The following is a 71408-nucleotide window of genomic DNA, read 5'->3' as shown; positions in this document are numbered from 1 at the left end:
GCTGAAGTACCGTGTCGCCAAAGTTTCTTCTTCTCCTGACTCGGTTGATGTATAGCTTGAAAAATCAGAATCGACCGCCGACGATCCCGACGAAACCGGAATCTCGACACGATACGATCCTTCCTTCTCGACGCGAAAGTGAAACCTTCCGAACGTCATCTCCATGGGCTCCGCCAGATACGCATATGCATCCAAACGGGAGGGTGGGTGAGGAACAAAATCGACAAGACCAGCAGCGATCTGTTTACCTCGATCCATTGTGTTGCTTGCGGTTGACGATGTCGAAGATCTTGAACGTGCCATCGAGATCAGATCCTTACGCCTCTAGTTCCCACAGACGGCGCCAATTGACAAGGTATCAACTTGTCAATGCCTATGGATTGTAGGCTAGGGTTTAGTTGGAAGTAGAGGGTAAGTAGATCTCGAAAGTTTCAGCCGAAAAGTACTCGACGATTATGAAAACTAGGGTTTGTAGACAATGATTCGATTATTTCTTCGTCCCTCGGCTCCCCCTTTATATAGGAGGTGGAGCCGAGGGATTCGTGCTATACAAGTTACAGAGTCCGGGACGGTTTCTAACTCATCCCGCCAGATTACAAACAACACTTCCTATTACAACTCTTGACTTTCCTTGATATATCTTGGGCTCCCGAATCTTCTTATTCTTCGGATAGTGGGCCTTCAGTAAACCCCGGGTACTATCTTCGGCGGGCCCATTTGGGATGCCTATGTCATCGACTCTTCACTCCATAAATATGTGGTCTTGTTTACTGAGCTCAGTTTCGCTTGGGGACAAGCGAAGTCTAAGCTTGGGGGGAGTTGATACGTCTATTTTGCATCACTATTTTATATCATAATTTACTGTTATTCATTGATATATTTCATATTTAGAGATGATACTTATGTTATTTCATCTATTTTGCATGGTTCATGATTATTGGAGAATCGCGCACCGGAGTCAGGATTCTGCTGGAAAAAGCACCGTCAGAATGCAATATTTCGGAAGATCAGCAATTGACGGAAATTATACGAAAAATCCTATTTTTCCAGAAGACGAAGGGAGCCAGAAGGGGGAGCCGAGGAGGGCCGCCATGGGCCCACCTCATAGGCCGGCGCGGGCCCTGCCCTGGCCGCGCCGCCCTGTGAGGAGGGGGCCAACAGCCCCCTCTGGCCGCCTCTCTTTCGCGTACTTCTTCGCCCCGAAAACCTAAGCTCCAGAGGATAGTCGCGAAGAGTCACAGCCGCCTCTGCGGGGCGGAGAACACCAGAGAGAAAAGAGCTCTCCGGCGGGTGATACGTCCAAAACGTATCTACTTTCCCGAACACTTTTGCTATTGTTTTGCCTCTAATTTGTGTATTTTGGATGCAACTAACACGGACTAACGCTGTTTTCAGCAGAACTGCTCTGGTGTCTCGTTTTTGTGCAGAAATCCAACTTTCGGGAAAATCCTCGGAATTTATGCAGAAGGCCCTATTTTCCCAGAATAATGACGGAGCCAGAAGGACAATTAAGGTGGAGGCCCGAGGGCCCCACACCATAGGGCGGCGCGGCCCTGGGGGGGCCCGCGCGGCCCTGTGGTGTGGCCCCCTCGGCCGGCCTCCGACACCCTCCTTCGGACTATTTATCGGCCTCGACCTAAAAACGCACGGAGAGAAGTCGAAGTCGCGTAAACCCTCCGTAACGCCGCCACATCGCGAAACTCCGTCGCGGGAGCCGAAGTCTCCATTCTCGGCACTCCACCGGACGGGGAATTGGAGGAGATCATCGCCGCCATCACCGCCAACGCCTCTACATCAACCAGCCATGTTTCCCCATCCATGTGTGAGTAATTCCCCGCTGTAGGCCGAAGGGGATGGTAGGGATTGGATGAGATTGGTCATGTAATAGCATAAGATTGTTAGGGCATAGTGCCTAGTGTCCGTAATTGGTACTTTGATGATATTGTTGCAACTTGTTATGCTTAATGCTTGTCACTAGGGCCCGAGTGCCATGATCTCAGATCTGAACATGTTATTGTTTCATCAAGATAATCATTGTTTATGGTCTTACCTATAAGTTGTATACACATGTCGCTGTCCGGAACCGATGGCCCCGAAGTGACAGAAATCGGGACAAGCGGAGGGAATGGTAGCGATGTGAGGATCACATGTGTTCACGGAGTGTTAATGCTTTGCTCCGGCACTCTATTAAAAGGAGTACCTTAATATCCAGTAGTTTCCCTTGAGGCCCGGCTGCCACCGGCTGGTAGGACAAAAGATGTTGTGCAAGTTTCTCATTGCGAGCACGCACGACTATATATGGAACACATGCCTATTGATTGCTTTGTACTTGGACACCGTTTTATTATTATCTGCAAATGCCCTGCTATGATTGTTACATGAGTTTCTCTCATCCATGCAAAGCCCGTTCATCCGTCCCCGTGCCTACAGTATTTTAATCCTGCTGTTTACTAAAATCACTACTGCTGTCTTTGTTATTCTCGTCTGTTATTTCACTACCACATCGCTATAAAACTGTTACTACTAATAAACTCTTGCGAGCAAGTCTGTTTCCAGGTGCAGCTGAATTGACAACTCCGCTGTTAAGGCTTCCAAGTGTTCTTTGTCTCCCCTTGTGTCGAATCAATAAATTGGGTTTTACTTCCCTCGAAGACTGTTGCGATCCCCTATACTTGTGGGTCATCAAGACTATTTTCTGGCGCCGTTGCCGGGGAGTATAGCTTTATTTGGAAGTTCATTTGGATTAATATTGTTCGCTGCAAATTCTCCATCGTGGGTAAACCTCGCGATACTAAGATCGCCATATTACCATCCACTACAAGAAAAGGTACAATTCTGAATACCTCTGCTGCTCTTGATTCACCATCTGTGATTGATAAACTTGTTTCACCGCCGCATGCTTCAAATGCGGGTACTTCTGCTGAATCTGAAAACTCTCATAATATTGATAATGTTTCAGCTGTGCTTGATGATAGTGGTTCTTTGGGATCTTTTCTAGATGCTACAATTGCTAGGTCTAGACAAATTGAAAATACTGAAACTCCTAATGCTACTACACCTGTTAATTCACCTGAACTTGATTATTTTAGTGATGATCCTGATGAAGATTATGTGGAGCTTAATGATGATTTTATTGAAAAATGCAATGCTACTACTGATGCAAGAAAAATTAAAAAGTTGCTTGCAGAACATGCTGTTAGATATAAACTGTCTCCTGATCCAAAATTTGCCACATCTCCCATAAACATTAGGGATAAAGATTATGATTTTTCTCTTGATCTATCTCATATAGCTATTGTTGAGAAAACACCCTTTTGTGGTACTGAAAAAGAAAGTGCTGTTGAACACATGACTGAGTTATCTACTCTAAGTAGCTTGTTTTCTGATGATGTCAAGATGCGTACTTACTTTGTTGCTAAAATCTTTCCATTCTCATTAAAGGATGACGCTAAAACTTGGTATAATAATTTGCCACCTAATTCTATTAGAAGTCCAAAAGAATTGCTTGATGTTTTCTTCCGCAAATACTTTCCTGCTAGTGCTCAACATATTGCTTTGCAGAGAATTTATAATTTTGACCAGGGAGATGAAGAGAAATTGCCTGAGGCTTGGGCGAGATTTTGCTCTCTTATTAGAGCTCGGCCTGATCATGATCTGGAAAAGCATGATTTACTTGATATATTTTATAGTGGACTAACCATTGAGTCTAGGGCATACCTGGATAGTTGTGCCGGTTGTGTTTTCAGGAAAAGAACTCCGGATGACGCTGAAGAATTATTGGCTAAAATAAGCCGGAATCATGATGATTGGACTACGCCTGAACCAACTCCAACGCCAATATTGAAGAAGAGGGGTTTAATTAAATTGAATGATGAAGATATGAGGGAAGCCAAGAAGTCTCTCAAGGAGAAAGGTATTAAATCTGAAGATGTGAAGAATCTACCTCCCATAGAAGATATATGTGAGATAATTCCCCCTTCATCCATGATTGAGGTAAACTCCCTTCAACGCTTTACTAGGGAAGATATTCCGTATTCGAAACCTCCTGCACAATGCTTAGATGAGTTTGATAATTATATTGTTAAGCAAGAAAATTTTAATATGAGAGTAGAGAATCATTTAATGGAAAATTCTCGAGCTATTAGTGAATTGCATGATATTGTGGAGAGAACCTCCAATGATGTTAAGATGCTTGTTAAACATTTTCATATGATTCAAACTCAAATTGATCAACTCACTAAAGTGCAAAATGACTTGTTAGGGAATAATTCTAAAGAGAAACATGCTTATGAAGTAACAACTAGAGGTGGTGTCTCTACCCAGGATCCTCTATATCCTGAAGGGCATCCCAAAAGAATTGAACAAGATTCTCAACACATTGAACCTAGTGCTCATTCTAGGAAGAAAAAGAAGAAGAAACATAAAAATGTTGTAGAATCCTCTGAACCTGCTAATGATCCTAATAGTATTTCTATTTCTGATGCTGAAACTGAAAGTGGTAATGAACATGATAAAGATAATGATAAGAATGATATTCCTGATAAAGAAGAGGTTGAAGAAGAACCTGAAAAGCATCCTAAAAATAAAAAGTACACTAAAGAAGACTTTATTGCTGAGAAACATGGTAATGAAAGAGAACCTTGGGTGCAAAAGCAAATGCCTTTTCCTGCTAAGAAACTAAAATCAAAGGAAGAAGAACACTATAATAAATTTTGCGATTGGATGAAACCTTTATTCTTGCAAATCCCTTTGACCGATGCTATTAAATTGCCTCCTTATTCAAAGTATATGAAAGATATTGTTACTAACAAAAGGAAAATCCCCAATGAGGAAATTTCCACTATGCTTGCTAATTACTCTTTCAATGGCAAAGTTCCAAAGAAGTTGGGCGACCCTGTATACCTACTATTCCTTGTTCTATTAAGAATAATTATGTTAAAACTGCTCTATGTGACTTGGGAGCCGGTGTTAGTGTTATGCCTTTTTCTCTTTATAAGAGACTTTACCTAGATAAGTTGATACCTACTGATATATCTTTGCAAATGGCTGATAAATCTACTGCTATTCCTGTTGGTATATGTGAGAATGTTCCTGTTCAAGTTATTACTAACTGCTTGATATTAACTGATTTTGTTGTGTTGGAAATGCCGGAAGATGATAATATGTCTATTATTCTTGGGAGACCTTTTCTTAACACCGCAGGGGCTGTTATTGATTGCAATAAAGGAAAGGTTACTTTCAATGTTGATGATAGGGAGCATACCGTTTATTTTCCCAAGAGGATTGAGAAAGCGTGTGGAGTTAATACTATTTCTAATGTGAGAACTATCAAAGTGGGAACTATTGATTGTCCTATATATGAGCCTAAAGAAGAATATCAAACTCTCGTGATTGGATCCATATCAATACAATTCAAGGTAACATGATTGATTTGAGGTTTATTTCTTCTTATGCTATGTAAAATTTATTTGGTGACAAGACTTGATCAACCTTGTTAACGAATACCTTTTATATGCATAGAGGAGGTAAACAACATCTCTTTCTTCCTCCATTTGCTCTAGTTGCTATAGCATTTTTAATTTGCAAAGTTCCTTAGTTATTTGGAGATTTCAAAAAATTTCCTGGCCAGTAATAATAAACTAAATACCCAGAAATGTGCATTTTTCAAAGTTTTCAAAAATTCACAAAAATTATACCGTTGGTCCTATTTTTCGACGAGGCACCTGGGAGCACCAGAGGATGACCTGTGGGGCACCAGAGGGCGCCAAACCACAGGCCGGCGCGGCCAAGGTGGTGGCCGCGCTACCATGTGGTGTGGGCCCCTCCTTGCCCCACTTTGCCATCTCTTCCTCCCAGCACCTTCTCTCTCCTGAAAAAACTCGTACCAAGTTCCTCTCACTCGCGTTTTTGCTCCAGAGCTCCAGATTTCTCGATCTCTTTGCTCAGCCCAGATTTCTGTCTGAAATTTGGCACATTTGCTCTTCGGTATGTGACTCCTCCACCCATCCAAGTAGAATTTTGTTTGGTTGAGTATATCTTGAATATTTTGCTGCTGTAGGTAACATGTTTAGTGAGCTTGCATGCTTGTTCTAAGTGGTAGAAACTAGTTTTGATGCATGATTAGTACTCTAGCAAGTCCCTATGGTAGTTTTCCTTGATTATATGTCACCAAACCAAATTTTATATCACTTGTTGAAAATTTCAGAGAAGCTATGAAGAAGTTCAACTTTGGAGAGTTGTTCAAGAAAGGGACAACCAGCACCGGGAGGCCTTCTAGGGCCGCCACCCGGATTAGGCGATCATACAATGAGGACATCATCGCGCCTAGCTTCGCGCCCGAAGAGGACAACGGGGCTCCTAATGCTTCGTCTTTTCCATGCTATGATTTTCTAAGGAATGCAGGGATATTGGAGGATTTCTTCACCCTTGTCAACAGGGCAGGGTTAACCACCTATGTGGGAGATGAAAGGGAGCAATACTACATGCTCACCAAAATCTTCGTCGAGAGTTTCCAGTTCAACAACAAACAATATGAGCCGACGGTTGCATTCAGGATCTATGGTAATCCTGTTACTATGAAATTGGAGGATTTTTGTCGTGCATTGGATATTGTCCCTGTAGGTATAGCAAGAAGGATTGATGACAACCCCCGGGACTTGTTGGAGCTCTATCGAGGGATTACCGATGATGATTGTCGCACCATTCAGCGTGGCAAGATAAGGAACATTCAACTCCCCGTCATTAAGTATTTTGCATACTATATTGCTACTAGCATTCTTGGTAGGGAGAACACTAGCAACATTTCTAGTTACCATCTTGCTTTCTTGAATATTGCACTTACTGGTCAGACATCTTATCACCTTGGTGCTCTTATTGCTCGCCGCCTGACTAACAGGGGGCCTATTTTTGGAGGAACTATTGCGCTGCGCGTTTTAACTTATCTAAGTCTTCCTCTTGATCCTAATGATGTGCCATTGGCCCCTAGGAAACTTGATATTGCTGCTATGAAGAGTCATCATTTTGTTACCGCTGATTCTACTTTAGATAATATGGTCTATAGAATGTTGTTTTCTGACGGGGATGAGAAGGAAATTCCTCTTCCCCAACCAGGTTTGTTCAGTATTGACAGGCAATCATGGTCGTGCACTAAGGAGGAAGTGGATGAACATTTGAAGATAAAAGACTTCCACCAGCAACATGACTCCGAGGACGCCGGGGCCTCCTACGACCACACCGTCACGTATCCGGGTGCTTCTTCTAGCACATACCCGGAATACGATCCATCTTCGTCATACTACGGAGACACTACCTCATGGGATCGATGGGATTGAACTCCACTTAGGCCAACAGCCTAAGCTTGGGGGGAGGTATACCGGCATCACTCATTCTTTGCATATTATGATTGCTGGATACTTGCACATACTTGTTTTGTTCGTTTGAGTGGTTTTCTAATGAGAGGAAGATGATATTTGGGGAAGTGCTGCCTGAAAACAGATTCTGGAATGTTACCGTAAAAATTCTCAAAAATAGCCAGAGCGTCATTTTGAGCTGCCAATTTTTGTGCAGGTTCCCCAGGTTGTTATCTAACTTTCATTAGTTGAACACTTTTCGATCTGAGCAACGTAAGATTTTTGTAAAAATCGATTTCTGTACTGCTGTCAGGTTGTGGCAGATTTCTGCCATCTCGCTTTTCTGTGTTTCTTCTAGTTTGCTATTTCTTGTTTTCGCTTTGTTTCTTTCCCAAAACACAAAAAGACCAAAAATATTTCTGTTGTTTCTCTTCACCATTTGTTTGCTTTGGTTTCTTGCATTTGTTTCGCTTTATTTGCTGTTGCTAGTCTGCTATAAGAAAACCCAAAAAGATTTTGCTTTGTTTGTTTGTTTCCTTTTGTTCTTGTTTCTAATTCGAAAACACCAAAAATATTTGCTGTTCTTCATTGGTTTGTAAAGTTCTTTATGAGTTCAATGGTCTTCGGTGGCTGGAGCGTGGTTTTCATTTCATATTATCCAAGCTACACAAGTGAAAAGGCAATAATGACGATCTACAACAATCTGATTGTGGTGAGAGGCTGGTATGAACTCTATTTGTTTTCATTTTTGTACATATACGCATCCATGTGAGCATGCTTAGTTGGTTCATGTGAGGTATATGTTATTTGAGAAAGTCTAGTAGTTTATGATCTCTCATGTTTAGCTCCAATCTATTAATATGAGTAGCATGTCATGGATGTTTGCTTGCATTGTTTTATTCATAAGTAAGTATGGCATTGTGGTATCCTCCTCTGAATAATTCATTTATATCGACTTGGCACATGCTCACGCATGCATATGACTGAACAAAAAGTCAATTAAGCCTCGATGATCTATATTGCTTCAGAGTTCTTGTATCACTTTTATGCCTCCGTTAATTTATTTTGCCGCAAGCATGATTATGACAAGCATCGCTCTCTTGATTTGTCGCTCCCTAGTCTATTGCTAGCCTTCACTTGTACTGAGCGGGAACGCTGCTCGTGCTTCCAAACACCTGAAAACCAAGTTGTTCCAAAAGTGTCCACCATAAATACCTATGCATGGTATTTCAAACCATTCCAAGTAAATTCTCATGCGCTACCTTTAAAACCTTCAAAATGCTTCTCAATTTGTGTTTATGTTTCATAGCTCATGAGGAAGTATGTGGTGTTTAGCTTTCAACCTTGTCATTTACTTTTGACGGACTCTCATATGGACTAGTGGCACATCCGCTTATCCAATAATTTTGCAAAAAGAGCTGGCAATGGGATTCCCAGTCCCGAATTAATTAACTTAAATAGACACTCCTCCATGGTTTGTGATTGTTGGACGGCACCCGAAGGATTCGGTTAGCCATGGCTTGTGTAAGCAAAGGTTGGGGGGAGTGTCATCATCATAATGAAAATAAAATAAAAGGGCACTCCTTCATGGTATGAGATTGTTGGTGTGCACCCGAGGATTCGGTTAGCCATGGTTTGTGTAAGAAAGGTTGGAAGGAGTGCCAAATAAATATGCAATAATTCATGGGAGCCGCTCTTGAAAGTCCGGTTGGCGAGGTAGTTGGTGTACCCATTACCATTCGTTGACAACAACAAACACCTCTCAAAATAATTTTACTCCTGTCTTTATAAAAATGAAAAGCTCTAGCGCATGTTAATCCCTGCTTCCCTCTGCGAAGGGTCAATCTTTTACTTTTATGTTGTGTCTCCATTATTTCTTTGAGCACTATCTTGAGAGCACAACTATCATTCTTAGTATAATATGCTTGTCTCAAAATATGATTGATTGTGGTATAACTTTGATGCATTTATCTTTTGACAATCACTACTTCTAGTCTTTCTATGAACTCCAGAGGTGCCCGGGCATTTATGTTTTGCCAACCAAATACAGGCAAGCGAGATACCACTTTATCATACTCTCTTATGAACATTGCAATCCTGCTTATATACATGATTCATGATGCTTATTATTGATTGTTGGTACCTCTCCATGATTGACATAGCTGTTAGATGATCTTATTTACATGTATCTCATTATGAATTGCTTAAGTATTAGCCATAGCATGAGAATATATACATCATATGAGAAAATGTGTTCGTGAAAGTTCTTTTATCGCTCATTGTTAATCGAATTGCTTGAGGACAAGCAATAAGCTAAGCTTGGGGGGAGTTGATACGTCCAAAACGTATCTACTTTCCCGAACACGTTTGCTATTGTTTTGCCTCTAATTTGTGTATTTTGGATGCAACTAACACGGACTAACGCTGTTTTCAGCAGAACTGCTCTGGTGTCTCGTTTTTGTGCAGAAATCCAACTTTCGGGAAAATCCTCGGAATTTATGCGTAAGGCCCTATTTTCCCAGAATAATGACGGAGCCGAAGGACAATTAAGGTGGAGGCCCGAGGGCCCCACACCATAGGGCGGCGCGGCCTGTGGGGGGCCCGCGCGGCCCCGTGGTGTGGCCCCCTCGGCCGGCCTCCGACGCCCTCCTTCGGACTATTTATCGGCCTCGACCTAAAAACGCACGGAGAGAAGTCGAAGTCGCCGAAACCCTCCGTAACGCCGCCACATCGCGAAACTCCGTCGCGGGAGCCAAGTCTCCGTTCCGGCACTCCGCCGGACGGGGAATTGGAGGAGATCATCGCCGCCATCACCGCCAACGCCTCTACATCAACCAGCCATGTTTCCCCCATCCATGTGTGAGTAATTCCCCCGCTGTAGGCCGAAGGGGATGGTAGGGATTGGATGAGATTGGTCATGTAATAGCATAAGATTGTTAGGGCATAGTGCCTAGTGTCCGTAATTGGTACTTTGATGATATTGTTGCAACTTGTTATGCTTAATGCTTGTCACTAGGGCCCGAGTGCCATGATCTCAGATCTGAACATGTTATTGTTTCATCAAGATAATCATTGTTTATGGTCTTACCTATAAGTTGTATACACATGTCGCTGTCCTAACCGATGGCCCCGAAGTGACGTAAATCGACAACCGGAGGGAATGGTAGCGATGTGAGGATCACATGTGTTCACGGAGTGTTAATGCTTTGCTCCGGCACTCTATTAAAAGGAGTACCTTAATATCCAGTAGTTTCCCTTGAGGCCCGGCTGCCACCGGCTGGTAGGACAAAAGATGTTGTGCAAGTGTCTCATTGCGAGCACACACGACTATATATGGAACACATGCCTATTGATTGCTTTGTACTTGGACACCGTTTTATTATTATCTGCAAATGCCCTGCTATGATTGTTACATGAGTTTCTCTCATCCATGCAACGCCCGTTCATCCGTCCCCGTGCCTACAGTATTTTAATCCTGCTGTTTACTAAAATCACTACTGCTGTCTTTGTTATTCTCGTTTGTTATTTCACTACTGCTACTGCTATAAAACTGTTACTACTGATAAACTCTTGCGAGCAAGTCTGTTTCCAGGTGCAGCTGAATTGACAACTCCGCTGTTAAGGCTTCCAAGTGTTCTTTGTCTCCCCTTGTGTCGAATCAATAAATTGGGTTTTACTTCCCTCGAAGACTGTTGCGATCCCCTATACTTGTGGGTCATCAGCGGGCAGGAATCCGCCGGGGGAATTCCCTCCCGGAGGGGGAAATCGACGCCATCGTCACCGTCATCGAGCTGGACATCATCTCCATCACCATCGTCATCATCTCCATCATCATCACCGCCATCTCCACCGCTGCACCTCATCACCGCTGTAACAATTCGGGTTGGATCTTGATTGTTTGATAGGGGAAACTCTCCCGGTGTTGATTTCTACTTGTTATTGATGCTATTGAGTGAAACCATTGAACCAAGGTTTATGTTCAGATTGTTATTCATCATCATATCACCTCTGATCATGTTCCATATGATGTCTCGTGAGTAGTTCGTTTAGTTCTTGAGGACATGGGTGAAGTCTAAATGTTAGTAGTGAATTATGGTTGAGTAATATTTAATGTTATGATATTTAAGTTGTGGAGTTATTCTTCTAGTGGTGTCATGTGAACGTCGACTACATGATACTTCACCTTTATGGGCCTAGGGGAGTACATCTTGTATTCGTTTGCTAATTGCGGGGTTGCCGGAGTGACAGAAACCTAAACCCCGTTGGTATATCGATGCAGGAGGGATAGCAGGATCTCAGAGTTTAAGGCTGTGGTTAGATTTATCTTAATTACTTTCTTGTATTTGCGGATGCTTGCAAGGGGTATAATCACAAGTATGTATTAGTCCTAGGAAGGGCGGTGCATTAGCATAGGTTCACCCACACAACACTTATCAAAACAATGAAGATTAATCAGTTGTATGAAGCGAAAGCACTAGACTAAATTCCTGTGTGTCCTCAAGAACGTTTGGTCATTATAAGTAAACAAACTGGCTTCTCCTTTGTGCTAAAAAGGATTGGGCCACTCGCTGCAGTTATTTCTCTCGCATTTTACTTACTCGTACTTTATTTATCTGCTACATCAAAACCCCCTGAATACTTGTTTGTGAGCATTTACAGTGAATCCTTCATCGAAACTGCTTGTCAACACCTTCTGCTCCTCGTTGGGTTTGACACTCTTATTTATCGAAAGTACTACGATACACCCCCTATACTTATGGGTCATCAGTGACATAGGCATACCCAATGGGCCTGCCGAAGGTGGTACCCGGGGTTTACTGAAGGCCCACGACCCGAAGAATAAGAAGATTCGGAAGCCCGAGATACTATTAGGGAAGGCTAGAGTTGTAATAGGAGTCATCGTTTGTAATCTTGCGGGACAGGTCAGAAACCCTCCCGGACTCTGTAAACTTGTGTATCACGAATCCCTCGGCTCCGCCTCCTATATAAGGGGGAGTCGAGGGACAAAGAAAGAATCAATTGACTGTCTCACAAACCCTATGTTTTACATCGTCGAGTACTTTTCGGCTGAAACCTTCGAGATCTACTTGCCCTCTACATCCAACGAAACCCTAGTCTGCTACTTGTAGGCATTGACAAGTTAATACCTTGTCAATTGGCGCCGTCTGTGGGATTTAGAGGCTACAAGGAGCTGATCTCGATGGCACGTTCAAGATCGTCGACTTCATCGGTGGCAAGCAACATCATGGACAGAGGTAAACAGATCGAAACTGGTCTAGTTGATTTTCTACCGCACCCGCCCTCCCGTTTGGATGCATATGCGTATCTGGAGGAGCCCATGGAGATGACGTTTGGAAAGTTCCACTTCCGCGTCGAGAAAGAAGGAGCGTATCGTCTCGAAGTTCCGATCTCGTCGGGATTGTCGGCGGTTGATCCTGACTTCTCAAGCTCAGCATCATCCATCGAGTCAGGCGACGAGGAGATTTCGTCGCCACGCTACATCGGCACCAAGGCAAGCGAAAAACTCGCCAAGATCTTCAGCGACATGTCCTTCGAGTCATCCGCGGACTCCTATATAAGCGATGATTCGAGCGACACCGACAGCTTCGACTTCATCGACAAGTCCATATCTATTGGAGAGGTCTTCACCAATCTCTATGATGGTGTCACCAAACCAAGCGAAGTTCAGAACTCAAAGTATCATCAGATCTACGCCATCGGAGAAACAAGTCGCAATCAAGAGGAGACATCAGAGGCTTTCGACGAATTGGGAAATCCATATGTCGATTCCTCTGACCTAAGGCGAGGTTTAGGCACTAAATATGTCGGACCTACACCACGCGCTAGAATTCAACTTCCACAAGCAGCATGGGATAGAGCAGCAAGAGCTATGGATGGTTCTGAACCAATGGAGACAACTGCTACGGTCGAAGAATTACAGGCCTACCGGTATAGGCTTGCCCGAGCTGGAAGAGAATTGGAAAAAGAGACAGCTGCTTTGAATAGAAGAAAGGAGGTGTTATCACCAGAATTTGACCGAGTCAGAGGTGGGCCGCGATCAAGATGGGCTTGAAGAATATACATGGAAGAATATACGTGAATCGGCCTTATATGCAAAGTTTGGGCTAGTTTGCCCGTGTATCTGTAATATAGTAGGATACGTGTCGATTAGTTAGAGTTTGACTCGTGCACGGTTGAGATTATTCCCACGTTAGAAAGTCTACGGACTATAAATATGTATCTAGGGTTTATGAAATAAACAACAATCACGTTCACCACAAACCAATCTAGGCGCATCGCCAACTCCCTTGTCTCGAGGGTTTCTTCCGGGTAAGCATCATGCTGCCTAGATCGCATCTTGCGATCTAGGCAGTACAAGTTTATTCTCTGTTCATGCGTTGCTCGTACTGAAGCCTTTTTGATGGCGAGCAACGTAGTTATCTTAGACGTGTTGGGGTTAGCATTGTTCTTCGTATCATATGCTATCGTCGTGCAACCCTGAGACGTCTAGCCGCCCTTACACCTATCTTAGGTGTAGGGGCGGCACCCCGCTTGATCATTATTTAGTAGATCCGGTCCGTTATGGTTGCTCCTTGTTCTTCAAGGATTAGTTTAATATCTGCATAGTTAGGCCTTACAAAGGGTTGAAGGATCCAGCGGCACGTAGGGTGTAGTTTGCTAGCCCTAGACAGGATGTTCCGGGGATCAACTTCGTGTTGGTTTTTAGGCCTTGTCTAGGATCGGCTTACGATCACCGTGCGTGGCCGCGAGGCTCAATCACGAGTAGGACGTTCCGGTTATGTGGTGAAAACCCTAAATCGTAGTAGATCGTTTTAGCTTTATTCTGATCAAGCAGGACCACCATATATTCGTACACCTCGTGCGAATCATGGGTGGATCGGCTCTTTGAGCCGATTCACAGGACAACCTGAGAGCCGATTGAGGCTCGTATTTAATGTTTACGTGTATGCCCTGCAGGAAACTAAGCGAGGCATCATCCATCACCTTCCTGACCAGGTATAGGTCAGGTGGCACGCCCTTGCACCAGCATCGGACGTGCGTGCCAAATCTTTGCGGGCCGTTGCTCGGAGGGACCAGGGCCAGCCGCAGCCCTAAGTTGTTCCCGGCTCTACTGTGTTGCCCGTCGCTGCTCGCCGGTGGGTTTCTGACCGCAACACATTCTTACTGAAGGAGAAGCAGTTGAAGTTACCCGAAGGCCTCAAAATCCCCACGGTACAGGAGCTGAACGGAAAGCCATACTGCAAATGGCATAACTCGTACTCCCATACCACCAACGACTGCAGGGTGTGGCGTCAGCAGATCCAAATGGCGATAGAACAAGGACGTCTAATTTTCAACCAGTACGCCATGAAAGTCGACACGCACCCCTTCCCCGCCGTTAACATGGTGGAGTGCACTTACCCTGGAGGGTGCCAGCCAGGATTCTCGTTCAACATCAACATGGTAGGACCTGGACACCACTCTGGTAAGGATGGAGACGAGGGCAGCTGCTCTCATAGCAAGGACACAGAGGAAGCCGCTCCACGCGATCGGCTCCGTCACGATGGCAAGCGCTACATCACAGAGGGAGAAGTAAGGAACGTAAGATATCAGCGACCTCTCTCTGATCACCTCCTCAACAAGTATGTGAGTCAGTATGACCAACGCCGACGATCCAACGATGATGATGAAAGAGATCGTCTGGCTAGGGAAGCCAGGAGACATCATCGGCATGATCGCGATGAGGAGGAGTACGAGCGCCGTGCCAAGGAAAAGTCAAGGGAGCGAGACGACGAAGATAGGCACTGGGACTGTCCCTTCTTCAGACACTGCTGGGATTCAGGAATGAGCCGATTGCCTACAATCGGCAATTGCCCAGAATGTAAACAGAAGAAGAAGGAGGCAGCTAACGTGTCCGTGTTCCAACGCTTAGGGCCTCTCCCGCCTCGGAACAAGCACGCTGAGCCCCCTCGAGTGGAAGATCTCGAGGATTTGGAAGACGATGAAGAAGAAGAAGACAGGTACCACCGTCCAAGGTGGTGCCCTGATGGACTCAGCCGTTCCCAAAAGCGTAGGGTTCAGCGACTGCGTGGCTTGGAGGAAGCCGAAAGGCTATACCTGCACACGCTAAGGAAGGCGCGGCCTGATCTGGCCGCGAAAATTCAACGAACCCTAGATGAAGAGGGTCGACCACAAAAAATGGAGTGGCGCCCCAAGCAAAGGAAAGCCGATGATGAAACATCGGCTGGCACAAATATGGTGTTCATCCTTCCGACAGAGTTTAGTGCTCCAGGATTAGACGGGCACCCGTGGCACAACTCGATCGCGGCCCACGGCCGCTATCTTTGAGAAGCCACGAGAAAGAAGCTGCGTACATCTGAAGGCCCTGTACTTGCGAGGTTATATCGATGGGAGGCCTGTCAACAAGATGCTGGTGGACACCGGAGCGGCAGTCAACATTATGCCATACTCCATGCTACGTCGGTTGGGACGCTCTAGCTCGGATCTGATCAAGACCAACGTGACATTGAGCGATTTCAACGGCCAAGCGTCTGACGCACAAGGTGTTCTGAACGTGGATCTGACCGTAGGAAGGAAAACCATCCCTACGACGTTCTTTGTTGTCAATAGCAAGAGCACTTATGCTGTCCTGCTGGGAAGAGATTGGATCCACGCCAACTGTTGCATTCCCTCCACGATGCACCAATGCGTAATACAGTGGGATGGAGATGAGGTAGAGGTCGTCCAGGCCGATGACTCAGCCGAGATTTCAACGGCTGGCATGAACGCTTGGGAAACAACAGGCCAAGAGCCACTCTCAGGCATCAATTTGGACGACTGCGAGCGCATCGACGTGACGAAAAACGGGGTTAGGCTGGTCTTATCCACCGGCCTGACCGTGTAGCAAGAACAAACCTATGGACAAACGTGGCGAGGCTGATCCTTGGGATCGGCCCCAAAGATCTATGGAGGGACATTGCAAAACCTTCATTGAGCGCTTCGATCAATATGGAGGCCGATTCCAGCAATCGGCCAAAATTATCCTCACCATACGTTCTGCCTGTGTTCAACGTCGATCTGATGAGCAGCGGTTTTGCGTCGGCTGATGAGAGTCAACATTAGTCCTAACGGAGCCGACGTGCAAATACAATGCCTTGGCTAACTACAGAGCCGATATCTCCAGTTACCTGACAGATTCGGCTCGGGGGGGGCACCTAATCAGATGAACATGTGCAGTGAAATGTTGGGGGCCGATAGAAATGTTGGGGGCCGATAGAAAATCGGCCAGTAAAAAAAAAATTCTCATGGTATACAGCCGATGCACAGTCATCGACTCTAGTACAAGTTGCACAAGATCTACCAGCTGTGTGTTCAAGACGCGGTTTTTCGCCAAGACGGTCTTCAGTTCAGCTTCAAGGCCTTCTGCTTCCATGAGGGGGTGAACAATGAGAGCTTCCTCAGCCGCAAGGAGCCAATTTTGGTGCCCGAACCTTCTCTTCGAGGACTTCCAACCCTTTGCCCCAGTTCAGCAGTACTGTCAGAAGTCAGTTTTGGCGTGCAAGGCACCTTTTGCTTATTAAGCCGTTAGTGTTTTGTCTACAACATCGGCTTGCAGCGGAAGAAAAGGCGATCGATGGGGGCAAGTTTGGCTGACTCTGCATGGTGGCTGACTCAGAATTACCTGAGTTCAAAGCTCTTGGTCTGATCTGTGCATCCTCACCGCTATTCTCGCCTTGACCGAGGCTCGGGGGGCAGCTGGCTTGGTGGATGCTCTGTTTTTAGAAGCCGATTGGAGTGTCGTCGGCTGGCCCTGCATCATAACCTTTTTCGAAAGCGGTGAGTTGTTGCGGTAGAAGACTACTAGAGCTACTGAAAAGGAAGCTGTCATCATCTACAGGGTCAGAACCGTGTCTGTTGCTGCGAAAAGGTAGAGCAAGGCGCTATGTTCGGGCAGCAAGGGGCAGTTAAGGATCACCTTCAGGCTGGAAACCGTAGCGTGGGCATTGGATGGTGCTGCCCATGGATTCATTGCAGTTGCGAACCTGCGCGATTGACATTTGAGGTTCGTATGGCCGTGGGTTGGATCTGTTCAAGTGGCGCTTTGGGGAATTGGGTTTTGCCCTTGCGGACAGGCCACAGATTACCATTTGGATAAACAATAGAGTTGGCTCTGTTCGCGTTTTCATGGCAAGAACCGGTGCGCTGCCATCGACTCGTAATTTGTTGACTTACTCTAGCTATCGGTAAATTTGGTGAAAGGACAGAATCAGCTGAGAAGTCCTTCTTCATAATAAGAGGGGTGTTTTACAAAAGAAGAGCCGATTGCTCAAGAAAGGGAAAACAAAAGAAGAGCCGGTTGCTCAGGGGCTACTAGTCCTACTTTACTAGTCCTCGCTGGCCTCGTCGTCGGCATCGCTGCCGTCGGCGCTGCTTCCGGAGAGTTCTTCGTCGCTGCTACCCCAGCCCTCGGCCGGAGCCTCTTCTTCCTCGTCATCATCATCATCCTCGCTGTCCGCCCAGGCGCGGAAGCGCTTTGCCGGCGGATACTCAGCGGAGGAGGAGGAATCATCCTCCTCCTCCTTCTCCTCTTCTTCCTCGTCATCATCATCGTCCTCGCTGTCCGCCCAAGCACGGGATCGCTTTGCCGGCGGGTGTCCAGCGGAGGAGGAGGAATCATTCTCCTTCTTTTCCTCTTCTTCCTCTACTTCTTCTTCTTCCTCCTCCCCGTCGGAGGAAGTGGGTTTCGCCCAGGGGTGGAGGTCGTCTTCGCTTTCGCTCTTCAGCTCCCCTTCGATGAGGAACTTGAGGTCGTCTTCCCCATCGGTCAGAGGTAAGTCACCATCTGACTCGACGGGTGCTTCGGGTGGGCCGAAGTTCCACTCCTGCTCGCTCAAGGAGGAAGACCGGAGGGAGAGGCCCGAGGAGATGGAGGACGACATTGCTGCAGGGGAAGAGGGTTTTCTTGGTGCCGATGGCCAGAACAGAGCAAGGGGATGAAGTGGCGGACGATTCAGAGCGGTTAAATAAAGGGGATATGGTGGAGATTCAATGCCACAGCAGTTTCCGAGGAGATGGTGCCCAACAGGAATAAATTTGCCAGATCACGCGAGGAGTGGAAGAGGCAAAGCATCATGATGAAGGATACTGCGACGGTTCTGCCACGACATGACCCGACGAAGAAAAACAGAGTGATTTTGGAATTATAAATTCCAAAACCAGGGGGGCATGTGTTATCACCAGAATTTGACCGAGTCAGAGGTAGGCCGCGATCAAGATGGGCTTGAAGAATATACATGGAAGAATATACGTGAATCGGCCTTATATGCAAAGTTTGGGCTAGTTTGCCCGTGTATCTGTAATATAGTAGGATACGTGTCAATTAGTTAGAGTTTGACTCGTGCACGGTTGGGATTATTCCCACGTTAGAAAGTCTACGGACTATAAATATGTATCTAGGGTTTATGAAATAAACAACAATCACGTTCACCACAAACCAATCTAGGCGCATCGCCAACTCCCTTGTCTCGAGGGTTTCTTCCGGGTAAGCATCATGCTGCCTAGATCGCATCTTGCGATCTAGGCAGTACAAGTTTATTCGCTGTTCATGCGTTGCTCGTACTGAAGCCTTTTTGATGGCGAGCAACGTAGTTATCTTAGACGTGTTAGGGTTAGCATTGTTCTTCGTATCATATGCTATCGTCGTGCAACCCTGAGACGTCTAGCCGCCCTTACACCTATCTTAGGTGTAGGGGCGGCACCCCGCTTGATCATTATTTAGTAGATCCGGTCCGTTATGGTTGCTCCTTGTTCTTCAAGGATTAGTTTAATATCTGCATAGTTAGGCCTTACAAAGGGTTGAAGGATCCAGCGGCACGTAGGGTGTAGTTTGCTAGCCCTAGACAGGATGTTCCGGGGATCAACTTCGTGTTGGTTTTTAGGCCTTGTCTAGGATCGGCTTACGATCACCGTGCGTGGCCGCGAGGCTCAATCACGAGTAGGACGTTCCGGTTATGTGGTGAAAACCCTAAATCGTAGTAGATCGTTTTAGCTTTATTCTGATCAAGCAGGACCACCATATATTCGTACACCTCGTGCGAATCATGGGTGGATCGGCTCTTTGAGCCGATTCACAGGACAACCTGAGAGCCGATCGAGGCTCGTATTTAATGTTTACGTGTATGCCCTGCAGGAAACTAAGCGAGGCATCATCCATCACCTTCCTGACCAGGTATAGGTCAGGTGGCACGCCCTTGCACCAGCATCGGACGTGCGTGCCGAATCTTTGCGGGCCGTCGCTCGGAGGGACCAGGGCCAACCGCAGCCCTAAGTTGTTCCCGGCTCTACTGTGTTGCCCGTCGCTGCTCGCCGGTGGGTTTGTGACCGCAACAGGAGGCAGCTTTCGCGTCAAGCAGGCGAAGAGCGGAGTTAAGTCGACAATCAGGAACTTCGGGAGATAGCCATAGAGAATCTCGGAGGAGAGCAAGATCTCGGTTACAAAATATACCGGAGGCCGAAAGAGAGATTTTAATCCAAAACCTTGACATGTCCTTTATGTCAATCGACACGAGGGGGAATATTATCCCAAAAACACCGGAAGCAGGGTACATGGCGACACAAGCTTTCATCTTAGCGTCCAGGCCACCTCCCGGAGATCCAAGAGAAGCGTTGTATAACATGGCCATGGCAGGATGTGGAGCCATGGGAGCAGCGTTCGCAGCTACACCTCCCGAAGGAACTTCAAGGCAAAATAGTCCGAGACCTACCGCAGCAGTGCAAGATCCACCGAGAGCAAGTGGAGCCAGAGACACAACGACTCAGGCCAGAGTGGATAGAGCGCGACAAGAAAGAAGGGAATGTCGGCATTCACCAGAACTTGCTGAAGAAGATATGTGTGGACTCCCGTGTTTCACACGGCGGGTCCGAAAAACTCGAGTTCCATCAGGATTCAAGCTACCCGATAGTTTCAAGAAATTCGATGGCCTGCAAGATCTCGAGGATTGGCTAGTCGACTACCTCGAGACAGTAAAATTGATAGGCGGAACCAGAGCAATAGCCATGCAGAGCATTCAAATACATCTGAGCGGAGCCGCCAGATCGTAGATAAAGAAGCTTCCCCCAGGGTCCATCGACAGCTGGGAGAGTTTTGAGGATGTGTTTATTAAGAATTTCCGATCAACCTGCAAGAAACCTGCGACACTAGAGGAGTTGAGGTCATGTCGACAAAAGCATGATGAATCAATGAGGAAGTACATCCAAAGGTGGAACATCATCAAAAACTCGGCAGAAAATATATCTAACGAGAGAGCGATCGATGCGTTTGTAGCAGGAGTTCGACGAGGAGATTTTGTGGAGGACTTGGGAAGGACAAACCCAAGGACAGTATCAGCACTAATGGAAATAGCAAACAGATGGGCAGATGGTGAAGATGCGGTACATAACAAACGACATAGGTCCCCAGAGGAGGACCGCAGTCGAAATTTTCAAAATAGACGCCGATTTCCTCGACAATTCTCGAGTTACGATGCACCTGGCCAAATATCAGCTGGTTTTCGGGGAAACAATGGAGGAAACAATAGAGATGACTACCAAAGAAGTAATGCACAGCAAGGCGACAATAGAGATAACAGGCAAAGTAGCGGGTCAAGGTTTCAGAGATCTTTCGTAACTTCCGAAGATATGATGAACGGGCCGTGCCAGATGCATTTTTATCTCGATAGCAACGGGAAAAGGCAGTCAGGACACCTGCAAAAGGATTGTCGTAATTTTCAGGCAATGTTGCGAGTCGCAGGAATAGCCAATGCTCAAGCAGTAAACAGAAACCCCCAGGGCCCAGGAGTGAGATCCACTTACCACCTCCTCCCGCAATCACGGACGAAAATCGACATCAGCTTAGAATAGCGGCAGCACCGCAACCACCTCCATATGTTGATCCTAACAACAATGGCGCGGTCTCGATGATTCAGAAAGCTAGGCCATCTAACAGGGCTCAAAAGGTAATCTCGCGGCAAGTGTTTATGGCAGAGAAGATGCCTCCACCAACGGTTGAGTACTTAAATTGGTCAGGGCAAGACATCGGCTTCACAATAGCGGATCACCCGCAGCAAGTTCCTCGACCAGGGCAATCAACACTTATCTTACCAGCAGTAATTGCAGGATTCGACGTATCTCGAGTGTTTATAGATGGCGGCAGCAGTTTAAACCTTATGTATGCAGATACGCTAAGGAAGATGAACATCTCCCTAGCAAATTTGAAACCAACCGACACACGTTTCCATGGCATCACACCAGAGAAGCCAAGTTACCCACTGGGGAGGATCAATCTCGACGTTCAGTTTGGGACCCGAGAAAATTACAGGATAGAAAGGTTGGAATTCGAAGTTGTAGATTTTCCGTCGCAGTATCACGCTTTGTTGGGATGACCAGCATATGCCAGATTTATGGCGGTACCACATTACACGTACCTGCTTTGGAGGTTACCTGGACCTAAGGGACCAATCACAGTCAAAGGAAGCTTTGCGCTGGCCGATAAATGTGACAAAGATTTTCATCGACTATCAGAAACTTTCGGGATGCAGGCAGAGTACGCAGCGTCAAGTCTCACGACTGATTATGATGTGCTGCCAGATGTAGGGAGGCCCAACAAGGAATCAACTTTCAATACCGCTAAAGATTCTAAGGAAGTGCAGATCCACCCGACAGATCCGAAGAAAACGACGTCGATCGCAACAAACATGGACCTCGCATAGGAAAGCATGCTCGTCGAGTTCCTCCGTGAGCACTGGAAAATCTTCGCACGGTGTCCAGCTGACATGCCAGGAGTACCCAGGGAACTTGCCGAGCATCACCTAAACTTGGATCCAATAGCGAGACCAATCAAACAACCTTTGCGGCGTTTTTCGGAACCAAACCGCAAAGCTATGCTGTCGGAGATTGATCGACTGAGAGAAGCTGGTTTCATCAAGGAGCTGCATACAGAGGCCACGTGGGTCGCAAACCCAGTGTTGGTCCCGAAGAAAAACACTAAAGTCCTTCGCATGTGTGTCGACTTTACGTGTCTCAACAAACATTGTCCAAAGGATCACTTTCCCCTCCCGAGGATCGATCAAATTATCGATTCCACGGCAGGATGTGAACGTCTTTCCTTCCTGGATGCTTATTCTGGTTATAACCAGATCAGATTGAAAGAAGAGGACGAGGTCAAAACAGTGTTCATCACACCTTACGGCGTGTTTTGCTATAGAACAATGCCTTTTTGTCTGAAAAACGCGGGAGCAACATATCAGCGGATGATGCAGAAATGCTTAGCAACACAGATTGGGAAAAACGTACAAGTATACATCGATGATGTCGCCATAACATCAAAAAAGGGGGCAACATTAATCGAGGACTTGAAGGAAACTTTCGACAACCTCAACAAATTTTGTCTCAAGTTGAATCCGACCAAGTGTTCTTTCGGCGTCCCTGCAGGAGAACTTCTCGGGTTCCTAGTCTCAGCAAGAGGGATCGAAGCTAATCCCAAAAAAATCCAAGCTATCGTAACAATGAGGAAGCCAACAAAGTTGAAAGAAATATAGCAGTTAACTGGGCGAGTCGCAGCTTTAAGCAGATTCGTCGCCAGGCTGGGAGAAAAGGCGTTACCGTTCTACGCTCTAATTAAGCAAGGAGATAAGTTCCAGTGGAACGAAGAGGCAGATAGGGCTTTCGAGGATCTTAAACGCGCAATCTCGACACCCCCAATCTTGGTGGCGCCAAAAGAGAAGGAACCCCTCTTGCTATACATTGCGGCTACACCTCAGGTAGTTAGCACGGCGCTAGTTGTCGAAAGAGAAGAAGAAGGAAAACTCCATGGAGTGCAGAGGCCAGTATATTTCATTAGTGAAGTACTATCGCCTTCAAAGCAGAGGTACCCGCAGTATCAAAAACTAGCATATGGAGTATTCACAACCGCAAGAAAATTGCGGCACTATTTTTCGGCGCATCCGATAATAGTGGTCAATGAGGCGCCTTTATCCAATATACTCAACAATCCAGAAGCTACATGTCGTGTCTCCCTTTGGGGAATAGAACTTTCTCCTCGGGACATCACGTATGAAAAAAGAAAGGCAATAAAGTCACAAATTCTACCAGACTTCATCGCAGAGTGGATGGAGTTGCAAAACACAGGACCTCCGGATTTATCGAGAACCTGGACTATGAACTTTGACGGGTCCAAAAGGTTAGAAGGAGCTGGAGCAGGCGTGATACTCATATCACCTGAAGGCGACAAGTTGAAATATGTCTTACGGATGACGTTCCCAAATGCATCTAACAATGAGGCAGAATATGAAGCTCTTATACACGGGATGAAGATGACGAAAGCCTGCGGCGCAACTCGATTAAAAATATTTGGCTACTCACAATTGGTGGCTCAGCAAGTCATGAACCAGTGTGATGCAGTCAATGATAGCATGGTGGCGTACAAGGAAATGTATAACGAGCTGGAGAAGCTGTTTGATGGATGCGAAGTAAACCACATCAGCAGGTTGAGTAATGATGAAGCCGACGTTCTTACAAACATCGGGTCACAGTGCCTCGCAATCCCTCCAGGCGTGTTCTGGGAGGAGATAACAGAGAGATCCACAAAGCCGAGGAAATCAACAAAGAAGGAGAAGAACGATAAACCCTCGGGGGCTGCGAAAGAAACATTAGAAGAAGAAGAAGAGGAACATGATTTAGTACTAATGGTGCAAATCCCATGGATGCAGGCGTACATATCATACATCCTAAGGAAAACAATACCCGATGATCCAGTTGAAGCAAGGCGAGTTATTAGACGATCCAAAGCTTTCACGGTAGTTAAAGGGGAGTTGTACAAACGAAGTATTTCGGGTGTGTTACAAAGGTGTGTCACAGCCGAAGAAGGAAGGATAATTCTGAAGGACGTGCACGAAGGAGTATGTGGGCATCACGCAAGCAGTCGAGCTATTGCAGCCAAGGTTTTTCGAGCTGGATTTTACTGGTTGACAGCAATTGAGGACGCAAAAGAGATAGTGCGCACTTGCGACGCGTGCTAGAGATTTGCCGCAAAACCGCACTCTCCGGCAGCATAATTGATGCATATACCCTTATCTTGGCCCTTTTCTCAGTGGGGTCTCGATATGGTGGGAAAGTTACACAAAGCTTCGCCAGGAGGATACGAGTATATGCTCGTTGCGGTCGATAAATTTACCAAGTGGATAGAAGCGAAGCCGATAAATTCACCGGATGCAGCGTCAGCAATAAAATTCGTGAAGAGCATTGTTTTTCGGTTTGGATTACCTCATAGCATCGTCACGAACAACGGCAGTAACTTCACATCCAAGGAATTCAAGGCGTCCTGTGCAGAGCTAGGCATCAAATTGCACTTCGCGTCAGTTGCGCATCCTCAAACCAATGGCCAAGTCGAGAAAGCCAATGGTATCATCTGCAATGGTATCAAGAAACGCTTGTTAGGGCCATTGGAAAAAGCTCGACATACTTGGCCAGAGGAGCTGCCGAGTGTGTTATGGAGCATCCGAACAACACCAAATACAGCGACACAGGAGACTCCGTTCTTCCTGGTCCATGGAGCAGAGGCAGTACTGCCGATAGAAATAGAGCACGACTCTCCTAGAGTCGCGGAGTACAATGAAGAAGTCTCCAGGAAAGCATTGGAAGACGACGTCGACGCACTCGACGAAGCTCGAGACGAAGTATTGTCAAGGGTAACTAAATATCAGCAGGACCTGAAAAACTACCACAGTCGACGTTTGCGACCAAGATCCTTTCAGGCTGGAGACCTAGTTTTGCGACTCAATCAAGAGCATACTGAAAAACTCGAGTCGCCATGGCTTGGCCCTTACGTCGTCACAGAAGTCATCGAAGGAGGAGCGTACAGGATCAAGGACAAGAAGACAGGGAATCCCGAGAAGAACCCCTGGAACGTGGCACAGCTAAGGCGTTTTTACGCTTAGTGTCGAAAGATAGTCCTCCTTGTAAAAATACAATGTACTGAAACGCCCGCGAGTTTTCAGACGCACTCTTTTCCTTTTTCGGGGCACCGAGTGGGGCCGGGAAAGGTTTTTAATGAGGCGGGCTCGCGGTGCTGCAATATAATAAAGATAGTGGAAATATATATCTTTTCTTCGACATGCTCAGGGGCTTACGCCTCGAAGTTACAATATAGATGAATTTAACTGATAAAATTATCTCGCCTTGGTACTGAATACCTCGCCAGATAAAACGAAGTTACAAAATAGCAATCAAAGACAAAACACTCGGGGGCTAGTACCCGCAAATATAGTATAAAAATTTGGTTGCTTTGGTTTAATACCTCGCATACACAATAAAGGGGTTTACCACGGAAACACTCGGGGGCTTGAGGAGGAAAAATAGAAATATCTACTAACTTTACAATATAGAATATGTGTACAACATACAAGACGCAATTCCTGAGAAAACTCGACAGGACTAGAAGGAATGTCAATGACGGCTCAGTATATTATCTATGGTCATCCGTCCAGTATTTGAAGTACGAGTACTATGTTCAGCATAGCTACCCCTTACGAAAAACTCAGCATCCATCCGAAGAAGTTCATCCATCATATCTTCGGCAACAGGGGTCACATGATCCTCAAGCTTGCTAACATCCCTTTTTCTTTTTGCCATCTTGGCTAAACACTTGGTAACAATCTGGCTCATGTCAAATTTGGGATAGCAGATTTTGATCATCATCATAGCAAACCTGGCACCGGCAGAAAGTTGAGCTCGCACGAAGTGATGGATACGAGGAGAATCTTGAAATTTCTCCAACAAACCAAGAAGAGTATCGGGCGCCTCGTTCCGAGGAAATAGCGTCTTGTAAACCAGGGTCAATGTTCTGGCGCAAAAATCAAGGAAATCGCGAACCTGCAGGGCGCGGTCTTGAAACCTGACAATTTGTCGGGTACGTTCCGGAGTGGCCCAGAAAAGAGAACCATGGTCAAGAGAAAGGTTAATAAGGAGATTTGTCCTCGTGTTTACCCTTTCGTCTTCAGCAGCAGCGTCGAGAAAGGAACCTATTTGGCGACAGCATAAGAATCTCGAAAAAGAAATAACGGGAAAACAGAAGGAGTCTTGTTTTGCAAAAGCATACCTGACATATCCGCACTGGCTTCATTCATCAAATCAAGCACAAAATTTTCTCGAGTGGTCGCTTTTTCAGCTTCAGAAACAGCGGTTTCTTTGGCAGCTATGGCATCTCGAGCCTGTTGAAGTGCAATTTTCTCCCTTTCGGATGATTTTCGAGATTGCTCCATCATCATAAGTGATTGTTTCTTCAAAGACTGGAGCTGTTGGCGAAGTTCTTATAAATCCTCTGTTAAATCTTTACTCGATGAATCTTCAAAACGCTCGACAGCCACAGGTTTCTTCTTCCAACAGGACGCAGGAAAAGCATCGGAAGGGGGAGTCCCAGTATAGTTGTCAAAAATCAGCTGAAAAATAAAGATTTCTCGACATCAATCATCAAGCAGAGATAGTTTTCCATTAATTCTTCAAATATATACATAGCCATTACAAAAGAAGGATTCCTAGGGAAACTACGGAAGCAGTTGCCGCCAAATCTAGTAAGGCAACAGCGCCAAAAGAGAGTTAAAACTAGAAGCAAAGGCAAGGTGGTCTACTTGACCTCCGGCTTCGACGAGCTAGGCGCAGGAGCTGGATCGTATCGAATATAGGCAAGGATTTTCTTCGAGTTGGGCTTGGCAGCCTTAATCAGCGCCTGCCACTTCTTCGTCTCCATTTCTTCCGTGCCGCCAACTTTGGCCCAGTCGACGTCCTGCTGGCTATCAGCAACCAAGGCAATTGTACCTTCAATGCCAACTTTTAACCCCTCTTGGCGAAGTTGCAGTCCAAGGTTTTCTTGAGAACTGAAGCACTTGGCGAGAGCAACAAAAGTCGCGGGTACTTCCTTGTTCTTGAAAAAGTATGGAAAAAGCCGCGACAGCCCAACCTTCGCTTCAGTAAGGCCATCGCGGGCCTCATCACAATGAATTTCAAGAAGAGAAAGTGCGTCAAGGAGTTGGTCACCTTCGGCACCTTCTAGCTCATATTCTTGACCGGTTCTCCCTGAACAAAGTGAAAAAGAGTTGGCCAAATGAAAAAGGGAAAAAACACGACACAAGGAAACAGCAAGGATCTGAGCGCTTACTAATAAAACGTCGACATTGCGACTCCAGGCGAGTAAGGATTTCCTGTTCACGCGCAGATTGTTGAGTTATGTTTTCACTCAGAGAAGTTTCCGCGTCGTGAAGTCTTTTTCGGAGTTCTCCGACAGTGGCGGCATCCTCCTTAGCCTTCTTGGCATCCTCTTCAGCTTTCTTGCGAGCCTTTTCGCTTTGCTCTAACTTAGTAGCAAGAGCGTTGGCACGCTTGTTGGCTTCCGCAAGATCTCCTGGCAAAATGCACGTCAGTCAGATATCACGACAAAAATAATGGTACACATGCAACAGAGGAGGAGAATAAAAGAAATACCTTCCAGCTTTTTGGTATGGTCACGGTACACAACGAATTGAGTACGAAGACGAATAAATTCCTTCATTAAAGGCTGAAGAGATGACCAAGGGAGAAAGAAAGTCCATATAGCCAGTATAAAATCGACAACATTTAGCAAAACACAAAGGGGAGATAGAAGCATTAAAAGGCTCGGAACTTACATCATCCAATGAAGGTGTCGAAGAATTACCAGGGAACTGGATAGGTTCCTTGGATGGCTCGACCCTCGCTCTCTTTGGGGAAGAAGCTCGGGGGCTTTCAGCTGGCGGTGGCTGTTCGATGTCTTGTTGGGGAGGCGAAGTTTCGTCCCCATCAGGTCGAGATTCAGAAACAACTAAAGTACGGGACGTGCTCGTTCGAGCAGTCGCATCAATAGGTGTATCTTCATCTTCCTCGCCACTACAAAAATAAAGCGACAAGATAAGAAACATAGGAGAGCATTATTAAAAATAAACAAGTATAGCGCATAAATACTTACGAGCTGATAAGAGCAGCCTCGTAAGGGTCAAAGGTTTTCTTTCCAGCATCAAGTGCAGGTCCTTTGCCACGTGCATCACCGGCTTCGGAGGTGCCGGAATCAACAACGTCGTCCATTTTTCTCTTATTCTTCGGGGAAGCAGCTGGGAGAGAAGAGCGTGTTGATTCGGTGGCCTCAGTTTCAATCTCTTTTTCAGAGGATGCCACGGATTTTCGAGAACCCGCGACATCACTCTCAAGGCGAGAAGTACCTTGGTTGTCGTCGGTGACAACGGCCCGTTCTTCGATATCTCCACCTTCAGGAAGGGGAGGAAGAGGTGATGAAGTGTCATGGTTCTGCACAAAATAGAAATATGTCGACATAGATTCATATCAGTAATAGCAGTCCAAAAACTAGCAGTACCAAAGGGGGAAAAGAAGGAGTCCGTAAATAAACATATGACAAAGATATATCACCTGAGGGAGTGCGTTGGTGGCGCTGAATGGCGTCACGCGGCAAGTTGAAGGAATGGTGTCTTTCTTGTTCAACGACGAGATTTTTCGGACAAGTTTCTCTAAGTCCTTGACCGATAAATCTGTCGACAAGCGATCTACATCTTTGTTGCCAGCATACATCCAAAGGGGATTTTTTCGGGCTTGCAGAGGCTGCACCCTGATCCTAAGGAAGTACGCCGTGATTTGGACACCCGACAATTCTTGTCCTCGGGTGTTTTGGAGCTGATGGATGCGTGTCATCAAGGCCTCTGTCGCCGTTTTTTCTTCGTCGGTAGCCTCTGCATCCCAGGAACGACGGCGACAAATTTTCTCGGTACCATCAAAAGGAGGGATGTTATCTTCAACAGAGCCATGATTCTCCTCATGAATGTACAACCACTTTTTGCGCCACCCTTGTACTGAGTCAGGGAATTTGACATCAAAGTACTCAACGTCGGGGCGGACGCAGATAACAATGCCACCAATGTTATAAGAAACATTGGCAGAGCCATTACGGCGACAGAAGAAAATGCGTTTCCATAGAGTCCAGTTAGGCTGGACTCCAAGGAAAGCTTCGCAAAGCGTGATGGAGATGGAGATATGGAGGATGGAATTGGGAGTAAGGTGGTGAAGTTGCAGTCCATACATGAAAAGCAACCCCCGTAAGAAATTGTGGATGAGGGCAGAAAGACCGCGGATGAGATGATCGACAAAACTAACCCGGTACTCCATTGGAGGGGTTGGATAACTTTCTTCGCTGGGGAAGCGAAGCGCGTCCTGCTTCTTGCTGATCCCCAGTTTCTTCAGGAGGTTGATGTCTTGTGAGGAGATTTTGGATCTCTCCCACTCTGTGTTCGCCAGATCTTCAGTCGCCATCTTCGATTCAGGCGTGCTGTGCCTGGTGAGTCTGCGCGGAGGCATCAACAATGGCGCCGGAGTAAGGTGCGAGTATGGTTGAGCTCAAGAGCTTTGCGGCGCAAGGGACGATTTTTGACAGAGGAGAGCGGAGGAGCGGCGCGAGCGAAAGGACTAGAGGAGGAAGACGACGCCCTTATATAGAGGTGCGGTGAACCGTCACGCCGTTGGATTGAAAGGTTGCGCCACAGATGGTGTACACGTGGACAAGGGGTAAACGGTAATTTCATATAGATGAGAAAGTGCAACAACTACAGTACGTGCGCCAGGAAAAGTGGAGGACGTGTGTCCCCCACTTGCGCGACGTGTCAAACTGGTGCGAAATTTAGGTCCACAAGCCAGAGAGAGAGAGGCTCTCGTGATTTCCCGATATATTGGTCGTGGCTGTCATCAGCAGTGATGTCACCTTGGTAAAAGAAAATCTCGGCTATGAAGCTTTGCAAGAACGGTGACAGCATAAGATTGTTTCGAGAGCTTTTGAACAAATACAAGTTTTTGCCCAAATGCTCGGGGGCTATTTTGGAGAAAATGAAAAAGTTGAGTAAGTCAAAATAGAAATGGCGAGAGTCTATGATCAAATACAAGTATTTGCTCATAGCCTTGGGGGCTACTCCCATCGGGAGCGCTGTTCGCGCACCCGATAAATTTGAAAAATTATGCGACAGGACAAAAATATAGCGACATAAGGTGTGGAGCCTACACTCAAGCACAAGTTCTTGACTGTAGCCTCGGGGGTTACTCCCATCGGGAACGCTGTTCGCGTGCCCGATGAAATTATAAAAAAAAGAGAGAAAAAAGAAAAAGAAAGAGGAAGTGAGTATATTTCGAGTTATACAAATAACTCTGCATATACTCCCATCGGGAGAGCAATATAAGTCATCCGTTGACTCAATAAAATGTGCTATTCCAACAGCCGAATAAGCACTCGACAATATATTCTCAGAGCGCCAAAGTTGCGAATAAATCTCTGAATGCCGCAAAAATTTGCGAAGGTAAGACCCCAGATCCGTTCTGTGCGGCGTGGCGCCGTCTCGACGTCGCTTGTTACTATTTTCCGTATCAACAGATACGAAGAAATATCCTAACGGACGCGTTAGGTACCCGATAAAATATGACTGGGACTCGACATAATGGTAAGACCTTAAGCGGCACCTGTCGAAGTTTACACCAGTATCCCGAGATCATGTCTAGGGACGTGATCTTGAAGTAGGTTTTTGCGGATTGCCACTAGAGCAGTTAACTAGTACCTGATCCATCAGATGAACTAGCCCCAATTACCATTATCCCTGTACAATATAGAAATTCGTATGCAAAGATATATGGTAAAGCTTAGAGCTATTGAGAAAATATAAAGGTGGAGATTTTCCCTGACTCTGCGATTCAAGCAAAATCTCGGGGGCTACTGACATAGGCATACCCAATGGGCCTGCCGAAGGTGGTACCCGGGGTTTACTGAAGGCCCACGACCCGAAGAATAAGAAGATTCAGAAGCCCGAGATACTATTAAGGAAGGCTAGAGTTGTAATAGGAGTCATCGTTTGTAATCTTGCGGGACGGGTCAGAAACCCTCCCGGACTCTGTAAACTTGTGTATCACGAATCCCTCGGCTCTGCCTCCTATATAAGGGGGAGTCGAGGGACAAAGAAAGAATCAATTGACTGTCTCACAAACCCTAGTTTTTACATCGTCGAGTACTTTTCGGCTGAAACCTTCGAGATCTACTTGCCCTCTACATCCAACGAAACCCTAGTCTGCTACTTGTAGGCATTGACAAGTTAATACCTTGTCAGAGGGGCCGGGCACCAGAGAGGAGGGAGGAGGATAGGAGAGGAGCTCGATCATAGGCGCATAATGGCGAGGTATAGCTAGCAGCAACGCCGACGGAACATGTTTGGAGGAGGTGTGGCGGGCAGAGTTGAGAAGAGAAGAAGGTCGATGCGGACCTTCTTCTGAGAGAGAGGGAGGAATAAGAGAGGTGGATAAGGGATATGTGGATGAAGGGAAGTTGGGGTAGGTGGCCATTTCAAAATTACGACTAGCCCACCACATCTTGGCCCGCCACACTTAAGTTCTTTCCTTCCGAACTTTTTTTGAGGGAATCTAAAACCGTAGAAAACTATATTTTCCCTTTTGAATTTGAAGATTCTAAAAAAATTGGTAAACAGCCCTAGGTAGTTAAAATCGGATGTAACATTTTTTATAGATACTTCGTCATCCGACGTCGCATGCAAAAATCCAGATGCGTTTTACCGAAACATGACGTGTTTTTTGAATATATGTCGAAATTCATGTTTGTAAGTTTTCCTAACAGCTAGGTCATGTACTTTAAATTTTGAAGTTTCTATCATTTTCTTTGACACCACATCTACCTCTGGCGCACCAAGATGTGGTGCGCCAATAGTAAGTGTGGCAACCCCAGCCAATCCGTCCTAGACATACTTGTGGTACACCACTTCAAATAGTGTGCCACTGCCAAGTTGCTACTAGTGGCGCACTAGTTTGTGGTGCTCCACTGTTATATAGGAGTAGCGCACCACAAACCAAGTGCGCCACTGGTACCAAACCCACCGATAGGTGTTTTCCTATTAGTGGGTAGAGGTTGAAACATCTCCTCAAGCCGAAATGAAGCCATGTCGAGGAGCCCAGAGCGCGAGTGTAATTGCTTAGTCCACTCCTCCAAATAAGACCGTTGTGAAATATCCGTCGAGGCCAAAGAGTCAGCAGGAGCAGAAACAACCAACACCCAAGAAACTCGATGAAACGCGTTGGAAATGAGCAAGGTTTCAAACTGGCTCTAGCGAGGAGTTGGAGGTTGATAATGCTTCGATTTCTCCTTAGAAATTCTTTCTATATGATTTTTGTTGTACTATCTTCAGGAGGAAAATTTTCATCCATCCAAACCCCTTGTTACAATTCCATTGTCTTTTGTGTGATTCAAATCCTTACGAAGAAAATTATTGTAGGTTTTAAATTCTGTAGGACAAGACATGATACTCCAAGTTTGCGTTTTTCCTATTCCCATGTTTTGAGAATCCTGCGAATCAAAGATGCCCAAGGCCATTTTGATCCCATTTTTGTCAACAAGAAAAGGTGGCACGATAATAGCAAACAATGGGTTTAAAATTTTAATCCGGTGATATCTGAATTGCATTAATACATAAGTCAAGAGAGAAAGTGGTGTTGTTAAGAAATGGAAGAAATACCACAAACCTTCACTACCATGGACTTTCCAAGTTCTGTTTTTTCTAGAGTTTGTGAACCTTTTTAAACTAGTTTGTTAATCATGGGACTTGACTGGCCGAGATGCTGCTGCTAGGGGGAGAAGAACAGGTCGTCTAGGTACCGCTATAGTATAAAAACTACCCAACCGCTGGGAATATAGTACAGAGATTAGGTGTCTCCTCTGGATTACACAATGTCTAATCAAATCGTGTCTACGTCTTCTCGGTTACGAACTTGCATGGGAAAGGACGGGCCACATCTGATTGATTAATCGCCACTCCTCCGCTCAATCATTTCGGCAGGCAGGAAGGAGGAATCATGGCCTTCAGATAAATAAACAAATAAAATGGTGGGTTCCAATTCATTTCATGACTTAAAAAATTGGATTGTGCTTACCGACTTGCGGTAGGGCAAGAGAACATTTCTGCTTCAACGAGACTTTTGTACCGGAGTTAGTATTTTAGTAGTGTCGCTAATCTGGCAATTGGGCACAATAATAAAGAAGACATGAGCTGGTAGTTCTTCTGGTATATGCTCTCGCTTAACCGTGTCGCTACTGCTGGTTTAGTGGTGGTTGGATCTCAACTAACAGCTAAAGGGTGGGTTGGTGCCCTGCTGGATCAGCGTATGGTAAGGCATTTTATCTTCTTCTTTTCTCCCAAAGGAATAAAGGGAACACATGAATATACTAATAAGCAGAATTGTTAGTGAAACCAACATGTTTTGTAATGTTTAGACTGAGTGCAAATTTTGTAATGTTTAGACTGAGTGCAAATTTCGTGCTCGTTCCCCCATATTTAGCTCAAGTTCAAACAAAATACAAGGGGACACACAAACTTTACACTCAAACAGAGCCTTCCTGTGTCATTTAAAGTTTGAACAAAATTTCTGAATCAAATTCAAATAGATGAACTAGTGGCCAACAAATAAGTACACCCACATTAGTCCTCCACTTCTCTACTAATCAAATCAAAGAAGCCCTCTTTTCAAGTCCTGGGTTGGAAACGGCTGCTTCTTATGCCACGTGTGCTTCGTCTTGGCCCCAAATTTGCATGAATTGTTAGGCCGAAAAGCCAACAGCAAGCTACTGTCATAGTTACACGTTATTCCTACGTTGAAAGAGTTGGAAACCCCAGATCAAGACTTGCAGTGCACGGGGCTGTACATTGCCGAAACAATAGAGTACAACTTGACTACGCACGAAACCGAGGCAAGGATCCCTGCAAACTACTCCACTCCATGACCTACCCTAACCTAGTTTAACATGCTCTGTCAGAAATGCTTGCCCATGACTTAAATCAAGCGTCATGGAGCTCGCCACTGTGCCAATTAGAGGATGGATGCAAAGAGACCAACCGTGTATGGTAAAAAAAATTCAGCAAGTGTAGTAAGCATGTGTGGTGCAGCAAATGGAGCTCAAATCCAATCATAGTCACACAAGGTTCATAACCAACCATGTCAAAACTAAGCTTAAAAAATGTAAGATGAGTAAGAAAAGGCAGGCAAAAGGTGGCAGCCTTAATCTTTCCACGGATGATAAACAAAGACACTCCACTCATTAATATCAGAACAGCTGTACTTAGAGCAATAGAGCATAATCATTATCGATAGCGAGATGATTAACAGTGTCGAATCCCTGAGGCAAACACAAACGAGATCAGAATTGCTGGTGCAGGATATTAGGTCTACTACAGGCGAATCCATCCAAAAATTACTACTGTTCGGAACATTTCACTCATCCTCCTGGCTGCGGAGCCTGGCAAGCTTGTTGGTGACAACGATGTCAAGCTGAGCAGCACGCTCAACTATCGACTTGCGCTTCTGTGTGGACACGTTATGTGCGATTTCAGCACAGTACGTCCTGTCCGTGGAAAGAGACTGGTATCAGGAAAACAGTACTAGAATGGGCACTGAACTTTCTTTTTTAGAACAAGGGATGGGCAGTGAACACTGAACATTGAAGATAACTGCAAACAAACAGCTTGGCGAGTTTCACAATACATACCTGTTGTGCATCATAAGCAGCTCCAGCTCAGAGACATTGTGCACCACAAACTTCTTGAACTTGTTGGGCAGGAAGTGCCTTGTCTTCTTGTCAGAACCATACCCAATATTGGGCATCAAGGTAACTCCCTTGAACTTCCTCCTGACACGAGAATCGATACCCTTTGGCCTGCGCCAGCTTGGCTACACACAAGAGTAGTACAGGTGAATCAGTTAACATGATGGATAGTAGCTTCAGCAACTATAGCAAGACAAGTTTGGAACGGAAAACAAAACACAAACGTGCAAGCATTCGGTATATTATTACTACCAAGATGACAAAAGTATTCATAACAAAGAAGAAAACTGTCGAGGTGTGTAGATAATCAACTGTACTGAATCTTTATGGTGGTTATTACATAAGCACGCAACCATTGCAAACGAACAACTGAATAAGACTTTTTGACTAAGCAACCAGGATTAGCACAAACTGGCAGATAGCATATGTTGCATAGTCCACTCCAAGTTCAGCAAAAGAGGTTGTCTAAATACATATATTGTCACCAGATGGGTGAAACAGACAGGATCTGACAATACATAATAGCACATGACTACAGGGTATCTGACTTTGCTATTCATAAATATTGCATGAGTGTCGTGCATTCGAGGATAAACCGATAAAATCTTAGCAAGGATGAGCGAGATGCTTCTAGCGAACACTGGTCTAACAAGCTTCCATTGTATTTCATTTCATATCACACTAAATGCAACAGGCACGTCTAACCATATTCACAACGCTACGTGCAACATACGCAACAAACTCGCAAGAGCAAACACCACGCAGCTTAAAGGAAATTTCTTGTACTCCCTCCATCCATATAAGGATGTCCAAATTTGTCAAAATTTGGATGTACCTAGACACTATAAAAGGACATCACGAACTTTTCAAAATTTGAATGTATCTAGAGAATATTTAGTGTATGGATACATCCAAATTTAGACAAAATTAAGACATCCTTTCGTGGACGCAGGAAGTATCACATTCACAGAATCACGGCGCACCATACTAATCTGTGGAGTGACGTCTACACGACCCTGAGTGACCATGTTACAGTTCATCGAACAAGAAAACCACCTGAACACCAACCACCAGACTATCTCTGTAACCCCAGTTATTTGGACAGCACTGGCAAATTAACGCGACCTCTAAACCAGGTCACGCATCGATCGCGAGCAGCGGAGGCCGGGCCGAATACCTCATGAACAACAAACCTAAGGGCAAGTCCATTCGATGAATCCGTCTAAAAAATGTCGCGGTTCTGGAGGTGGGGAGCGAGCGAGCTACCTTGAGGCCGATGTAGCGGTCGCTGTGCGCCCTCTTGAAGTGCTTGACCCGCTTCTTCACTATCTTCGTCGTCAGCAGCGGCACCGCCATCTGCACAGCACGGCGGAGACCAGCAGAAGGGGGGAGGGTGTCAGTTATTCGGTCCAGACGAGAGCAATGGATTCGATGACATATGAAAGGAAATCACACAGCGGCGGATCGGAGGATGTACCTTGCAAGGCGAGCGGCTAGCGGCGGCGGCGGCGGCGGAGCTGAGGAGAGTGAGAGGGAATCTTGGTGGTGGGCACCGAGAGAAGAGATAAACCCTAGACGCTGGGCTCGGTCCTGCGCTCTCAGCGATCATGGGCCGCACGAACAAGGCCGAGACGCGTGGAATGGATCTGCCGCACATGGGCCCATTCTTCTGGGCCTATTCTCCTTTCCCTCACCTGGCCCAATGTTGAATGCATATCTTCACGTCAGTTTGTTTTACGGGTATCTTCAGCAAAACTCCGCTAAAAACCCCTCAATTCAGCTAATTATATGACTCAGTTAAGAGGTACATAAATAAATTCTCTAATTCGTTGCATCCTTTGTGCATCGTAGTGTAAATCAAATCAACATGACTATCTGAACTTGGATCCATTCATCAACAAAGGCAAATGCAACAGTAGATAACAAACATAACAGTATAGATTGGAGAATTGTTCAGGAAAGGCGAGAGTTTCACAGGATACCAAAAGTCACTTGATCTATTCGTTTATGACAACTAGACTCCTCTGTTTGATAATGGTAAGAGAAAGCTCCTGTCTCTACTCAGTTCACAGTGTTTGCCCTACTCGAGTAAGAATCCGACACACTGAAAACTATGATTTGCTTGATCCGCGCTGCGCCTGGCTGTCTAAAGCTCACTGCCAACATCCTCGTCCGATTTGCTGGATGGCTCACCATTGACGGAAACGAGCTCTGTATCGAATATGAGAGTTGCTCCACCTGCTCGCAGGAAAGAAAGGCTCAGATCAGAAATATGAGACACAGAAAAGAGGCCTGACTAGTGAAAGAGAGCCTAAAGTTAATTCCCTGTGATAATTCTGGGGAAAAGGCTACCACAATAGTAAACACTAGACACCAGTCCAACAGCAAACTCGAAAGAAAAGAAGTGTAAAATGGCATACCCGGAATGGTAGGAGGCGATCCCGACTCCCCATAGCCGAGCTTTGAAGGGATCTTCAGCTTCCGCTTCTCACCAACGCACATGCCCAAAATACCCTGATCCCATCCTACAGAGCGAAGTATGGAAATTCAGGCATAGAACTGAACCACAAATGAAGGAACTAGTTACAGACAGGCAATTACCTTTGATCACTTGACCAGTGCCCAATTCGAATTCAATTGGGTCACCCCTCTCATAGCTCGAATCAAAGACTGTTCCATCAGTAAGTTTTCCCTGGTGACAGAAAAAATATGATTCAGAAGAAAAACTCGTGTCAGAAACGAATTTCTATATCATCTAGCGTTAAAAATACTTTAGAAAAACATATGGGGTGATAAGAATCTCTAGTGTACATTCTAGCTATCTTCACCATGGATCAAATGATGATGTAACACCCTCAAAGAAAATTCACGGTTTTTCTACTAAAACAAACCAAACTATCACACATACTGCAGTTGGCAAAAATCTTAGGAGTACTGAAGGAAAAAAGTTTTTATAATGGAATTAATGACTAACTTAAAGCATGCAAGTTACTGAATTCCACAATACAGTTATCAAATTCCACAAACAAAAAGAATCTAAGTCATCACTACTCAGGATAAATTTTCAAGGCTTATCCATTGGAAGAAGAAATAACATGACAGGTTGCGCAGCAGAATATCAAACTTACACGGTAGTGAACTTTAACTCTGTCACCTTTGTGAGCTGAAATGCTGCAGGACACTGGCTTGAACTGAAAATTGCAACATGTGCATAATATCAATACAAGAGTCTCATAAAATCAATAACTGAATTCTGTAAATGAAGGTAGCATGTGCTATTATCTATGCTCAATGGCAGTTCAGCTTGAAATTCAATATCATCATTGTAAACTGTTTGTTTTGTTAAGAGAAATTGTTTTCTTCAAAGTATCTGGATTATAACAATGTATGTTTAGGATCAGTATTGCACCAAATTCTAGATAATGTTTTTCACAATAAGGCTTTGTTAATACTTTTAGGCAACTGGCTTCAGCTTATTCCGGTACCATATTCAGTTTTTGGGCGAAAGACGGAAGTGTTTACTCACTATACTGATTATTTTAGGTTATCAGCCTATCAGGTCCCTGAAAACTTGAAATGTTAAGTGGCTATGTAGTAAAGTAAAATGATCAACTATGTATCAAATCGACAATGTAAACCTAGTCCTTTAAGACACAATACAAATAGCCCTGCAACGATATTAATTAGATAATGCGCTTTGTGGTAATAAAGTTCACACTGGAATCAGAATTACACACACCAAAAATGTATCATGTCAACTCCTTTAGAACCCTTTGCAAATCAGGATCAGTATGTGTTCTCGGAGAAAAACGTACTGTTACCCTGCAGATACTGTTATCTGTCGCCCAGTTCCCCAATCAATTCCACAAGGATATCTCAATTTTACAGCACAACTTTCTTTCTCAAATACGAAATCAGTTGACTAGCTGGGCAGGCAGCCGCGAGTCCCACAAACATCACTCTCCCAAAAACTTGTTTTTTTCAAAAAATTCGTACCATCCAGAACGTTACCAAAATGATATAGTATGACACAACCCGCGCCAACTATACCGCAGATCTAATGAAACCCATGACCGTGTTCCACCCATCTGGCGTCAATCAAAATTGAACCGAGCCGAGGCAGGATACGGGCCGCAAACATACAATTCTGGACGAGCACAGGCAAAATCCATTACTGGAACAAGAGCCAAGAGCCCAAGGACATGTACCTTCACGCCGATCTGGAGCTCCGACACGTCGGCGGCCTTCTTGGCGGAGGCTGCAAGGAAGGGTGCCAGATCGGATCAGAGAGCTGCGTACGGGTGGGAGTCCCTTGGATCGAGGCTACGGCGGGCGTACTTACCGACGAGTAGCAGCGCGGCGGCGACGACGAGGACGCAGAGAAGAAGCTGCGGCTTCGCCATGGATGCAGCTGGGGGTTTGTTCGGGGGAGAGGATTTTGGCCGACCTTGTCTCTCAGGGCCTGGGAGTGTTTATAGACGAGAGAAGTCTAATTTACCCCCTAAACTCATCTCAAAGTTCAGATTATAAATCTCAACTTTATTTTAGTTCAATCTTCAACCCTAAATTTTATAAATCGTTCGAAATTGGACATTCTGCCATTTTTTAACATGTTTTGAGCCGGTTTTTCTCGACACTTAGCGGATTTTCTTCCTATATAATGTGCCAACTCATCAACGTACAACATACACAGTACACGAAAAACCAACTTAATACAATGCAAGGGGTGATTATGAACTATTTTTAAAATTTAGGGTTGAAAGTTGAACCAAAATAAAGTTGAGGGTTGTAAGCTGAACTTTGAGACAAGTTTAGTGGGTAAATTGGATTTTTCTCTTTATACAGCAGCGGAGTGCGGCCTATTTGAGATGGGTTGATTTTTGGGATTTTGGGCTGCCCTAAAAAAATGACCTAACATAGGGCTTTCCCGTTCAAAAAAACGCTAAAATGGAGCTTTTGTGTAAAAAAAAACTATGTATTTTTTTGAAGGGGAAATGACACTTTATTGAACTAAAATAATGTTCATGGTACAAAGACTGTCAAGAGGCTAAAGCAGCCAAACCTAACGTCCAAAACTTACGGATCATGCCAAATTTCCGATGTGCTTCCCTATTTAAATATCTACTTTTAAGTATGAAAGAAATCTCTAGCAGCCGCCTCTCTTCTTCTATTTCAGCAAACACGTTGTTGTAGCTACCCGCGAACGGTTGTCTCATATGGTTCACTACCACAAGGCAATCCGTTTCAATAAGCCACCGAAGTTGGAGATCTTCTGTCAACGTTGGTGCCTCCCGACATGCCATGGCTTCCAAAATCGTTGGGTCATAGATACCTGGAATGTGAGTGTTGACGCACCAAGATAAGCACCCTCCTCACTTTTGCAGATCGCCACCACCGAGGCCTCGACGCTCGTCTTCACCACAACGATATCGACATTGATCTTCATACATCCATCTTGGGGGGAATCCATTTAGGTAACCATTACATCCTCAACTTTTCCTTTGATCCTTTCAGGCTTGCGATAGAGAGATCCTGAAATTAGTTTTGGATAAATAGGTGAGTTGAAAGAGGGCTCTAAAATTCCTCATAGTGGATAATATTCCTTCTTGCGTACCAAATGGACCAAAGGGCCACAACCACCCTTGCAAATTTGTCACGAGATAGTGATTATAAAGAGCTACTGCTTCGCTGATGGTTCTTCATTCATACACATATGAAGTTACAAAACAAAACATGTATCCATGTGCAGCCCAAGCTTGGCTGAAAATTCACATTCCCTCCCATGGCCGCTTCCAGCACGCCGCATCATCGTTGATTTTGGCCTAACCTGTCGGTCTCGCACCATATAGCGACCGGATCTATGGCGCGTCTCTATAGTGGTGAGTGTGTGCCTTTTGTCTGTGAGGTTTCTATTCACTCTTCCATGGTCGGCATTGCTGAATCCATCGTCACCCAGGCTCGCACCAAACGTCGTGGGCTGCCGCAAATCCGTGCTCATGGGTCACCTCATCCTACCATTGATTTTGAACCCGCGTTGCTGCACCGTGCAACTGCATGTGGCTCGCGAGATCGATAAGGTGGCTATGGCGAAGTTCATCGAGGCTAATCCGCACCCCACTCACGCAGAGTAAAACATTTTTGCTAAGAGGGCCGCGGAGAACAAGAAAATATAGCAGGAAGCACGGGCCCCTCAACGGTGATGAAGGTTGAGTCCAACGAGGAATCTAACGACGTTGACTAGAATGTGTTATTTAGTCGTGCTGAGGAGTAGTATGTGTCTAGGAGTTGATGGTTGAATGTTTATGTTTAGTTTCGGCGATTTTAAGCTCATTTTGTAATTCAAAATATCAAGTATGCAATGATCATTAAATATGAAAGTATCTAATGTTTGGTGCCGTAAAATACATCTTTTGTGATGGTACTAGTCCCCTCATCTGCCATAGAGGAGCTATTTTGGTGCCCTAAAACCCATATTTTGGTGCTTGAGACTGTTTTGGGTACCCTAAAACAGCTCATCTACTGAAGATGATCTTAACCATGCCAGGAACCAGTTCATTAGCCATGAATAGAACTTCCACAAATAAAAATACTGCCATCAATTCACTAAGAAAGATATAATTATTTTCAAACTGTAAAATAGATGAATTTTATCACTAATAAATATGTTGGAGAAAAACTAGAAGACTTGCAAATTCTTTGCTTATTCTTGTTTAATTTTCAATAGGAAAGCGAGATATCACTTTTTTTTTGCGAATAGGACACTCGCATTAAAAGAAACAGCGAACAGTACAAAGCACCTCAAGAAAAACAAAAATTATAACGCGATCCTTGAGAAGCCCTTCATCTTCAACCTCCAGACCGTGTCGACGGTGCGCCGCCGCTGCCGCTCCTCCCTGAGTCGGCTTGACGTTGTTGGTTGCGGACAGGAAGTTGCCGAACGAGTCAAGAAGACCACATCTGTTCCAAGGACGAAGAACAAGGATGAACTGCCTCTGAAGCTCCTTGATGATCCGAAGATCCCCACAGCCAGACAAAAACCTCGAAGATGACATCACTCCCGCAAGCCTCTCGACATTGCCACCGAGATGGGGTTGAAGCCAGAAAGACCTTATTGCACGAGGCGACGCCACCACCACCTGAGCGTCGCCCTACAAACTTTGGCCCTACAAACGTAGAACAGAACCAACAAAACAGGAGGTGGAGCCCTCCCGCCGACGAGGGTCGCGATCCACCGCACCCCCATGGCCTGAAGGCCACAGAGGCGGGGAAGATCTGCGGCGGCGCCGGGAGGAGGCGAGGAAGATCTAGATCGCGAGAGCCTCTTTTTTCCATGAGATATCGCTTAGCAAGGGGACGTATGTATTTTTATCATAGTGTGGGTATGTGTATTATAGATCTAAACACCCTACCATCCTTCTGGGGCAAGGGTTGATCAACGGAGCCTCTCAATGATATTAATGTCGTACTTTTCTTCACGGAAGATTAAATCTACGTGACCTCCTTCGTGGTAAACGTCTGCGTGGCTGACAAAAGGACAATAATAACAAGTTCACGTGAGACCCTAATATTTTCTATATGACTAGATTTTTTTCTTTTTACACATAGAAGGCATGCACGCAGTGGACCAACAAGATGTTCGGCTTGTGTCTACCTTGCTTTGAGTAATGACTAATCATCTTCTAATTGAATTCACCTCGGTCTATCCTCACAAAGCCGAAACATTTTGCACATGAAAGACTTAATCATGATATGATTCAGAAAAGGACTTAGCTTTCTACTTGAGCTATCTCCACTTTAGCATTATTCTACATGATTTCGTTGTAACATCTGCCCTGAGATTTTAGTTGGGTCTACATGGGCATCTCCGATGTTGCGAGAACCTCCAATGGTACACTATTCTTCTCTTAATTCAGCCTTGAGCCTATGGCAGTAGTCTTTGTATTCCGATATCTTTCCTCTAGACCAACTATGGTTTTTGTCTGATTCTCCTGTTTATATGCTTTGTATGGTGTTTTTCTTTGCACTAGTATGCATGGCCAAAGTCCGTGGTTGGTTGTAAGGGTTGGGGACACTCTTCGAACCATGAACATAGGAGTGATGACCCCGGGCTTGCCCCATTTTTTTAAAAGCCAAAACACGGTTAACTATTTATGCTGAACTTCTTTACTTACTTCTAGATCATATTGTCACTAAATTTCAAACATTTTTTACTTGATACAATTTTATCATGATGTCATAAATAATGTTTGAAGTTATATAAGCTTATAATTCATTATTATGCAATCCAAATTCATCAATGCAAAATATAGCTAAAGTATATATTTTCTTTTTATACAAAATGGTGACCCTTTCATTGAACCAATATTCTTCTAAATAAATGATCAAAAATAAATAGATGACACAAGCACAAATGGTTTACACCGCTTATATGTAGTTGGGTATTTATATGTGTTGTGTGTATTTATTATCTTCATATATCATGTTATTCAAATAGCGGGTGAATCTAACAAATATCCTAACCGAGCTCTAGAGTAGGATTGATTTACCTTGTTTGTCGAAGGGGATAACCTCCTACCTCAGAGTCAAACGATGCACACAACTATGTTTTACCAAAGTTGGAACAAAGATAAAAATTACAAAGTGAGTAATGCGTCTATAAAACCTCACTATTACGAGACTGGCTTTTCAGAACCTGGGTGCATGTGAACCCACTTTTTCAAAAGTACGTTTGTGATGTAAAAACATGTTTTAAAAATCGAAACATAAAATGAGTGCAAAGGTGATCTCAAACATGTGTCCTGGACATGAGTTTCGTGACGAAAAAACCTTTTATTTTGCCTCAGCAAAAAAGTGAAATTTTGCAGGGCTATATAGCAGTATATATGTGACGTATTTTGTCTTTTTTAGATTCTGAAATAAAAAAGTGGCTTCTCCGCGAAAACTTTCTACGCACACATGGAACATGCATACGTACCCCGTATTTTTATTTCAGATTTTTTTAACATTTGGAAAATGCATTTCTCACCTGGGTTCACGTGCACCCAGGTTCAACTGGGACTTTTCCCACTATTATGCTATACTTATTGATCACCTATAGTATTTTCTAACACATGATTGTGAACGAAATTGGCATGCAAGTAACCTTTTGCGACATAGTGGCCATTTTTACCTCAAAATCGCATCAAGACAATATAAATAATGAATTTTCTCCACAACCTATACATAACAGAGATACACACATCCAATCAAAATGATTATGTATTATTATTCAATCTCTTACATAGATGTTGATTGGTCGAATGAAAATAAAATAAAACTATGTACCAACTTATCTCTTCTAATTTTAACTTATCAATTTTAGTTCAGAAATAGCTTACCACACCAAACAAGATCATCATAACGAGTCGTCGCAGTAGATGCCAAATCATGTACCCAAGTTGGATATTTTCCCTCGGCCTCCAAAACTTAGCTGGAGATAAAGGTAGAAATATCCAAATAAAGTTATATACATGGGCGGGCCTATAGGTATTCAGCTGAATACCCAAAACAATTATCGAACTTTTCTAATTATATGATACCTATCAATTTTTACCTACATTGTATAAAATGCAATCTAAGTAACGGCACAATCATGTGGTATCCAGGTGACAAGTGATGACACAATCGTGTGGTTATCCTTATTTATTAACTAAATTTGTTATCAAGGTCAATGCAATGTCAAAGATAGTGTGATAAACTTACAGCTCATGACTCACACTATATGTCACCTTCCTTCGCATTAGAGCTTAACTTTGTAGTTCAAGCTTCATGTTCTTACCATATATGTCATCTAGATGCCGAAAACATTTTATCTTCCTATAAATCGTGGATTTTACACATAGTTGCACAATGGATGTTATCTTATTAGCAGACCATTATTTTTCTTTGCAACCGTCTTAACTGATACTTAATGCATTTATTTTGTAAGCATTTTCCTCTTGATTTTTGAAAGATGATTCACGTGGCTAGGAAATCTTCTACTCCCTTCGATCCAAAATATGTGTTGGTGATTTAGTACAAATTTTATATTAGATTAGTATGAAATATCCAAAACTTATTATGGATCAGACTGGGTAGTTTTATTTTTATTTTTAGGGGATTATTTTTTGCAAGAAACATTAATGCTTTTAATATTAGGTAGGAGCATATGTATAGACACCGCAAAATAGATGGGTATTTATTTGTCTTACAAATATCTTGTTTTGTCTAACAAAAACATGTTGGAGAGAAAAATAACTTGCAAGAAGATCCTTATCATCATCGGTGTTCAAGACTAAAGCCACATTCACGAGAAGTGAGAGTAAATAATGAAAGAAGTCAGGTGGTGCTACATCAAAATTGCCTTGATGAAAATTTCTCCCAAGAGCACCGAGCCCGATTGGTTGAGCTTTGGTCTACTTTGCAACATATACAACCTCATGATAACTTGGAGGATGCCAATACTTGGAAGCTCACATCAAATGGGGAGTACACGGCCAAGTTGGCATATACGGTGCAATTCTTGGGTTCCACTCTATCCATCTTGCACAAACCGGTGTGTAATGGTCTCTCCCTAAAGTTCAATTTTTTGCATGGTTTTTTGTGCAAAATAGAATGTGGACTGCGAACCGGTTGCAAAAGAGAGGGTGACCAAATTGCGGTTTATGCCCACTTTGCAAACAAACTACAGTCTGACACCTTTTTATCTATCACCGCTACACCATTCGCGTTTGAGAATCTATAAAACTTTGGATGGGCATCCACAATATACAACCTACACAATGGACGGGGCTCTCGATCAACATTTGGTGGAGCATGGTGACGGCTAGCTCCATCCCAAACCGCAAGGCCATCGCCTCTATCCTTCCTGTCACTTAGGCATCTGCCTCTATCCTTCTTGCCACTTAGTAAGTTTGGAACGAGAGAATGCTCGCATGTTCCATAACAAGCACGCCCCCACCCCCGGTAATCTTAGAAATCATTATGTTCGGACTATTTTGTAAAACACTCTTTCTTAATTAATAGATTGGGGCAACCTTTTCAAAAATAAATGCACTGATCGATCGAAAACATTTGAACAGCAACGCAGTTCTGCAGTATCAGGTCACATACCACGCCAATTTAATTATACGGACTATCTACACGAACGTCAAGCACTAGTTCAAGCAGAAAATATCGACCAATGCAAAACAAAAGTTTATCCAGTCCTCACGCAAGTACTAAAGAGTTGCCACGGATTCAACAAGATGCGCATGGCGTATATAAAAGCGTGGAGCTGAAAGAAGGCAGCATCAGTGCACCGAGTGGCAGCAGATGAACGGCATCCACGGCTGCTTCCTCACTTTGGATCTCTTCTCAACGTTGCCATCGTGGGGCAGCCTCGCTGGGGAGTTCCAGTACAGGTCACCCGAACCAACTAACCCTGGCTTTGCCGATGAGGCGTCGTCCTTCGATGATGCTCGCCGCCTGAATGACAGGACCCGCTCCTTGGCGCTAGGCTTTTTTTCTTTGCTCTCCAGGCTTGCCTCGGCAAGGAGGACCTTCAACGGAACTGAGATCCTTGCCGAATTCAGCCTTGAGCCAATGGCAGCGATCTCTTGATTCTCTTTGTTTCCCTCCAGAACTATGCCTTCAGCCTGCTTCTGTCCTTCAGCATTATCTTCACTCGTCTCCTTTGCCCTTGTTTCTTCAGCCTGCTTCTTTTCTTCAGCTTCATCTACGTGCTGCCCTTCATACATCTCCTCTTTGTTGGTGCCATCGGTTTGCATGTTGTCAGCATCATCGATACAAAATTCTGTGTCCACCTCCTTTGGACTGTCTTCAGTCTGATCCTTTTCATGAATATTTACTGTGCTTTGTACTGCCCTCACTTTCCTTGAATCAGTGGATTCACTCTGATTATTTTCATCAACCGCTTCGTTCGCGCCACTGCCTTCAGCCTGCTTCTCTTCTTCAACATTTTCTGTGAACAGTGCTGCATTCAGCTCCTTAACACTAGCATCTTCAGTCTGTTTCTTTTCTTCAAAGTTATCTATACTCTCTACTGCAGCCATAGCTTTTGCATCGGTGTCTTCAATCTCAATCATGTCTCCAACATATGTGCTGAGTGCATTGATCTCTTTGGAAACGGTCATTGTGCCAAACTCTGTCGGAAGTACTGGAGTCGGCGCACAAACGGTACCATTTGTATGTGGTTCACCTCCTTGCTTGCTATGGTTCACTGAGGCACCATGCAAGACAATGTTCTTCGTAGGATCTGCGCTACTACTGACCGACACATTTTCTGCACCAACTGCATATCCATTTTCACTTGACACAGCTAGTATGCTGTCACGGTCATCTGCCAGAAATATTCCATAAATTTCAGTCCACAACATCATGTAATCCAAACTTGTAAAATCTAGACAGAATTATGCAGCAAGAGTGCAACAGCAAACTTGGAAGTAACTTCAAAATATGAACATAAGATGTCACTAGTCCTGCTGTTTGTGTCTACACAGCACTTTAACCATCATCCACTACTCATCCTAGCAGCGGGATGTGGGCAACACATGGCAATATGGCATGTGGAAGGGGGACAATGTGATAAATAATTGTGTAGCTAAAAGTTGTTCGTAGATTGATGCATGTGAAGATTAGTGCAGGAAGTAGAGTGTACAACTGATGGTGTTTATATTAAGGTATATAAGGTGGTATATCACTTGCAAGGCAAACAGCTACGACCATATGACAGTGCTTAAATACATCAATCAACCAAAACAAGACTAAACAAGTAACAACTTAGATGAACTTCCTCCACGGCTTTAAATTTTACTGTTGATTGTCTGTTTTACTGTTATTCTTCCCAACCCAAAAACCAAACTGGGTCAGACTGGAAGAACTAAAAATGGTACAAATATGTCCAATAAAGTGTTGTTTTGAACTTTCTGAACTCCAACGAACTGGGACATTACTAGTACTACAAAAGAAATAATAATCACCATCTTGTACCAAGAACACATGGATAGAAAGTGAAAACTCAGAATTATCACCTGGGATCAGGCAGTGTTGCCGGTCAGCAACACTAGCAACGCTGGAAACTGTCTGAGTTGTAGATTCAAAACGCTGCTTTGATTCAACAACATTTGGTTCCTCAAAATTGTAACTTCCAGAAGAAAGCTCAAATAAGTCCTCACTCCTGGTGTCATCGAGATTGAATGGATTCTTGATAGAAGACATTTGATCCATTAGTAAAGTGACATGCTCCTGACTTGACGAAACTTGATATTTTGTAGGAACCTCGGTGTCACCCTCCCTGTTGCAGACTTCCTCTGTACAGACCCCATTATGTTTTTCCAAGGAAGTATTACCTTCTGCTGCAGTAACAATTTGCTCAACATCTTGTTGAGGCGGCAACGCACAGGAAGAATCCAACTCACTGCCCTTTACTAGAATGCCATTACTGTAGTTGTGTTCAGCGATGGACTTGAGCATTGCATCGACTTCAGTAACAGCAAGATCATTCTGATAACCAGGTTTACAGCATGTTAAATTTAACAGGCAAGAATTGTCAACTGGCAGCTGAGCATCTGATGTATCTTGAACAGACAAGTTATGTGAAGAGTGCTCCACGGAGTAATCAGCAGAAGTATTTTCAGTGTCAATGACCTTTAATTCATCTTGAGTCGGCACAGAGTTAGTTCCAGAATTAGATATTGTTTCAGATCCATTATTATCTGATCCTGCTATTTCTGCTCTTGGTGATACTTCAGACATACTATCCAGAGCGTCCATACCACCAATCAAGAGGCTGTCCACCTTCCTGGGACATGCCGATTGCAATTCTGGGTAGGATATAAGCGGAGAGCATTTCTGGAGAGATGGGGAATCCAAATCACCAATAAACTCGCAATAGCCGGATGTCTTACCAGGTTTTCTGTCTGTATCATTGCTGCCGATGTCTCCTGAGCATTCAACTGTACTCTGGAGGTTTAGGCCATCTTCACACCCAACCAATCCAGGAGTTAAAACTCCCAAGTAACATTCAGCTTTGTTTTCAACTTTGGAACCAGCAGGAAAATCAGGCATGCTTGGTCCATTTGAAAACTCATCTTTGCATAATCCATTCATTTCAACGGAGATCACATCTGCAGCTATACTTGTACCCATTGAGCCTTTGTCCAGATTCTTGATTTCCTTGGGAATATTTGACTCAGGTGCTACTGCTAAGCCATCTTCTGGATCTGATTGATGAAGAAACGAAGATGCATCCTGGTATTCATCAAAACTATCTTCTCGTTCAACTGTGTGTGCAACTGCGAGTGGTACAATTTCACTGGAAGTTTTAGGAATTTTATGTTGAACTCCATTGGTGCAAGGCTTTGCTAAATTGGTTCCATCGCCTTCATCTGCAGTAATTAATCAGGCCAGTTTTAGCACAGCCAATTGTGTTGACTTGAATTCCAGCAGCATTAGGAAAAACAAGTTCTACTAAAAAGAATAGTACCTCTGTTCCATAATGTAAGATAGTTTGCCAAAACGTCCTATATTATGGAACAGAGTGATAGTAAACAAGTGAACACACACTTGTTTATCTTTGAATGAACCGGTAAAACAATACGATTGTCACATCGGCATAAGCAGAAACAGATGAAAAGGCAGCATAACAAGTTAATAACATTCCTACTATAAGCCTCAGCATAAAACATCAGTAAAATTCCAAGGAATTTGTAATTCCAAGGAATTTGTAACACGATGTAGCACCGTGATTGTTAGAAACTTAACAGAACGGTGACTTCATAACTGAGAGGTTCCAGTGTATTAAAACATTGCCATAGGCGACAAGTAGGTACCAATAAAATAGGGCAACTCATGTCAACGCCAGGAAATATGAGATCTTCCCAAGTAGATATATAAACTAAGAATGTGTATAGACACAAAGATACATTCCAAACTTTGAGAGATCTAATGAGACTAAACTAATCTGCAGAAACAAAACGCACATGTGACTAGGACAAACATGTGGTGGAAGCCCACTAAACCCAAGCTTAGCCAAAGAGAAACCAATGTAGAAACGACAGGTTCCAAGATATCGTACACAGCAGCACGACGACTAAGGACAGATATGTTGGATTTCCATGACAAAATCTGGATAACCCAAGAAACCAACAACAAATCATTTCGCCCATTCCTGGCTGGCGGTCAATCAGACAGACCGGGGAAAGGATCCAATGCAATCCGCAAAGACAATTCTTATCGCTGACAACCGACCTCAGGCTAACCAGCAACTTGCCACAGGACACGGAATGATAATCTAGGAGGAGAAGGTGGAGCCGTGTACTCGTGCCTCAGCGATTACCGCGCCGGAACACACTAATTTATTCGACACGGAAGCAAAGTGTTTAACCCAAGCAAAGCTCAGATCTACAGTTTGGGCGTTTGAAATGGAAATAAATATTAAAACAAGGCACTCAAAGTGTCCCGCATCGTTATCACCAAAATATTGGGCGAGGCCCCGCCGGAGACCGAGAGGGACAGCAAAGTGCCTGCGCTTTCATTCGGCTTTAACCCATGAATCAATCTGAGTATTGCTAGTATTCGAGGTCCCCCACGACATTAGCACAGAGCCTTTGCGTTTAACTCTCCGGACGAGGACGAACGGGGGGAAAAGGCAAGCAATCCTTTCGCCTTTTCAAGCTGTACCAAAGGAGAAGCAGAGCAACAAACAGCGCAACATCGAGAGGACATGGCTGGCGCACGGTGGAAGCAAAGCTGTGGAAACTGCGAATTCGTGTAGTTTCAACATTTACAGGAATGAACCGCAACCTAATTTCTGTTGGTCGCGAGACCAGGAGGCTGCAACCAGCAGCAGCAAATCAGCGCAGTAACGCGAGATGCGACAGTGGGCAGAAATGGCAGGGTAAAAAATACTGGCGAGGGGAGGAGTCATAGAGATAGAGCACACCTGCGTTCTCCTTGTCCTGCGCCGAATCGCCGCCCCCTTCCGCAGATCCGGGCGACGCGGAGCCCCCGCTGGCCGCGCCATTGCCAGGCTCCTCCCCGTCTCCCAGCCCTCCCGCACCACCACCACCACCTGCAGCGCAGCACAGGGAAGACGTACAGCACACCTCGTCAGAAACCACGGAATCCAAAACCACCAAACCCGAAACAGAAGCAAACGAAAACATGGCGTCGCACACGGCGCGGGTCCCCGGCCCAACAGCGTACCTAGCGCGAGCGGAGCCTCGGCCGCATTGCGGTCCCCGGAAGCGGCGGCGGCGGCGGGCTTGCTGCAGTTTTTGCGGTGGGAGCGGCGGAGCTTGGCGCTGGGGTTGGGGTTTGGGTACTGGTGGCCGCAGACGTGGCAGAGGTGGCCCCCGCTGAGGCTGAGCGCGTCCTTGCCCCGCCGCGCCTCGGCTCCCTCCGCCGTCATGGCGACCGGCTGCCGCTGGGTCGGCGGACGGCAATGGTACGGCGAGGTAGCGAGCGACGGCGATGAACGCGGAGGGAGAGGAGAATGGATGGGAACGGGGAGTGCTACTCCTCCTTCATTTTAGACGAGACAAACGGCGGGGGTTTGGGTGGAGTTAAAAGAGAGACCGTGCTGCGGTGCCGAGGCTTAACCGGTTTAGCGACTGACGGGTGGGGTCGGAGTGGAGTGGGTCCGGCCCGTGCGGTGGCGGCATCAATGCGGGCCACGTGCGTGGTGGAGGGATTTCCCTCGGCTCCGTTCTAGGGCACTGGTGGAGGGAAATGTTTGGGGCGTGGCCCACCTCTAGGCGTGGGATCTGCCGTTGGGTGGGAGATGGACGGCTAGGAACCCGTGTAGGTGTAGCAGCGTGCTGTGGTGCGGGCTGCTGCGGGAGACCCTGGGAAGTGGTGCGTGGGGGCGGAAAGTGGGGTCTTGTTCTTTTTGTTCGATGGGTAAAGCCCTAGTAAAGGTTGTTTTTCTGCTTTACTTACACAGCTTCCTATGATGTTTGGATTAGCTTGATTAAGGAGCTAATTTGGTGTATACATACACCTTGCTAATCATAGACTCTACGCATAATACTCCTTTGTTAGTAGGTTTGAAAGAAACAAACTCTATTCTCAAGTTCAAAAATCTAAATCACTCCTTGTAAAAGTTTTACACACGATCTTCTTGGGTGAGAAATGTGTTGCGGTCGAAACCCACCGGTGAGCAGCGACGGGCAACACAGTAGAGCCGGGAACAACTTAGGGCTTCGGTTGACCCTGGTCCCTCCGAGCGACGGCCCGCAAAGCTTTCTGGTCACACGTCCGATGCTGAATGCAAGGGCGTGCCACCTGACCTATACCTGGTCAGGAAGGTGATGGAGATGCCTCGCTTAGTTTCCTGCATGGCATACACGTAAACATTAAATACGAGCCTCGATCGGCTCTCAGGTTATCCTGTGAATCGGCTCATGGGAGCCGATCCACCCATGATTCGTACGAGGTGCACGAATATATGGTGGTCCTGCTTGATCAAGATACAGCTGATAAGATCTACGACGATTTAGGGTTTTCACCGCATAATCGGAACATCCTACTCAGGATTGGGCCTCGCGGCCACGCACGGTGATCGTAAGCCGATCCTAGATAAGGCCTAAAAACCAACACGAGGTTGATTCCCTAACGTCCCGTCTAGGACTTGCGAACGACACCCTACGTGCCGCCGGATCCTCCAAATTTCCCCTTATAAGGCCTAACTATTGCAGATATTAAACTAATCCTTGAAGAATCAAGGAGCAACCGTAACGGATCGAATCTACTATACTATGATCAAGCGGGGTGCCGCCCCTACACCTAAGATAGGTGTAAGGGCGGCGAGATATGCTAGGGGTTGCACTACGCAAGCATATGATACGAAGAACTATGCTAACCCTAACACATCTATGATAACTACGTTGCTCGCCATCAAAAAGGCTTCAGTACGAGCAACGCATGAACAACGTGGAGCTTGTGCTGCCTAGATCGCAAGATGCGATCTAGGCAGCATGTCGCTTACCGGTAGAAACCCTCGAGACGAAGGAGTTGGCGATGCGCCGAGATTGATTTGTGTTGGTTGAACGTTGGTTGTTGTTTATTCCATAAACCCTAGATACATATTTATAGTCCGTAGACTCTCTAATCGTGGGAAAAAGTCCCAACCGGGCACGGGCCCAACTCTAACTAAACCGACACGTATCCTACTATGTTACAGATACAAGGGCAAACAAGCCCAAACTTGCTATTCAATGCCGATTCACGTATATTCTCCAATATATAATCTTCAAGTCCATCTCGATCGCGGCCCACCTCTGACTTGGTCAAATTCCGGTGATAACACATGCCCCCCTGGTTTTGGAAATGACATTTCCAAAATCATTACGCCTTTCTTTCGTCGGGTCATGTCGTGGTGGAGCAAACCTGGCGCAGTATTCTTCATCACGATAATCTTGGCATTACTTCCTCGAGGACCGCGATGGCATTGAATTTCCACCATGCTTCTCCTTGTTCAACTGTACCAATCGACTAACCTCTCTTATTCCCTTCCTCTGCCCTAGATACCAGCATTAACAAACTCCTTGCTTGGGCAGATAGTGAAGAGGACGATGACGACGCAACGGAAAATTCTGATCGAAGGCTAGAGCAGCAGTGACAAAGAGTTCCCTGAAAACACTGCCGGTGACAGCTACGCCGCCATCGACGAGGGCAGCGAGGATTAATGAAACGTCAGCAGTATGCGAGCAATCGGCTCTTCTCCCGTTCCTCTTTGAGTAATCGGCTCTTCATTGTAAATCCCTCCTTCGTAATGAAGAAGTTTTCCCGGTCAATTGTTTTGTCGATAGTCAAAGCCACGAAATCCCCGAAACGAGCCGATGACATAGCACCGGCCTCTATCATAGAAACACGAATAAAGTCACCCTAGCTGCCCTTCCAAACGGTAACCTGTGACCTTCATCTGAAAAAGGCTAACTCAGATCCCCAAATCGCCGCCCGAGCAATCCCATCCCGCAACCATCTATACAGATCTCGACTGCGCCGCCCTCAGCTCCTTCAACGCATCCCATGGCGGAATCATCCAATACCGATACCGCGGCCTCCGGTCTGAAGGTAATCCTCCACCTCCTCTCGTCGTTCGACTTGACATGGGATTAATGGCAACAACCCCTGAATTAATGTCTTGCTCCGCTACTAATTTAGGTTTCCGACATTCTTCTGCCACATCCTTCTCTCGCAAATTCGATGTGCCTCGGTCCTCGTTCTTCTGAGAGTCCTGCCCCGTTAATTTCGTGCGAGGCTAACAGAATCCCCTTCGTGAGCCAGAATCTAGATCTGACTTCCTGGACCGACTGCTTGCGAGCCTGGCCTAATCCTCCTGAGGGCTGGGTGGCATGGTACAATAAAGTATCAAAAACCCACTATGCTACTTGGGAAACCATAGGGATAGCCGATGCCCTGTCATTGTCATTATCTCCTCTTGAGAAGAATGAGAACATCCTGAAAACCATCGGCTACTTCTGGTCTGATGCACTGAACTGCTTCATGTTTGGTCATGGCCCAATGACACCGACCCTGCTGGATGTGGCCATGATCACAGGCCTAGATATTGCATCCCCAAGCCCTTCTGCATTCAAGCTGCCGAAAGTTCGTTTCACCCTTTCCTCTAAAAAAGAATGCACCAGCTGGGGTGCCTACCTCAATCGTTATATGAAGACCAAAGGCCCTGTGACCGAGAGAGAACACACAGCCTTTCTGAACTTCTGGTTGGAGCACTTCATATTCTGTGGCCCATCACTCGCCCCTACCAAGAACTACCTCTCCCTGGCCTATGAACTTGCCAAAGGCGCTCAACTTGGTCTCGGCAAACTACTCCTTGGAGAGGTCTATCGATCTCTTCAGCTGATGTCTATCAAATTGTTCTCTCGGAGGACAGTTAAAACTGGAGGTCCCTGGTGGTTTGTTCAGTTATGGGCTCAGCTGTACTTTCAGCACCAGATCCCAGACTTTCCACCTCTGACCACCTGTACCTTCCCGGATGTTAACGGAAAGGAGATCCGATGCACCAGCTATGGCCAAGCTTTGTATGGCCTCCCAGGCAGCAGGCTAATCCCAAAAGAAGCCGCAGGGTGGTTCAAGATTTTCTTCCAAGGTTTAGACAACCCTCTGTTCTTTCCTTACACTGAATCGGAGAATTTTGAGAACCCAGTTTCCTTCCGATTGGATAACTTTGGCGATGACCCTAGCACCCGGCATCTGTATTCTATCATGATTCGCCCTTGCTTTCTCCCAGTTGGCATGAGTACCTCCAACCGGATTATCAAGCCCGGCTATGAATCTTACCAACCGGTAGTAGTAGCCCGACAGCTTGGTTTCGGGCAAGTGCCTCCACACTTCTTCCTTCACCACCTGACAGCAAGCAGAGCTGAACTGCCTGATATCCTCACTGGCCAAAGGTGCTATACTTTTTTCGACGATCTGGCCATCCCGATCCCCCACAACCTTCGTTTCACCTCCACTACCGATGGCTTTGAGGCTTGGTGGCTTATGTGGAAGACCCATGCCTTCAGAAGAGCTCTAGGACCGCTGTTGAGACAGCTTGACGCTGAATATGACATTCCTGCAGACGAGGTACCCTCTCCCATAACTTCCACAATGGCTACCGGTAGTTATTCGTATTCTGATTCTGTTTCCTGGCAGCAACAAGACGGCCCGGATCCCACACAGGCCGATGGCTCTCCCTTCGTATTCCTTCCCCCGGCTCCAGTAATTCTCTTCTGCCAGAGCTCGCCTCCTTTGAAGAAAGTCATAATGCAGGGTCAGCCGATTTCGCCGAAATCGGCTCCCAAGAGTAAAACGTCTTCGGGGCCGGCTGCCCCCCGAGCCTTGACTCAGGCGAGGACGGGAGTGAGGAAAGTGGCTGCCAGGAAGACCCTGAAGCGCAAGGCCCCTGCCCCAGAAAGCTCACACGTAAGTTGGCTTGCCCTGGACGCATTCCTTAATTTTCCCAGTTATCTGCCTTCCCTGTTTCTTTTTGCAACGTGTCTGTGTTTTCATTCTTCAGACTTCCACCGAAGAGAGCTCCGGCGGGGAAGCAGAACCCAGCCAGGGGGATTCGAGCTCGGATAACTTAGAGAGGTCCTCCACGCAGAACCAGACGACCCCGCCAACGCCGGCTTCGAAGAAAAAGTCGATTCCCGAGTCTCCTCCTTCCCACGTCCTGACCAAGTCCGGGTCACGCGTGAAGCGCCGCTGCGTTAAAAGGGCTCGCAAAGGCTCACAAGCCCCTCTCTCAAGCCAGGAGGTCTCAAATGTAATCATCTCCCTGGTCTTGTATTCCTTGCTATCCAGTGTTGCTTGGAACGGCTAACCACTTTCTTCTGCAGGCTAATGATACCTCTAGCAGCGACGTCGAGGAGGTATTGATGCCGCCTTCCCAGCTAGACCTAGCCAGGCCGACGACCGTGGTTGGCCAAGTGGCCAACACGGCTCAGTCCACGCCAAAGCCGATTATCACACCATCGGCTGCTCCTCCTACGCTGGGACAGGTACGCCCCGCTTCTTTGGCTCTATTACTTTCTCCGTCGCATGCTAACACAGTTTCGTCTTGTCAGGGCTGTGATCTCTTGAGTTTGCTGACGTTTGACCCTGAATCCATCGAACCAACTACTGCCAAGGCAAGTGAAGAGCCCAGCCCCAGCACGGTCCATGGTACACTCCAGCACCTCCAGGATTTGCTCTCTTCCCCAGTTGAGACTCTGCTTGAAAATTCTGAGGGAGTCAAAGGTATCTTCGAAGGTATCCAGCCCCATCTTCCTATGACATTGCAAGTGAAGCTTTGGCCAGCTGTGACTCTGTCGGCCTTCAAGTCAAGGGTGCACTCGGCTCGTCACCGGATTAATCTTCGCCACGCCCAGCTTCCACTGAGAGCCGATATCGCGGACAGGTGTCAACGGCTCAATGAGAAGAAGGCTACGGTAGACGTCAAAACTGACACCTCTGCCAATAATGCCGAACTCGAGACCCTGCGTAAGGAACTGGAGAACCTTGAAGAGAAGGTCAGGGTAACCAAGCAGCTTATCGAAGATAAGGAAGCCCTTATTGCCCACTCCCAAGAGGAAGCCAAGGGCCTCACAGCCGATCTAAAAAACGACTTGGCTGAAATTCGTGCCCTGAGTAGTCAGCTGGTGGCAGGCAAAGACGAAGACGACGAGGCTGAGATCGCCGAGGCGGGTCACATCCATGCCGACGCCCTTCACGCCCTCAGTGCGGGCATTTTTTTTATCTTTGTATCATTGTATCTTTGTATCATGGAGCATTTTTTTTTTATGTGCCCAGGGCCAACCGAAGCCAACCGAAGCCGATTTTTTATGTGCCCCCTATGTGTCCCACTGCTCATGTGCCCCCTCGAGCCGAATCTGTCAGGTAACTGCGGATATCGGCTCTGTGGTTTGTTGATAGGATTCTGCCGGAACATCGGCTCTGCGGTCATGGGCCACTCCTGATTCCCCTGCCCTTGCAAGCCGATGTGAACCCATACCCTAGCTTTCCGTCCCCCGTGAGGTCCACGCCATATACTGGGAGAACAGGTGGTACGGATGACGCAGGCCGATCGCTAGAATCGGCTTCCATCTTGATCATTACCAGGACCTTTCGACAGTGTCGGAGCCGATCGCGTGTAGCAGCCTCCTCCTTATCTTCACTGCGAGGGCTGTTGCCCTCGCCTCCACCCTCATCAAGGGGGTGCCCCAGTTCTATCATGTTGATGTTGAACGAGTGTCTTGACTGGCAACTCCCAGGGTAAGTGCCGTTAACCCTGTCAACGGCGCGTGACGGTGCATCAGGCGCTTTTCCTTGGCGGGTCCCGAGAGCTGGCTCTGATAGCGAGTGCTGATGCTTCACGACCTCCTTGACCATCCGAACGGCGACGTGCTCTAAGGTATTCACAAGGCTCTCATAATGGAGGCGCAACGAGTGAGCAACCATGCCGCTAATCTCTTGGCGCACGGCCCTGGTTCGTCCTTCTGATGGGACGGATAGGTCCACCCCATCGAGCGCCCCTTCCGGTGAGAACCCCTTCCACCTGATGCCATGTGAACGGGTCCTGTGATATGAGCCGATGAGGTCGGCTTCGAGGAGTGTTTTGATCTCGTCATGCTTCTTCTTAAGCTCCTCGGTTAAGTCGTCGTACGTGACTGGCGTGCCGTCCGCCATCTCAGATGTAGATGGCGATGTGGTTGATGTAGAAGCTTGTCCCACCGGGCGTGCCAGAATGTGTTGCGGTCGAAACCCACCGGTGAGCAGCGACGGGCAACACAGTAGAGCCGGGAACAACTTAGGGCTTCGGTTGGCCCTGGTCCCTCCGAGCGACGGCCCGCAAAGCTTTCTGGTCACACGTCCGATGCTGAATGCAAGGGCGTGCCACCTGACCTATACCTGGTCAGGAAGGTGATGGAGATGCCTCGCTTAGTTTCCTGCATGGCATACACGTAAACATTAAATACGAGCCTCGATCGGCTCTCAGGTTATCCTGTGAATCGGCTCATGGGAGCCGATCCACCCATGATTCGTACGAGGTGCACGAATATATGGTGGTCCTGCTTGATCAAGATACAGCTGATAAGATCTACGACGATTTAGGGTTTTCACCGCATAATCGGAACATCCTACTCAGGATTGGGCCTCGCGGCCACGCACGGTGATCGTAAGCCGATCCTAGATAAGGCCTAAAAACCAACACGAGGTTGATTCCCGGAACGTCCTGTCTAGGACTTGCGAACGACACCCTACGTGCCGCTGGATCCTCCAGCCCCTTATAAGGCCTAACTATTGCAGATATTAAACTAATCCTTGAATAATCAAGGAGCAACCGTAACGGATCGAATCTACTATACTATGATCAAGCGGGGTGCCGCCCCTACACCTAAGATAGGTGTAAGGGCGGCGAGATATGCTAGGGGTTGCACTACGCAAGCATATGATACGAAGAACTATGCTAACCCTAACACATCTATGATAACTACGTTGCTCGCCATCAAAAAGGCTTCAGTACGAGCAACGCATGAACAACGTGGAGTTAGGCCGCCTAGATCGCAAGATGCGATCTAGGCAGCATGTCGCTTACCGGTAGAAACCCTCGAGACGAAGGAGTTGGCGATGCGCCGAGATTGATTTGTGTTGGTTGAACGTTGGTTGTTGTTTATTCCATAAACCCTAGATACATATTTATAGTCCGTAGACTCTCTAATCGTGGGAAAAAGTCCCAACCGGGCACGGGCCCAACTCTAACTAAACCGACACGTATCCTATTATGTTACAGATACAAGGGCAAACAAGCCCAAACTTGCTATTCAATGCCGATTCACGTATATTCTCCAATATATAATCTTCAAGTCCATCTCGATCGCGGCCCACCTCTGACTTGGTCAAATTCCGGTGATAACAAAATGTTATCTTGTCCACCAGCGTGAGCTTTATGCCCTATGGAAACACTTTATTGTTGCGGGGACACGCGAGAGGACCTAATTTGCAAACATGCTTCTTCATTTACAAAAAAAAAAAAAAAATCTTCTTCTATTGTCACGCCCTCCACCACTATCGGAGATGTTATGAAATCTAAGTTTCTACAAGTTGAGAAGATCAGTGGTACGAATACGATAGACCAATGTATTGCCAAGCGAGAAGCTACAAGCATGTTGAAATATAACTGACGTAGAGAGATGACCTCCCAATGAGTCTGAGCGAGCGAATTTTTGGGATATCCTCCTCAATGTGGGTTGTGAGGAGATGGCCTTCTAAAAATCTTCCATGTAGCTCAGCACGTGCAAGAGCTCACCACTTAATTACTAGGGTTGTCTATGATATTTTTGGCTTCGCGCATGAGGGAAGGAGATTGTTAAGCCTCCCAACTAGTCACTGCTAGGAGTGAAAAAATTATGTGTTAGCCTCTGTTGAGAAGAAAGAAAAATCAAGAGCAAAGGGTAGGATAAAAGGTTGGAGCAAGAGGTTTGAGATAAACCAATGGGTGCTCCGCAGAAGGTTGCGGAGTCTACATCCCTTATCATCGTCTTCTTTTAAGTTTTGTGATAAAGAAGAACATGTTGTATCTCACATTTGTTAATATTTAAAGAAGATTTGGGTGGCTTGGCACATTGTTTTCCCATTTAAGTCGAGGACTTTCCATGAAAACATTGATGTCCCCTTCTGTTGATTTGTTGGCATTCTAAGAATCTCTCTTCCAAGTTTTGACATTGTCTCGGCCTTAGTGTGAAATTCTCTCATATGGAGGACACTATCTTTGCTTGAGTGCGGTCTAAGAAGTATGTTATTTCATCTGTTGTTGCATATGTTCTCTTCTGTGAAAATCAGTGATCATGTAGGATATTATTGCGTTGAAGCTACACAATACTTTCAGTACTTATTTTCTAGGTCACATTAAGTGTGTGCAAACATATGATTAGCGGGAAATCAGCAGCATTTCTCATATCATACATATAATATTTAACAAAAATATCAACTACTCTAATTAATACTCCTTCTCTCCAACGAATAAGCATCTTTTTTGAAGTCAAGCTATATAAAGTTTGACCAAAATTTTATAAAAAATACTATCAACAACTATAACACTATATGAATATCATATAAAAGCATACTTTACAATGTATCTATCGATATTGATTTTGTATGGTACATTTTTTACCATACATGTTAATGATTATTCCAAAATTTGATTAAATTTTAACATGGTTTGACTTTAGAAAAAGTCTTACTTGTGAGAACGGAGGAAATTACATGTTTTTCGGTCTTTCCTGTTTTTGTATTCGAAGCAAAGAAAGGCTTAACCGTAAATTCTACTGGATCACGGTCTGCTTTTATATTCGAACCACGGATCTCTTTAACCCGTCGTTTGACAAACCACAAAGGACACCTGGCCCCTTTGATCGACACACACATATTGCCATATTGGCAGGGACCGACGGACCATCTCTTTCCCATTGTATCTCTGCCACCGTGCCACGGCCACTGGACCATCATGAACAAGTTCATGGCATTCTCACTTTTCCTCCGCATCTTTTTTAGAGGAAAATGAATCTCACATATTGTATGTCCGTACGTTCCATCAGAGGGGCCTGCTAGCTAGCTACACGTACGCACATGTACGTGTGCTCGTGCTGCCTACACGGCTGTTTGTGCTGGAAAAACAAGCACACATTTCGACCTGATTTCATCATCGTTCCGATTAGATCGGATCTGATCGGCGTAGACGCATCGGTAGGAGCTTCCGGAGGATCGAGGATGAGTGTGGTCATGTCTGCCATCATCAGTACTGTCTATAGGCGTGACGTGACAAAGAAACTAAAGGTATCGTCGTATCGACATGATTAAGAAGAATATTATTTATTTATTTATTCGTCCATATCTGTAACAACTAATATAGATTGGAGGGAGCAATTTTCATTCTAATGGCGCAACATGAGTCTATGTTTTGGATCACACCATTCAGCAAAAGCATGTCTCGGTCGATCGCGGATCAACCAAAGCATCCATGAATGTTAGATCACGGTGATTGTGATAAAATGGATGGCATGGCTCCATATGGATCAGCTATCACTTTCCAATCTTTTTTTTTTTGAACTTTTTAGGCCCTGTATGGAACAAGGATAATCATAGGAATTTTGGAGGATAAATTTTTTGTAGGAAAAGTTTATGTGGTGTTGTTTGGAGAAAGAATAGGAATTCTAGATTCCTTTGAAATTTATGTGAAATGGGCTATTTCCTAGAAATTTAGAGGAAAACTATCGCCTCATGTTTTCATCTCTTTGTGTTTGCAATTCCTGCATTTTTCCAGCACCACATTTCAAACGAGGCCTCAGTGTCCATCATCTGCTCAAGCCGTATGTGTTGCTATGAAGGTGATATGTTTCATGTTTCTTCTTGATCAAGTCAATGTATGTCGACATGGTGAACAATAATCATCTCTCTTTTGTAAGACAGGTATTTTGAAAACCCAAGGTTCCTTTGAAAATCAAAAATATATACGTGGTAAGTGGTTTGTATACAAGGTTCGGATAGAACAAGTTGGCCAAATACAAATGGTATTGTGACAAGAAGTGTTTCATTTTGATGAAGATGAAACAATCGAACATTTTTTGCTTTACCGTGCCCCTTTGCATGTCTTTTGTGGCCGGTTGTGTTGCTCGAAATATCTAATATGCGTAAAAATTGATTGTTTAAAATCGTGAGGCTGTTTTCTTCGTGTTGGCCGGGTTATTTTTTTATTTGACGAATTGATCTTGTTTTTAATAAAAAAAGATAACTCCCTTTTTGCAAATTATTTATATAACTACTCGTTGGATATGTACGTGATGTTCACTTAGGTGCATATAGGCGTGACAAAATTATGCACTTTATATGCAGCCACTTATATACGGTAGCACAAATTCTGTGGCCAATCAGTTTGCTACTGATTTAGCAATAAGATTTGTGATGAATATCTACATGTAATATTTACTTTTAATTTCTGCCATCGAGACTAAATTTATTATATCTGTATGTATTGATACTCTGCTAGATGAGGATAATCAATAATGGTGTCCCGCGAGAAGCAGCGACGTGCCAACTGATACCACACTACACCTGCAGGAATTTTGTTGGTATCCGGCCATCTACTATTCTACTGACCTTAATTTACTTGTAAGTAACCACGCGTGCCGTTACGTGTAGGATGTACAAGAGAGAAATGTGGTTAAAGCTAAGCTAGCATGGATGCAGTTGAAGTGCGCGTGGTTGTCCAGACGACCCAGGACTGACCTCCACCCTCCAGATGCCAACCCCTCTAGGATCTACTATCTATCTAGCTAGTTAGAGACTTGGTAATATGCACATAAATCGCTCATCATGCACCGCATTCTGTCATGATCATTTCAACGATCTCTACGTTTCGAGCCATTTTGTGACATGTCGTTTTCTCTTTCTGAAAGTGGCATACTAGCTAGTTCGCTCGTGGTGAAGCTAATGGTTTGCTAGGACGTACTCCAGTGGTGTGCTAGGAGTACGCAACTAAACTTGACCGAACTACAGTAGCACAGTGGAAACATACAGCCAAGAAATGTGCAGGGCTCCTGCCTTCGTTTCATAGTATAAAGCTTTTTTTTAAGTCAAGCTAAGTAAAGTTTAACCAAACTTCTAGAAAAATTATCAAGAACCACGATAATATGTAGATAACATATAAAAATATATTCCATGATGAATCTAACGGTGTTGAGTTTGGATTATACATATATATTAACATTTTCCTAAAATTGGTCAAATTTTATGTAGTTTGACCTTTCGAAAAAATATAGGTCTTATTATTTGAAATTGACGTAGTAGATAGGATCACAAGAAAAACATAGAAGAAAAACATAGGAGCGGAAAAAACATAAGATTGAGATGTTATGCTACTTAAGTCCTATGTATGGAAGATGGATTTTATTTAATTGTAGCAAAGAATTTTTTTATGAAGCATGATCTAATTCATTTATTCTATAGGATTTACACTATAAGATAAGGATACAAGATTCCTATAAAAATAGTCTCTCTAGGATACAATCCCAAGAATCAAACAGTTTCCAAAGCATTCAAATCCTACAAAATTTCTATAGGAATCCTACAAAGCATTCAAATCCTACAAAATTTCTATATATATGATATAACCATATGAATCAATGGAGCCCTAAAATCGCAACACTGGGTTTGAATGTTTTTCTCGTGAAAAAATTGAAATATCACACAATTTCTTTCTGATTTATATTCACGTGTTTTTTTAAATAAAATGTATAAAAGAAAATCGAATTTTAAATCTGTAAGCCCTTGGATAGCGGTAGTCAGGGGCGTGTAATTAAACCCACTCTCCAGCCGAGTGAGTTACTAGCTAGTTTATATGCTCACTTCCTGGTTTTTTTCCACGTCAGAGGTCATGCACGCCACAATTTTTTTCACAACCAAAATATGCTACAGTTCAGAGGTCATGCAAACTGCACTTCTTTTGGTGTTGTAAACAAAGATTTCTTCCAGTAAGTTGTTCCGGTAAGTGTAGCATTATTGGCAAACAAGTCCTACGAGAGCTACTGGCGGTTGAAGAGTTTCCCAACCGGAGGAGGATAAGCCCTACTTGCCTTTGCTGATTACACCGGCCACATACCACTTGCCGGCCGGAGGAGTCTTGATATCCTTAACATGCACGTCAAGCAAACCATTGTCTTGTTTTCCCCAAGCTCATATCATACTAATCAGACCACTAGTTAGTTAGCACAGCCTTTCATATCGACGAAACAACATTATCCTGTCAACCGAATGTACGAGTGCTCGCCACAAGCAACAAGTCTCTGATGCGGTGGGCAGATTGGATGGACAATAGTCACTACAAAATTATCATAGTGACTCGAACCTCCTGAAATTCTCCGTCTCTGATTTGCCCTGGAATAGAATGTCATCTGATGGCAACACAGAGCAAAGCTTTGCACCTCGGAATAAAAGCATTGGGGCGGATGACCGAATATCACTCGATCCAACAAACTCCGGGCATAACGTGCAATGTTGCATTCCCGACGGAGCCTTCCGAAAATTAACACTCCAGCCAAATCCAGAAGAACATGCATCAAGTAGATCTTCGTCTTGGTGAGAGAAACCCTAGAACCACCACCTTTATTCAATCCGTGCGAACACCCTCCACGTCCGCTGACAACCTGCAGAAACCCTGGGACCACCACCTTTATTCAACCCGTGCGAACACCCTCCACGCCACTCGCTGACAACCTGCAATCTGCCGCAACAAATTCTACCAACGGCCCAAAGGGCTAGGCCAACAATGAGAATAGTGATGGCAGAGCAGGGTCAATCCCTCCCCCCCCCCCCCCGGATCCGACCCTACCACGCAGTGAAGATGCACAGGGGGAGGCTACATACTAGAGGAGTCTTGATATGCTTAGCATCAAGCAAACCACTCTAAGATCTTAACGGATACATATTCTAGTATCTTACGACTCTAAGATCTTAACGGATTGAAAGGACACGTATCACACTTGTATCTTATCCTAATCCATTTGTATTGTTGTCAGAGTGTGATACCATGCCTTGAATCGATATTATTACGACAAGCGCTACCACACATCAGATAAAACTAATCAAAAAATTAAGTAACATATGACATCAGTGATATACCACCGAAACTATTTGCCACATCTCCATCTCTCTTGTGGTGTTGAGTTGCATGCTCTAAATTTAGAATATGATATACCACTCCCTTACGAGAACAGTATGACGTGTCACTATGTTTTCTTAAAAAAGTGTGCTAGTTAATTATTTTATTTAATGCATAAATTGATTGTATTTTAAAAAATAGGAATCTTATTGTATCGTGATACGACGACATGATCATACGCAGGGGTGGAGCTACGTTGGGGCCGTCCCGGGCCATGGCCCGCCCAGCATTTGGTCCATTCTTCGTTATTCTTGTTGGGCCGGCCCAAAAAGGCCAACGTTTATGGAAAAAATAAGCACTTTCCTGCAGCTTGGCCCGCCCAGAATTTGTGTTACAGCTCCGCCACTGATCATACGGTAGGATACTGTTCATGAAAAAACGATATCACCTATTACCTCAATACTTAAAACCTTGAATAAGACCACTAGTTAGTTAGCACAGCCATTCCTATCGATAAAACAAGGTTATCCTTGCGTTGGACAGATTGGATGCACGATAGCCAGTACCATTCGATAGTCTTGAAAATTTTCAATTTTTTCTTACAACAATTATTTGGCATGCATAAACCGTACAAAATTTTAGATCAAAATCAACTCATGGCTCAGAAGACAAGTTTCGCTATGAATGGTACTCATGACACTGTTCAGTCCAGGATTTGACTTCACACAATCCGTATTGCTTTAACTTTCTGTTTGTTTTTCAAGCTATGGATCGAATCTGATTTGCAATTGGTAGCGTGATAGATGTGTATCAGATCCATGCCATGGATTATTTTTTATTGATTTTCTCAGAGCTGTTAGACACGCATTTTGGCTTTCTAGAAGTTCAGTAACTACATACACCTAGCTTTGTACAGAACAGCCGGAAAAGGAAATACCAGCAGCAAAGACCGAGTTTGCATTCCAGTAGTAGAGATGGCAAGATTAGCTAGAGGCCATATAAAATCAGTTGCTATCATTTCATCTCTGTCAATAGATGATGTACGTGAATGTTTCAGAAACAAGGACAGGAGGAACACCCTAAACAACAGAACATCAAAATCAAACAGACGGTGGTAAGCTATTACCGTTGTTACATCAGAAAGTTTCAGTAAGCCATCCATGCTGCGCAATGCACTCATTCCCTGTTGTCCTCTTCTCCCCTTTGGAATCAATCATCCCAATGAACTTTGGAACTTGCAGGATCCGTAGCCTGCAGATGCCAGAATTAACAGTTAACAATTAAGGATAGAGCAGTTGCATGTCAACATCAGAAGAAATATAACTAGTCGCTTGAGCTGGCAGAAACTTGCCAATCGAGTAAAGTTTCTGGAAATGGTTTATGTAATAATGAAATCCTCAAGAATCACTGATATTCATAGTACGTGGTTCGTAGCTGGAGAGTATGATTTTACAGTATGCAGCTGGAGATTCTGATTTCTCCATTTAGCAATAGTGGAAAGGCCTTGCATAATTTCAGACCAAAGTGACATCCAGCAACACCATATTTTACCAGGTTAAGCTAAAGTGACAAACCGGGCAAAGAGATGCGCAAGCAGGAGTGCGTGGATGGGTTTCATCCTGAAAGGAAAACTAGATGCAGACATTTCACCTTTAACTGTACAAAAGCCATCTCGGCTTATGCAGAACATGCTAATACAGTAAATCAAGTGTTTCAAGAATCAAATCTGCAGAACAAATGGAAAATAAGCATAAACATGTAAGATGATTTGCATGCTAAACCCTGAAGTTTACATTTTTGTGCTAACACCTAAGGTCTGCATTCACCCTACTGGCAAATGCCCAAACGAATCAAGGACTGCAGATTCAAACAACAATGCCCTTGCAAATGCCTGCACTCATGCTAATACCTAATAGCAGACGGCGATGCAGGGCATCCAAGGTTATGTCAAATGTGCAGTTGGACTTTGACTGACACAGAGATCACAGTGCACATGCAGGTATCTGTTCAAATGGAGTAATTACAACCAACTATACTGTGCTATCTGAATGTATCTTTCAGAGCAAGTGTGCAACTGCAACCTAATAAGTTCAGAACCTCTTTTGTCAGCGGGCAAACTTTGCATAGCGCAATGGTACGGTTCTCTGTGACAAATACTCAGGAAGATGTTGTTCTCTACTGCATAACACTATGCTAAAATGTGAGTTGGAGATAGGTGTTAAACTAAGAATTTTTGTGCACTTTAGGAGCCTAGGCGAAATGAAATCATCTAAATGTTCCTAAATGCAAAACCAAGTAGTTATTTTTTTCCGAAATGGAGGTTGAACCTAGCATCATACGGACTTATTTATAGCCAAATTGTTATTGTATAGCACATTGCTAAAATCAGTATGGGATTAAGTTCTATATGCGATGTAACACCTATGCCCTATAACGGATGACCGCCTAAACAAAGACGTCTACCATCGCCAAAAAATTGGTAGTTCACTAAAGAGAGCACCACTATCATGTGCTCATTGCATAAGATGTAGCTGGGTCAGAAAACAACCTTCTACTGTAATAAAACTATATGTGAAGCACTTGAGATCCCAATGTACTGGGTCAACACAATGCTGGTGCTTAAATTTTGGCAACAACAGATCTCATTCATATCTTGTGAAGACCGATATCTGAATCTGAAAAAACTGGGTTCAGCTCTCTTGGCAGAGAGATCTCTTATTGGGCGCACAGTCCTCATATTATCATATACCATTACCCGAATAAATTTTCCAAGGAATCAATCATCTAATGGGAAACAGATAGCTAAAGCTTACATGCTAGCAACTACTTAAGAGTGGAAAGCATTTTCAGATATCTGGATCCTAATTTATTTAGTGAACTTAGTGGCAAATTTGTGCAGTACACCTGATGGATCACAACAGACACATCCAGTATAATATTAGAGAGACGTTATGACAATTTGACTCATCGCTCTAATCATCATCACTAGTAAGTAAATAAGAAGTCAACCTCCACAGAAGTTAGGTATAAGTTTGAAATGATTTGATCCAGATCCGGTCGTTTGAATGACCAGATATAATCTCGGGTGACACGTGAAGACAATTTAATCGTTGTCACCCCTCACAATCATCAGGCAACTTGGTCCTTTTCCTAAACTGTAGCCTTGACTAGTCTCAGAAAGTTCATCACCACGGCCAGCTAAAGAAACCAAAGGCATCGCTTCTTTTGCTCATATGGAAAATGTACCATCTATTGATCTATTCCATTCCCAGGTACCACTAACCAAAGGCCTAGAGTGAACCGTTTCATTAACTACTAGATAGCATTACTGTGTTCATGCGTTGCGAATCATGCAGTATCATAAAAGTTTGAGTACCAGTAGTAATAAGTTTCAGAATGTAGAGAGAGCAGTGGTGAGTTTGAGCAAAAGCTTACTTGGGTCCTTGATGGTCTGCTCGGCGAGGTTATTGAAGTAGCACGTAGCCCCGGTCTTCCTGAGCTGCTGCCAGTATGAGTTGAAGGCGTAGCTGGCGTGCGCCGCCCCGGTGTTGGGCTGGAAGCACGCGCCGCCGGGCTGGATGGCGTCGCAGGTCCCGTTCCCCTGGCCGCACGCGTAGGTCAGCGCGTCCCCCACCGCCGTCTCGTTGAGCTTCTCGGCGGCGTGCGCGGCCAGCACGCACCAGATCGGGCCCTTGTACGGCGTGTCGTTCTGCGGCACCGGCAGCGGCGGGTACGCCCAGAGCGGGCGGCGCCCGGCGAGGTCGACCGGGTACACGGCCGTGCCGTTGGGGTAGTAGATGCCCCAGTGCCGCTCGGTGCCCGGCCCCGGCTTGAGGTCCTCGTTGTAGAGGGAGAAGACGAAGACCGGCATCCTCGCGCCGGGCCGCGCCGGCGTGCCGGGGTTCCGGGCGAACCGCGCGGCGAGGTTCCTGTTGTAGGTGGCGGCGTTGCGGACGCTGGCGCCGATCTGGTCGTAGTCGCCGGCGTTGGGCCAGCCGGTCTCCGCGACGGCGAGCCTGACGCCCCCGTGGCCCAGCTTGGACATGGCGGCGCCGACCGCGTCGAGCATTTCGTCGAGCAGGTTGGTGTAGGTTAGTCCGGTGCCGGGGTCGACGTACCGGGTGGTGCTTCCGGCTCGGAAGAGCGCGTAGTCGAGCGGGACGGTGCCGTTGCTCCCCGCCCAGGCGAAGTAGGGGTACGCGTCGACGAAGTAGTATGAGTTGGTGCGCTCGATGAAGCGCAGCAGCGGGCGCATGACGGCCTCGGCGATGTCGGGGCGGAAGGCGGCGGCGGAGGGCGGGCGCGGGAAGGCGCCCGTGACGAGCGCGTCCATGGCGAGCGTGGTGCTGAGCTTGACGCGGCTGACGCCGTGCCTCTGGAGGCTGCGGTGGAGGTTCTCCATGGCCGGCACGATGCGGGGCCAGGTGGTGTTGGCGGCGGAGGTGTCGGAGAGCACCTCGTTGCCGACGAGCAGGTACTTGATCCGGGTGCGCGGGAGGTAGGGGAGCAGGTTGTCGGCGACCCACTTGTCGGCGGCGGCGTAGGAGGCGGCCAGGTCGACGATGATCTCGTTGGGCACCATGATGGAGACCGTGAGGCCGGTTCCGGCGAGGGCCCGGAGGACCGGCGCGTTGGCGTCGTAGATCTTGACGGAGCCCGCCCCCGCCGCGCGGAGCAGCTGGACGGAGCGGCGGGGGGAGGGGATGTCGTCGGCCACCCTGCCATAGTTGACGCCCAGGCCGTGCGCGTGGCCGTGGCCGTCGGCTGCTGCAAGAGAAATGACACGGATAGCGACGGCGTGTCAGCTACTGGCTAGCTCGGCTCTGTGCAGCTTCAGCTGGAGTTGCAGTGAGTGAACGGAAGAATGGCTTACCGTGGCAGGCGAAGGCGGCGAGGAGGAGGAAGAGGAGCGGCCGGAGAGGTGAGACGCCGGCCATGGGAGCCGCCATGGCTGACTGCTGGCTCTGGTTCGTGTGGAGTGTTTGGACGGAGCGGCCGAGCGTTGACGTGTAGGGAGGAGGACCCGAGGAGGTTTAAGTAGAGGGTTTAAAAATCGAAGCTTTGATGACGACGGCAACGGCACATTCGGATCGCTAATCTGGACATGATGCGGCTTTTGAGTGGCCATGGGCGACATCATTAGGACAAGTGGCGAGTTGATACGGCACATTACTGTGAACTATACGTATTTTTTATACGGAGTAGATTTATTTACTCTGAAAATAGCAAAAACACGTTCAGGTACCGTGACTGATGAGATGGAGGAACAAAGCCAACAGAGGGAAAGGGGGTGGAAATTGTGCCGTTGCGTTGCGCCTCTCTCTCCTAGTAGTACTTCACTTGCTTTCTTGGTTTTTGCACATCGGATCCTTCGATCCTGCTACCCGTATCCGTATGAAAGCTTTGGAGTAGGAGGAGTGAAGTGAAGTTGCCTTTTCCGCAGGGCTCCTCCTGGAGTAAATTACCACACAAAAACTGGCATAATTTACGCTACGTTAATAAGTCAGCATCTATTTTGTTTCTTTAACTACTGAATTTGAGGCATGGAGTCACAAATTGTGCCGATGGTCGCTTGATAACGCGTTGAGAGCAGTCCAGATCTATTGGGCCCATTTGTATGCGCTGAGTTAGCAACACATCCAGACCTATTGGGCCCATTCAAGGCATTCGGCAGCGGCACCGACAAGGCGGCGCAAACGCATAGGGTGCCGCTGCCTGTCAACGTGGCATGGCTCATGCACGTGAACTGGACGGGGGATATGCACATGCCTGGCGGCTCAGCTATCTTCGGGTGACCGTCCCGTCCGTGCCTGCGCGCGGGCCATATAGGAGCGTCGAGATCCGGCGCAGGCGGCGGTACCTACCGCCGGACCACCGCGTCGATCCCGCATACGCCATCGACTCCGACACCTGGCGCACCTGGCGCGAGACCGAGAAGGATCCGAGGAGGAGGGCAGGCTTACTTGGCGACATTGACTTCCCATTTGACCATCCACCGCCGACTCATCGTCGAACACAGCAGCCGCCGGACGACAACGACTACAACGAGGCCCTGGCCTACCACAACGAGGAGGCCAAGGACGACAGCGATGACTACGTTGCCTGCATTTTCCAGGAATGGCAGTTGTCCATGGCGGAGGGGCGGGAGTTCGAGTACCCGAGGGCGATGACGGACGAAGAGATCGCGAGGCTCAGCGTCCTCGTCTCGAAGATG

General features: G+C 45.6%; 4 protein-coding genes across 4 annotated transcripts; all 4 read right to left on the bottom strand.

Moving 5' to 3' along the window:
- Positions 1–34548: 34548 nt before the first annotated feature.
- Positions 34549–36703, bottom strand: LOC127302231 (large ribosomal subunit protein eL32z). Its single transcript, XM_051332648.1, has 4 exons — positions 36509–36703; positions 36298–36387; positions 34975–35156; positions 34549–34830 (listed from the first exon to the last, which is right to left on the bottom strand). The coding sequence occupies exons 1-4, from the start codon at positions 36686–36688 to the stop codon at positions 34701–34703; spliced, it is 582 nt and encodes a 193-aa protein (XP_051188608.1). The 5' UTR covers positions 36689–36703; the 3' UTR covers positions 34549–34700.
- Positions 36704–36951: 248 nt separating this feature from the next.
- LOC127302232 (peptidyl-prolyl cis-trans isomerase FKBP15-1) lies at positions 36952–39519 on the bottom strand. The gene is made up of 6 exons (XM_051332649.2): positions 39374–39519; positions 39240–39289; positions 38160–38222; positions 37633–37723; positions 37452–37556; positions 36952–37269 (listed from the first exon to the last, which is right to left on the bottom strand). Exons 1-6 carry the CDS (start codon positions 39432–39434, stop codon positions 37178–37180), a joined length of 462 nt encoding a protein of 153 aa, XP_051188609.1. The 5' UTR covers positions 39435–39519; the 3' UTR covers positions 36952–37177.
- Positions 39520–46209: 6690 nt separating this feature from the next.
- LOC127302226 (uncharacterized) lies at positions 46210–49340 on the bottom strand. Its single transcript, XM_051332643.2, has 2 exons — positions 48081–49340; positions 46210–47389 (listed from the first exon to the last, which is right to left on the bottom strand). Exons 1-2 carry the CDS (start codon positions 49195–49197, stop codon positions 46341–46343), a joined length of 2166 nt encoding a protein of 721 aa, XP_051188603.2. The 5' UTR covers positions 49198–49340; the 3' UTR covers positions 46210–46340.
- Positions 49341–66182: 16842 nt separating this feature from the next.
- On the bottom strand, positions 66183–70225 carry LOC127302227 (probable glucan endo-1,3-beta-glucosidase A6). The gene is made up of 3 exons (XM_051332644.2): positions 70068–70225; positions 68630–69961; positions 66183–66445 (listed from the first exon to the last, which is right to left on the bottom strand). The coding sequence occupies exons 1-3, from the start codon at positions 70141–70143 to the stop codon at positions 66408–66410; spliced, it is 1446 nt and encodes a 481-aa protein (XP_051188604.1). The 5' UTR covers positions 70144–70225; the 3' UTR covers positions 66183–66407.
- Between the last annotated feature and the right edge of the window lie 1183 nt (positions 70226–71408).

Source organism: Lolium perenne, chromosome 5 (genome assembly GCF_019359855.2).
Source record: "Lolium perenne isolate Kyuss_39 chromosome 5, Kyuss_2.0, whole genome shotgun sequence".
NCBI lineage: Eukaryota > Viridiplantae > Streptophyta > Magnoliopsida > Poales > Poaceae > Lolium > Lolium perenne.
The sequence above is the reverse complement of the archived record's forward strand: the minus strand, read 5'-3'. Positions and strand labels throughout refer to the sequence as shown.

Bases quoted from the DNA above. Each gene is read 5' to 3' on its own strand.
- LOC127302227 (XM_051332644.2), bottom strand. From the start codon at position 70,143: ATGGCGGCTCCCATGGCCGGCGTCTCACCTCTCCGGCCGCTCCTCTTC. The intron at 69,962-70,067 runs GTAAGCCATTCT...TTTCTCTTGCAG, and splicing joins CGCCGCCTTCGCCTGCCACG to CAGCCGACGGCCACGGCCAC. The intron at 66,446-68,629 runs GTAAGCTTTTGC...TGGCATCTGCAG, and splicing joins GCAGACCATCAAGGACCCAA to GCTACGGATCCTGCAAGTTC.
- LOC127302226 (XM_051332643.2), bottom strand. From the start codon at position 49,197: ATGGGTACAAGTATAGCTGCAGATGTGATCTCCGTTGAAATGAATGGA. The intron at 47,390-48,080 runs GTGATAATTCTG...TATTTCTGGCAG, and splicing joins GCAACACTGCCTGATCCCAG to ATGACCGTGACAGCATACTA.
- LOC127302231 (XM_051332648.1), bottom strand. From the start codon at position 36,688: ATGTGCGGCAGATCCATTCCACGCGTCTCGGCCTTGTTCGTGCGGCCC. The intron at 36,388-36,508 runs GTACATCCTCCG...CGTGCTGTGCAG, and splicing joins CTAGCCGCTCGCCTTGCAAG to ATGGCGGTGCCGCTGCTGAC. The intron at 35,157-36,297 runs GTAGCTCGCTCG...TCTTGTGTGTAG, and splicing joins ACCGCTACATCGGCCTCAAG to CCAAGCTGGCGCAGGCCAAA.
- LOC127302232 (XM_051332649.2), bottom strand. From the start codon at position 39,434: ATGGCGAAGCCGCAGCTTCTTCTCTGCGTCCTCGTCGTCGCCGCCGCG. The intron at 38,223-39,239 runs GTACATGTCCTT...TGCAATTTTCAG, and splicing joins AGCTCCAGATCGGCGTGAAG to TTCAAGCCAGTGTCCTGCAG. The intron at 37,557-37,632 runs GTAATTGCCTGT...TTCGCTCTGTAG, and splicing joins CACTGGTCAAGTGATCAAAG to GATGGGATCAGGGTATTTTG.